The sequence below is a fragment of the Elgaria multicarinata genome, chromosome 1, assembly GCF_023053635.1.
Source record: "Elgaria multicarinata webbii isolate HBS135686 ecotype San Diego chromosome 1, rElgMul1.1.pri, whole genome shotgun sequence".
Classification (NCBI taxonomy): Eukaryota; Metazoa; Chordata; class Lepidosauria; order Squamata; family Anguidae; genus Elgaria; species Elgaria multicarinata.
Window position 1 is genome coordinate 85,890,919 of NC_086171.1, and position 72,089 is coordinate 85,963,007.

A 72,089-nucleotide genomic window follows, 5' to 3' on the forward strand; every position below is an offset into this window, starting at 1 on the left:
GGGAAGGCAGGAAGCCAATATGGTCAGCAGCAGCAGCAGCAGAAGAAGGTTCTTGATTGCTGCCTCAATTCATAGCTGTGCTGGAGAGGCTTGCTGGGCACATTTCTTCCACGGGCCCAGGTGGAAGTGGGGGCGTGCCTTTCCGAATACAGAAAACCCCAAGCTTTCATCCGGGGTTCTTCTTGGTCAACGTCATAAGGGCGACCAAGAAGAACACCAGATGGAAGTAGTGGGAGGGGCGCTTAGGGAGCGTGTTTCGGAATTGCAGAAACATGTGCTCTAAGCCCCAGCCACGATTCCATCCAAGGTTCTTCTTGGTCGACGTTATGACAGCAGCTAAGAAAAGGCCCAAATGGCCATGTGGGAAAGGCTTGCAGGGTGCGTTTCCCTGGACAAAACTAAAAAAAAACAAAAAACCCAGGATTTCCTGGTCACCTTAATGTTCATTGTTTTGAGTTGTCCCCAGGAGCTAACATTTTACACACACACACACACTCTCACACACACATTGATGCAAAGGAATGGAAAGGCATGGAACCAGACAGAACACATTGCACAAGCTATAGCTATGGCAAGCCGGCACCCTCCTCTGATATATGGGACACAATGGCAAAGCACACATACGACTGGGGGTGGGGTGGGGAGCTCAGCATAGGGGAAAAGAAGAAAGCACAGGGTCAGGGAAGGCCAACGATTGGGAAAGGGGAGAAAGCTGGGCCACTGGAAAGGCAATAAGCCAGGTGTAAGCACAACCAAAGGGAGGCAGAACGCACCAGTCAATCGGGTGGGGGCAGGAACACAGGAGGAAATGCGCACTCAAATGATGGAGCCCTGGAGTTGATGTGGGATGAGGCCTCTGCATGGGGATAGGAAAGAGAAGAAAAAGACAGGAAATGGAACGGGGCAGAGGGAGCTATACCTACCTGACTGTAGCATGATGTCACTGCCGGTGATGATGATGTCTTGGTGGGTGACTATACTGCCTCTTCACTGAGGGTACCGTGGCAGTGGCACCTATGGCTCCACCCCAGCAGCCAGGGGTTTGGAGGCAGACCAGCTCATGAAGGAGCACAGACACCTGAGCCTGCTTTGCCCAGAAACTGCCACCTCCTACTGGAGAGTCCCCACTTCCATTGCCAAAGAATCATAGTGGTCAAACATAGTGGATTGTCCCCTCTACAGACTCTGATAGGCCTTATAATCCTCCTGCAGCCATCAATGCTCCAAAGAACATTGATGGACTAAGGCAAGGGTTGCATGGGCAAAAGTCACAGGCTCCTCCATTCATGATATTCACTTCCCAGTCTAGCCAGATGATTGACTACTGTAGTTTAGGACTACCCAAAGTACAGCAGGCCCTCCCTCCTGGTGTGCATCTAGCACTGGTGGGGGATCCCACAGAGCAGGGGGAGGGAGATATTTCTGGTTCCTGGTTCACAAGGAGTACTGCTGCCATTGCAGATGGCCCAATGGTGACTCAAATAAAATAGCTGTTGGAGTTGTTTCAGGTTGATGCAACTGGGGAAAAAACCCAGGACCTGTCTAGTACCACCATCTATTCACTGGCTCTGCAGATGGGGATGTATATCCCAATCCTCAAGGCATATGCAGAAGACCATTTGATAGGCCATCATCATCTGGGTTGTCAGTGGAGGCACCAGGAAAAACAACTCATCATCACTAGCCTCCTGATGTTGAGGCTGGATAACCCTGAAGATTCAGGATTTGGAAGGATCCAGGGACACAGACACTGACCTGGTTCACATGATCACCACAGCCAACAAGGGCTTATTGAAGCCATGGTGTGTTGTGGTGCCAGCAGGCACCATATTACTGATTCAAATCCCCCCCACCCCGTCTTTTCATGTTGTCCAAGCCTGGTGAGGATGAATTGTTGGGGTAGTTAACAAACCAGGGGGCCAGGGGGTCTGGGTGGTTTGTTAGCCACCCCAGCAAGCCACATTCACCAGTCTTGGACAACATGAGAAGTTGTGTCCAGTGAGGGTAATTATGTAAATCAGGCTGGCACACAATTGGCATGCACAGGGTGGTTAATAGCAACCATGCCATATTAATCACCTTTGTGTCATGCAAACTGGCCTACCACGTCTCTAAAAACTGACATTCTTAAAGGCAAGAGAGACAGGACTTACATTTGCATCTTCTTCTTCTTCTTCTTCTTCTTCTTCTTCTTCTTCTTCTTCTTCTTCTTCTTCTTCTTCTTCAATAGTTTTATCTTTAATCATGATTTCCACCAATTTACCTGGAACAGACATTTTACTAACCAGCCTATAGTTACCTGGTTCCTCTGGATCCCTTTAAAAAACCAACTGGTGTTACATCAGCTGCTTTCCAGTCTTCTGGTGTCGAGGCCAATCTTAAAGACGAGTTAGGCCATAGCTAGACCTAAGGTTTATCTCTGGATCGTCCAGGGGTCAAACCTGTTCATCTAGGTGACACACAGGGGATCCAGCGCTCAGGCAGGGGCGAACCCTGGATGATCCCAGGAGAAACCTGAGGTCTAGCTGTGGCCATAGAAGAACAGTAGCTTTACATTTGATGGGCTGCATCCAGACTCTGCCTACCATTTCCAATCACAAAAGATGCCTATGTCTGATTTCTGGTGTTCCCTCTTCCCTCCCACACCACAGCAGGACCCCCCTATGTTGAATTTCAGGGGGTTGGAAGTTCTGCTGTGGGGAGGGGGGTGTCCACTTCCACATACCTAAATCTGGATCCAACCCATGTTCCTTAAAAATTCTTGGATGGATGCCATCTATACATGATGAAGAGTTAATTTTTGATTGGTCATTATGGCCTAGAACTTCTTCTCTCATCACCACTAAGCATCAGTTTTTCAGTAGCTGTGGATCAGCCCAAGTGGGCCTGGACTATGGGAAGTGTAGAGGGGGAAATATATCTCTTTTTCTCCCAGCCTTGAGACCAACAAAACTGCCTCTCAACAGCTGCTATTTGCAATTCAAGGGGACTTTTCTTTAGCATCTTTAGAGGCAGTGCAACTCCATCTGGAATAAGTCACCTCCACGATCAGACGACCCACCCACTAACTGTATCTCTACCTTGTCAAGACTGAGGCCACAGCTAGACCTAAGGTTTATCCTGGGATCATCCTGGGTTCGCCCCTGCCTGAGCACTGGATCCCCTGTGTGTCACCTAGATGAACAGGTTTGACCCCTGGACAATCCAGGGATAAACCTTAGGTCTAGCTATGGCCTGAGTTTCAGCTTATTGGCCTCCATCGATGCTGCCAGATATTGATTCAGAATACTCCACACCCTCACCTGAATCAGATGAAAAAGAGAAATATGGGGCTGTGTGTGTGTGTGTTTTCTGCATAATGTTTCCATTTCACTTCAAATTTCCAGTTTACCCCAATTAGCAGTTTTATGAAATCCCATAGTGCAGCCTTTCCCAACCTGGTGCTCTCTGGATGTTTTGGACTTCTCCTCTTCCATCAGTCCCATCCAGCATGGCCAATGGCCAGACATATTGCAAGTTGTGACCATAATTATCTGGAGGACATCAGGCTTCCATAATATAAAAGACATGTTGGCAAGAAGTAGACTGCCAGGCATCCCAGCATCACCTACTATAATCAGTCATCCAGGTAGGAGTGAAGCACAGTGTCCTCCTCCTGGGCAGCCTGTTCAGAAAGTGGTCATATTCAATGGTATTGAAACTCACCAAGAGATCCACAAGAATTAGAAGGGTTGCAGTCCCCTCATTCTTCTCTCAACAGAGGGCATCTATCAGGATGACTAATGGCATTCCAGGGCGAAGTCCAGAACAAGATTTCTTTTTGTAGTATTTTATCAATACAAGCATTCACATAGTTAATGTAGATGAAGGGGAAAGCTGACAATAAACTCTAGGAACTAAAAGCTGTTGCAAATGGTAGATGCAGAGCACCCCAAAATCTGGAAATAAGACCAAAACCCCAAATTAAGAGATTCCCAACACATTGGTTCAATTTAAAGCAACAGATCAGATTATTCTGACTCAGACCTCTGTATTGTTTACTCTGCCAGTGGCTATCCAAGATCTCCATCCCAGCTCTGTTATCTGATGTATTTTTAACCATAAGACACCAGTAATTGAACTTGGGAAGGATATAATGTACTACTGAGTTATGGGGTCCCCATTCCCCAAGAGCATGGACTTGTCTGGTTATTGAACACAGGGCCTCTCTAACCGGAATAAGACTCATGTGCAACCCATGACCCCCAAACCAAACAGAGACCATCAACAATGTTGATCATCAGGACCATCAGGAAAAACATCAGGAAAAACTTCCTGACTGTTAGAGCAGTACGACAATGGAATCAGTTACCTAGGGAGGTGGTGGGTTCTCCCACACTAGAGGCCTTCAAGAGGCAGCTGGACAAGCATCTGTCAGGGATGCTTTAGGGTGGATTCCTGCATTGAGCAGGGGGTTGGACTCGATGGCCTTGTAGGCTCCTTCCAACTCTGCTATTCTATGATTCTATGATTCTATGACTGTAGGGTATACAGCCTCATGCTTTAGTCATCGCAGATTGCAGTGCCAACTCCTAGGTTTATGGGGCACTAAGGCAAAGAATACCCACATAACCTCAAAGTGATAAAGCTTGCCACCAGAGAATTTTCTCATGGTGCTTCTGACCTTCTAGGATGCTCCATGCAACGTGGGAATGACAGTACACTTTGGGTGAGGAGCTCACTTCAGGTGGTGTTAGATGCCCAACAGATACGAAGCTATCTCCTTTTAAGCTAGCTCTGCCAGGCTGACAAACAAACCAAAAAACAAACCATGTTTATTAAGTGCAGGGTGGGTTGCCAGTATAACTTGGCTGTCAGCCCTGCATACTTAGTGGTCTATTTCACATACAATTTTTTTTGGGCCTGCTTTACATCAACTTGGTAGTTCTTGAAGAAAACAAGCAAATTGCCTAAAACTTTCTCTTCAAGAAATGATGGATAAAAGGGCATTGATGAATGTACAGAAATAGAAAATAAAATATACAGCTGAATTCCATGGAAGAAATATTTGACCAGATGGCTTAAGCAATTTATAGTGATCCATGTTAAACAATTTATTATGTGCTTAGAATTGTTTGGCTAAGCTAACCGTGGTAGATTAACCTTTGAAATGTGTAAGTTGATCTCATTCCTCGATCATCATGTTTTTAGCTCTGTAAACAACGGCTGACATTTACGGATAACATGGCCAAGTGCAAATATTCCTCTCAACTGCATTTAACAAAGGTTCCCACTTGGGAGGAAGGATGGGAAGGAGGCTTTTTAACATGCAAACCCAATTCATACAACTGAACAACTATGTAGGTCACCGTCGATATATCTATCCAAATAGATAGCTGTGTTAATTTGTTGCAGCCCAAACAAAGAGTCCTGTGGTACCGTAAAGGCTAGTACATTTCTTATGACATAAGCTTTCCTGCATCAGAGCCCACTTCATCAGATGCATGCATTATCCTGAGCCATCAGACACATACATGGGTACAAACAGAAGAAGGGGAGAGGGGAAATGCTATTATAAAGTGAATCCTTCTGATTTGCAAAGCTAAGACAACACTTCAAATATCTTGCAATGTGTCACACTCAGCCCGTGCATTGCGGCTTGATGCATCACAAGTTGTGCAGGTCCGGTCAGAGATGGATGGATCTGTCTATTTCTTCCCCACGTCAGGTTCACATGTATTCATCTGTAAGTCCATTCTGGCCCATTTTTTTTTTGCTTTTTCTTCTTTTAAAGTACGAAAAGTTGCAATTAACTTATATGCATTTGCCTCATAAAATACAATTTGTTTTGTACACAGTTTCTCTAAATGTTGATATCCTTTTTTGAGCTAATCACAAAATTCTGAGAAGTGTTTGTTTCAAAGGAATCTGCGTTGTGACCCACCTATTAGTCTAGAAGCTGCAGATTAGGTTGGTTTTCTTTAAAAAAAAATGCAGACCAAACAGAATTCCCCCCCGTCCCCTAATCTGAGTATTATGAGTAGAGCTAATCTGAAAGTTTTACGCCCTCCCCCACTTATTTACATTCAGGGGAAGCTGAGATCAGAGATAACAGTGGGGTTGCAGGGCAGCCTGGGTCTCTTTTCAATGCTGAAGAAAAGAAAGTGGGTGACATCAGGAGGTGGGGGGCCCTAAAACAGTTCTGCACTCCTGCCCTAGTAGCTTCCTTGACTCTGCTTATGTTAACCATGCTGGTGTCCTCCTAGACTTGGTGGCTCTGTGGTAAATATTTGAGATGAGCTTCTACTGTTGTGGTTTTGAGAACTCAGGCTCCCCTCATGTTTGCAGAGTTGTGGTCCACCTCAAATTTACCTTACATTTACCTTAGCTGTGTCTAGCTTCCCTCAAGGCCAAATAGATTATGAGGACCTTGAATGGGATTTTGCCTATTATGGGAAAATTTACCTGCTCCCTCAGTATAATTCAAAAGAGGAAGACCAGGAGGTGCTGCCCTTCCAGGTTTGGAATGGAAAGGTCATGCAATTCCTGAGCCAACCTCAACGACCTATCTCGAGGAAATTCCATTGCTTCTTAACTTTCCTTAGATGTAATGCAGTTTAAGGACCAGATTAGATGGGGAATTAATTTTATGAATGCAATTAACAGGGACTGTCTGTTATGTAAATAGCAGCTGTGGGGGATCCTAAGCAGCCTCCAGGCTATGCAGAATGGGGAGTTTAACTCTTCTCCCTACCATAACACCAAAAAGAATCACCTCTCTGAAGCTGCTATTTGCATTTTAAGGTAGCTCCCATGGGCACCAACACAGGCTTCCTATGAAATGCAAATAACAGCTCCAGAGAGGTGGGTTTTGTTTTTGTTTTTTTGAGAGAGACAATAGCAGGAGGAATTAAACTTTCCCTCCTCACTCCCCATGGTCCCAAGGCTATTCAGGCTTCCATGTGGTTGCTGTTTAAATGACAAAAATGTGCACATTATTTCATTCATACAATTCATGTCATTTCTAGTTCACCCCTTATATTACCTGGACAAACCCATAGTAGGTGCATGTAGAAGGGTCTGTGAAAGTCACCTTGCTGCTGGTGAGCAGAAACCTGTGTGTAGATCATTGTGAGTGTGCGTGCGCACACGCACATGCATTGCTTCAATGACACAAACTATAAAACTACCAACTCAGGCCACAAATGTGCAGGAGGTCTTGAACCAATGATTTCTGCAATGACAGGCAGAATGACAGACTACCGGTCATAGGGGGGCGGGGAAACGGTGGAGGGATCAGTCTCACAATCAAGTAAGTCATTAGTGAAAATGTCCTCCCTTACTGAGAAATTTCAGCAGTCTTGAAATCCTTTCTTTTGAAAGTCATCAGGAACTTCTACACATGCCTCAAAATTGACTTTAGATGAAAATGGGAGGCAGCTCTTGAAATTTGGGTTATCTATGCAGACATCTAAACATTAAATTTACTTCACTACAGAGATACTGCTGCAAGCTACCTCCTATACCTAGCTCGTGCATTGGTTCTCCGTGTACGAACATTTTTCAGCCCAGCTTAGCATTTCAGCCCAGACAAGCATCTCTGTCCTTAAATGTTACTTATGTTGAGTCTTCTATCATTACTTCTCATACCAAACATGGGTCTCTCCATGCCTGACAGTTTGGAAGTGAAATGGAGCAACCCAAAAATGAGCAGTGTTTTATGAATATTTGGCAGACCCCCAAGTATGCATTAGTATATTAGTTTGTAAATTAAAAGCACAATCCTATGCATGATTAGACAGAAAGAAATTCTACACCTCCAAATTTTCTCATGCTGGGACTTCTAGGACGTTTTCTTTCTGTCTAAACATGCATAGGATTGCACTCTAGAAGACATTTCCTCCAAATCTTAAAATGGCCTGAAAAGTTCCTGTGAGATCCAGGTCTTGCTATGGAAGGTTGAGAGGAGGGCTGTGCAGCCACCCCCCCCCCCCCGATCCACCTCAGAGGCCGATCCGGAGCCCCCGAAGCAGCCCTGATCCATCTTGGGGTTGCCTCGGGGGTGCCTGACCCACCTCGGCGCCTAAGCAGAGGCGAGATTCGGGCCCTCCAAGGTGACTCAGAGTTTTCTGGGTGCCGGCTGTGCAGCCGCACTGCACATCTAGCACCCAGAAAAGGCTCCCCCAAACCCCCACCAGTTTCCTTACCTGCTGCCTCCATTACCGCCGCCATCTTTCCTCTGGTGACCTCTGGTGCCGCTGGTGGAAATGACAAGAAGTAGGCTGCACAATTTTAAGATATCACGTGGCCTCTGCTAATTAGTACCTCTATGGCCACCATAGTTTGTGACCATAGAGGAACTAATCACAGCAGAGGCCACATGATATCTTAAAATCGCGTGGCCTATTCCCCTTCATTTCTGCCAGTGGCACCGGAAGCCACCAGAACCAAGATGGCAGCGACAGCAGAGGCAGCAGATAAGGAGACTAGCGGGGGTGCTTCCGAAGTGCCGAGGCAGCCTGAAGCTTCGGAGCCTATTGGCTTCGGCTTCTGGCCGCCTCGGATCTGGTTTGGAAGTATCCAAATCACCCCAATCCTCTTCGGATTCGGGGTTCGGATCTGAGGCAGTGCACAGCCCTAGTTGAGAGTGTCAGCGGGGGGGGGGGGGGAAGGGGAAAGAAAATGATGCAAAGGAAGAAGGATCTGGCCTTCAGGGGTCGACAACAGAGTTCCCTCCAGCTGTTTTGGACTACAACTCCCATAAGTCCAAAACATCTGGAGGGCTCCAGGTTGCCTACCCTTCCACTAAATTTATAATTTCCTAGAGGCAGGGATTAGCAGATGTATATTCTAATCCTCAGCTCCCCATGGTAAATTGGGGGTATTTCAGGAGGGAAAAGGAAATCTTTTCTCTTCCCTACTCTCCAGAAACCCCTCCAAATTGAATTGAGCACTAAAACACTGTGGCCTAGCAACCAGCCCCCAAACTGAGCCCTTTAACACTATATAGAATAGCAAGTGGAAAATTCAGGAGGATGGAAAGTGGCAGGCCTGGTGGTGTATCTCTTCCCCCTCTACTCAACCATGCCCCCCCACCATGAATCACAAATTATTCCTCTTTAAACAGAAATGCTGTCAAACTGGGGATGATTGTGTGCACCATCTCGTTGTCTGGCATGGTTCAGTATTAGGGTGACTGGCAACAAAAGTAACAGTTCTTGCACCTTTGACAGTTACCTAGAAGATGGAATTTCAGATGAAGGAAATTAAATTATGTGGGTACTAACAACAGTACTATAGGTAAAATGACCTGCTGCCCATCCCCCACATACATTGTTTTTAAAGAGCCACGAAAGGATTTTTGTAGACTTTCAGAGCCATCAACTATTCATTTTCAGTGATCTGCTCAATGGAGTCCTTTTTCATAATAATTTTTATATCACAAAATTTTGTATTATGGACTTCCCTATTATGTTTTGTGAGTTTTACTATTGATGCTTACCTTTCGTACTTCACTTTCTCCAGGAATAGACTTTTTTTTTTTTTGCAGTGGAGAAGCAATTTCATCTTATCACACGGGTGAGGAAACCAGTAAATTCTTCTATTAAAGCAGAGGTGGGCAGCCAGATCTTTTGGTCTACAGTTCCCATTTGCCCCAGCAAGTATAGCCAATTGTGAGGCATCATGGAGTTGTAGACCCCAAGTTGCCCACTGGTCTTAAAGGTATTAGAACCTGGTTCATTGCCTTGGTCATCTTATTATGTGGCAGATTGTGAAGGCGTGTTGACACCCCAACCTGGCTTAACTGATATTCCATCGCCCCAGGAATAAGTTGTTTTTGTTATTTCACATATCTTACCTTTCCTCCAATGAGCTCAGGATGGTATAGATGGTTCTGAGAGAAGAGTTGGGGATCTCCAACAGAGATTTTCAGCATTTTTACCAAATGTTAGTTCCCAAGATTCAAACTACAATAAAACTGATTTTGTGTGTCTGTGCGTGTATGCACACGCACACTCAGGGGTTCAGGTACAGTAGAGACCACACAATACTGCTCTGTGGATTTAGGTAAGTGCAGAAATATTTATTGTGAATCATGGGCTATTCCTTCTTGAATCTATGTTTCTTAGGATTCTAAGCCATGGATTAGAAATTTTGTTTATCTGTTGTATAGTACTTAGCTTTAGGTTTGTTGTTGTTTTAGCCAGGTAATATATATATATATATATATATATATATATATATATATATATATATAAACTGGACAATTTCAAAAAGGCTTTCCTGCATATTATTAAAGTCCATTTTTATTCCCTACAGCTAATCACAACACTACCCACTTTCATATTAGGGGCAGAAGAAAATTAGAATATGAAAATAAGAAAGGGGGAAATAAACAAACTCTATGGTGTCCATGTGGATTTAGTAACTAAATTTTAGCTAGGCAGTAAAACCAAATCTCTTTCCCTATCCTCATAATTAAAAAAATAAAATACCAGCCAACCACAGTCAAATTTACCTTTCCCCTTTCATTGAATGCAGTCGGATATTTGTAGAGCTACATTTTCCTGGTCATAAAATCAAAATCACTTCATCTCCAATAAACATCATAAATTAAAAGGGTATTCAGCAAATAAATCTAACAAGAGATATCTACAACTCAAATAATTCACTGCTTGGAGACCATAACAAATTTTAATGTGCATTTTTACAGAGTAAACAGAGGCCCGCATTGCCATCTGCAAGGGCTCAGACCAGTGAAAAGTGAATGCATGAATTACAAAATCCCACATAGTACTGAATTACAAATTAAAATGAACGCTTGGCTGAAAAGGAAACAGAGATGTCAGTTGGTGGCACCACATTGAGATAATATTCAAAACTGGCTTGCAGGATGGACCGTAGAATGTATATTCTGAAGTTATATCACACATGTAAGCAATTTACAGAATTTAAGTTAGGTTTGCATATACAGGAGTTGCAAAATTAGAGAAAACACATCAAAATAGAGAACACGCACAAATAAAATATGTATTTATAGAAATCTTCAAGTGCTCCACAGGGGTCAGCCAGGGCCAGCAATTGCCACCATAAAACAGGAAAGAAAGCAAGGAACAAAAATGGGGGGGGGGGGGGGAGTCAAATGATAGAAAAAAAATGCCCAAGAGGCGCCAACACTTTCTTGCATGTCTTCCAGAAATATACTCCTCATGTATAATTAGCAGCTTTGAATTTTTGTCAGATTTGCCACCTAGAAAAGAAATTCTTTCAAAACGTAACTCTGTTTCCATCCATTTCCATAGAGATGTTGCTCTTTGCATCTTGCATGTTGGACTGGTTTTGAGCTTGGATTTGGGAGGGGGTTGGGCTCTTCCCCCCCCTTCTTGGTGCTTTTCCAAGTATAAGAACAAATGTCCAGTTTGATAAGACTAAAAAATTGTAGCCAACCTCTGGATAGTCAAGGGAATTCAACTCTTCTCTTTGTTGAATCAAAAAAAAGGGGGGGGAAGGAAAAAAGTTGTTGTCAAGTTGAACAATCTTCTGTTACACCACTCCAGGTCCCTTCAAAGAAAAGATCAGTGATACATTCCAAAGAAAGTAAGAAATGAAGAAACTATGTGCTAGCCTCTTCTCTCCTTTTTAAAATGTTGTTTCATGTTTTGTTTTATTTTTGTGTGTGTGTCCTGTAGAAGGTGCTCCTTTGTGTAGAGAGTTAGAGTACATTGGGTGCAGGGTGGTGGTTGGAAGTTAGGGTCAACTTTGCTGTCCGCTCCGTAGGTTTTACAGGCGATTTGCTCTTTGCTTTAAGAAGAGAAAGTGATATTGGAAAAAGTCAGCACTTTTTAGATTAAAGCAAAGCACCCTTCACAAAGCCACAAACAAGAAGCAGGACAGAAAGTCCATGGCTTGTAGCTATCCTCGCACCTGCGGAAGAAGTTATAAGATATTCGCTCATCTTGCAGATTTCCAATGCTCCTTTATAAGGCTGTTTAAACATATACATTTATATACTTAATTAGCTCGCCAGCTTGGCTCTTGCGCCCATGACTTTCTCGGCATGCACTGCAAATAACAACACATACAAAGTATTTCAGTCCCATGGAAGTGCTTTGTTTTGTTTTCTTGAATGACTCTCTCTCTCTCTCTCTCTCTCCCCCTCTCTCTCTTTCTCTTTTCTCTCAACCAGGCAATCCAATTACCATATGGCAAGAGGAACCAATTGAAACACCTTCCACCTCAAAGCATTTGTTACAAAAGAATCTGTAAAGTCACTTCATAACGGCAGTGTCGGCTACTAACAGAGCAAACCCTGGTCAAGCAACGCCTTCTTGACTAGAAACATCTCACTGAAGAAATGAAGCAGATGCTAAAGCAACTTGTGCAGCTGGACAACTCATGACCCATCATGCCGAACACATTACAGCACTGAGTGAACTGTGGCCCTGACATTTTTCTGTGGTTTCCCCCTCTCATCCCCTCACATCTCTGTGGTTTATTTATTCATCAGCCTAATGCAGCTTAGGTGCCTGCCCGATCCACTAAAATACTCTTGAAATGGTGTACGTGGGGGTGTATCTTGCTGGCAGAGCACCTGCCTTACATGCTCAGGAGCTCAAGGCCATGGCTAGACCAGGCCTATATCTCAGGATTGTCCCAGGATCATCTCTGTGCATCCAAATGACATACAGGGGATCCGGGGAGCAGGCAGGGATGACCCCTCCATTTTCCTGGGATAATCCTTAGGCCTAGCTAAGGCCCAAGTTCAATCCTGGCCATCACAAATTTAGGCAGCAAAGCCAGGAAAGGCCTTCATGCTGCCCATGACTACAGAGAGCCATCCTCACTCAGAGTAGACAATCCTGGGCAAAATGGCCTAACTTGGAATTAGTCAGCTGCAAATGTTTATAAAACAAAATGAAGCTATATACCTGGGATGGCTAACTCCTACTTCAGGCGTACAAAATGTGCAGACTACCAGGGATTCAAAAAAGAAAACCCTCCTGGCTTTGCTGTCCACCAGGACTGCAAAAACAGAGGTGAGGTCAAGCCTTAGCAGGCCAATGTACATTGCTGGTGAGCTGTATTCAGCACAGTACAAAACAAAGGTGTAATATTAGGCCCGGTAAAGACAATGGCTCCTGTATGGCTGATTCCATGTTGGATTGGGTTCATGATCTTTCAAATAGTATTGTCCGAGACTTAATCTTATATATTATGAACATATTATTTTCTAGCTCCAGGAAGTATTACTATGCAAGTTTTTGGGATCACAATGTACAGGATACTTTGTGTCAGCAAAAACATGCATGTTTAGTATGCAATGAGCCTCGAGTGGCGCAGAGTGGTAAAAGCAGCAGTTTCTGCAACTGAAACTCTCCCCACGGCCTGAGTTCAATCCCAGCGGAAGCTGGTTTCAGGCAGCCAGCTCGAGTCGACTCAGCCTTCCATCCTCCCGAGGTCGGTAAAATGAGTACCCAGCTAGCTGGGGGAAAGGTAATAAGGGCCGGGGAAGGCAACGGCAAACCACCCCGCTATAAGGCCTGCCAAGAAAACGTCAGCGAAAGCTGGCGTCCCTCCAAGAGTCAGTGCTTGCACGAGAGGTTCCTTTCCTTCCTTCCCTTAGTATGTAATATAATTAAAACACATAACGAGAAGGAAATCAAAGAATAATATTTTAAAAGTTTCAAAGAATTCTGAAGTATGGAGGGATCAATTCGGTCCATTTTCATTTTTGCTTTGATGATATTGCTGTGACCCGGAAAAGCATGAGCGCACTGCCCTTTGCAGATATGAACCACGTGTAGAAACAACGCATGGTGAAGGGGGAATTGGGCTATGACATTGGCCCCACTCCTGGCATTGTGGACACTGCTGGACCCACCTTTCCCAATTGAGGACAGACATCTGCAAAGGGGTGCTGCCTACTCAAGTTCAACTGAAATGTGTAGACGCTCCATGCAATCCAGACCCCTGCACAGTTAGGACACCAAAGTGCAAGGAATGACTACGCACTTTCAGCTGCTAATGCTGAATATGCAGATATTGAGGGGGTGGAACAGAATTGTGATTAACACACCTTCTAGGTGTGATTGACATCTGCAAAGGGCAGTTGCCTCTAATCAGCTCTTTTAAAAGACCCAAGTGCTTATGGATTCCTGGATTAGATTCTAAGGCTGTAGCTAGACCTAAGGTTTATCCCAGGATCATCCCAGGTTTGTCCCTGCCTGAGCGCTGGATGCCCTGTGTGACACTTAGATGAACAGGTTTAACCCCAGGACAATCCTGGGATAAACCTTAGGTCTACCTACGGCCTAAGTTCCTTTGAAAGATGCACCCTTATTTATCCTGAGGTTTGGATGTCTCACTCGCAGTGCTGTAAAATGAGATGTTTGAAACACTTAAACATATTGTTGAATGAAAGCAAAACAGTCTTTCCCCAAGGATGGCTATAATTTCATAGCCAAGAACAACTAATGTGCACAGTCAAAACTGCACCTTGACTGGGCTCACACTTTTCCCCAATCTCAAATCAGGAATGAAGGCAGTTTGGGACAGCCATATTCCCAGCACATACAGAGTTTGTTTAGGTTGTGCTAGACTTCCTCTGTTTCATTCTAAATCATGTTTGACAAGGCATGTGCAAATTAAAGTAGAGCAGAAGTTTGAAAGGAAAACAACTCAAAGAAATTTCCCAATGAACTGTTCAAGATCACTCTTAGTACATAGCATAGTATACTAGACAGGGTTTTTTTTTCATTTATACAGTTCTATGTCTGTACTAGTCTCCATGAAAAAAAATATCATTTTTTTAAAAAAAATGTACTAGTAGAAAATGAATTTTGTTTTTAAGAAGGGATTTTTTGGTATTTATGATTTGGAAGTATACTTAGAATCCTCCAGTCAGTGTCTGGTGTGCCTCACATGATTATATTTTGCTTTCACTGCCACCTGAACTGATAGGGTGCAGTGACCCATATGATTCTGTTTCACATGTCTGTGATGTAACATGATCACATAAGTGACCGTACTGAATACAGGTATGCACCTCTTGCAGATGTCTACAGGAGACATGCAGATGTTGAGGGGATGCAGCCAGTGGTGTGTGCAACACCAGGGTGGGGCCAGTGGTGGAGTCCTACCCCCCCTTATCCATGTGTATCTTTTATGCATGGATAATGTCTGCATTGGTCTATAATTTGTGTGCAAACTAAGGGGTAGGAAGGAAGGAAGGAAGGAAGGAAAGGAAAGGAAAGGAAAGGAAGAAATATTTGTGTCCTCCTATTTATGCAGAGGATCGCATGCATGTAGAAGTCAGCCACTTTGGAAGGGGAGCACATCGTACATCTGTGCTGGGGTTTTATCTACATATGGGAATATTTTTGTAGAGAGATTTTAAATTTTTGCATACCCGAAGGAGAAATAATATTCACTAGTTAAAGTGGGGGAAGAGGATACAACACAGAATCTTGATGGTTATTACTGGCAGAAAAACAAGTGAGTTTTCCAAACATAGCTTAATTACACGCACTCTTCTCCTCCCATACTCCTGATTGCTACTTTTTCTGATATGGAAAATAATTAGAAACACCCTTACTAGCATGAGTCTTCAAAGAGCCTTATTAGCTGTCAACACTACTTCATATTCATATTGTTTCAGTGCCATTAGGCACTCTTTAGTTCCCCTGGCTGCTGTTTCTCCTCAGAGCCATTTTCCTTCCCTTCCTTTACCTCATACCTCTCAGCTTCACTTCCCTGCAGTGCTGTTGAATCCAGTTCACTGTAGCAACCCATGGGATTTTTATGTGCCTCTGTGACATCAGACACTGTGATACCATAAAAAAGAAAATCTTGTGGGCCACCACAACCAAAGGGCAGTGCAGGAAAATGGAGTGGGGGTGAAGAAAGAAAGGGGCACTGAGAGGAACAAGGTCAAAAACAACGAGAGTATGTTTTCAACGAGTTCTGAAAAAGCACAGGAAAAAAACATGAGCATTATCTTCACCACTCTTGGGAGGGGGAAAACCTTTAAAGTACACTAGTTTTGTGCACATAGTATAGCTCTATGTACATGCTTATCCCCAGATGTTACTGGTACCTACTCCCTCATAAATCCACATCTATCTCTAGTGAGTGCTTAATTTCTAAAATGAGACATGTTGGAATTCAATTCTTCCTAGAAGTATTACACCCCAGCATGGAGTTCTCTACCTTTTAGCCCAAATGTGGTTGGTCAGGTTGCAGTCACTCCATGCTGGGGGCCGGGAGTCCACATTTACAAAGGCCCTGATGCGTGCACGTGTGCACACAGCCATACCTACACTATATATATTCTTGGCCAAGTTCTAAGGACAATCCTTAGAAGGTCATTCAGAAACGAGTGCAAAATGTAGCTGCCCATTTATTCATAGGGGCTGTGTGTGTATTCTAACCAAGTGATACTGACCGCTAATATACTTCCACACACTCAAGGTGCTGGTCACAACTACAGATGTATGGATTGTGTAAAATCCATTCGATCTGCATTTTGGGGATTTTCAAGCACCTTTCATTCCATCATCCATCCATCACTGGAATCATATTTTGTTTGTTAGCTTCCAAACTAATGCAAATGCAAATTTGCACAAATTCAGACATGCACAAATTCCCCCCAAATGCACCCCCCAAATGTGCATTTTAATGCTTTAGCCTATGGGAGAAATAAATGTGCAGTTTTGGCCAGTTTTTTTTTTAAACTTTGCGTATTTTTTGTGACAAAATTTGCACAAAATTCTTGAAGGTTAGGAAAATGGTCTGCAAATCCACATACTCAAAGCCAGTGAGATGTGGAATCTGTGGGTCGGATTCATAAAAATCTGAAACCGTTTGGTTCCATTGTGGATTTCTCTGACATCCCTAGTCACAACCTTAGCAATGCAATCCCATACATGTCTACTCAGAAGTGAGTCTCATTCAGTTCAATGGAGATTACCCTCCGGTAAATGGGTACAGGATTACAGCCTTACTTAAGCATTCTGGGCTTTGTATGCCTTAGGGAGTGCCTTCTCCCACTACAGTTTCCTTGTAATCTCTGCAGGGTTCCTCACCCATGGGAGTCCTCTCAGAAGGTACCTGAGCCTTGGCCTTTTCCATGGAGGTGCCAAAATGGTGGAACCCCTTCCCCCTGAAAGCACAGCAAGCTATGTCCTTGACATAGTTACAGATGCCATACAGTTGCACTGAGAATTGGGCCTAGTGTCTACACATGGGTGTTGTACAGGCAGGTGCCACAATTTTTACCACAGCAATGGTGACAGAAGCTATTACACAGATATGGTGGTGGTCACAAGCCTCCAAATACTTTGAAGGTACCCAAGGTCATCATGTCTATGCTGCTTTATATATCAAGCAGCCCTCATAGTAAATCTGACCTGGACCAAGAATCAGTGTTCCAACCTTCCTGGCAATTTTTAGCACTCTGTACCTATCCATGTGGCAGCTATCAATTCTTTCCCACAAAAATATCTGGCACCTTAGAAGCACAACATAATACTGCCTCCCTGTTCTGTTTTTCTCAGCTTACCTACAAGAACTAAGCAGTTACCCAAACCCCAAATGTTCCACACCAAATTCAAGAATTCTTAAGCAAGATGTGGAATGTTATTACCCAGTAAAACTACCAGCTTGTCAAAAATCTGATTTTAAATATTAAAGGCAATCGATGTCTGGAGACAGGATATAAACTATGTAACTAACTTGTCTCCAATTGAATGAATATGCTTTTTAAAATTTAATTTACCCTAAAATTATAAGAGTTGGTGTTCTGAAAAGCAATTATTGTTATACAAGTTTTCTTTGGGTTGGATCTAGGCCCTCTTCATGGAAGGGGAGCTCTACCTGATTTTGGAGGATCCCACCCCATCACAGCACACCCCAGTCAGCAGGGTCCCCGGACTCCCCATGTTGACTTTTTAGAGGACTGGAGGAGAGGGTGGGACAGTCTTCTTCCACCTGCTCCATTGTACATGCCTAAATCCAGATCCATCACTAGGGTTTGATTACTTTTTCCTGCCACAATTTATTTGTAGGTCAATAATAATAACTATAAAACTGAAAAGCATCTTTATCATTTCCTGAATTGCCCAGTTTTACCAAGCATGTTCTCAGGGCCGTTGTCAGGGATTGGCACCATGGGGTACTGGCCAAGGGCCCATTTCCACAGGAGGGCCCTTGAGAGACCCAGGGCCAGCCAGCCAGCCCAGCTTGCTTGCTTGACTACATCTGGAAACCTGTGAAGAGGCATAGATAGGGTCAGGTGATGTGGGGCCACCATAACTCTTAGTACCAATGGGGGATGTCAACTGCGTGCATCCCCCACCCCAGCAGGGACACTGGAAGAGTTTGCTTGTGAGGAGGAAGAGATGTGGCTACTGCAGCCCCAGCAGCTTAAAAATGCTGCAGATCAGGTGGTTGGGAGACCAAGGCAAAGCGAAGGGATGGGACTGGGGTGTGCCTGTGGTGGGACTGGGGAGGTGCTGTGCCAATCGCCTGGCAGCTGAAGTGAGCAGGGAGAAAAATGAAGGGGGGGGGAATGAAGGCAAAGAGCACAGATGATTTGGCCAGAGACCAGCTGCAGCTCTTTCCCTTAGATTGGGGGGGGGGGGCGGCATAGGAGTGCTGAAAGCATCCCTTGTGCTCCCCTGGATCTACCAGTCAAATCCCACTGAGAAAGGGAAAGAAAGGCGAAGGGGGATACACCCGGACATTGAAAGGACATGAAGGATCCACCCTCACGTCCTGGCTTATATTGATAATTTACTTTTAAAGGTCAGAAAGGAGAGCTGTCCATAGAAATCAAAGCAGACAACTAAGAGTTTAACATACAGGAGATTGCACACTACTCTGTATTCCCCCACCCACCCATCCCCCTTGACAAAAGTTAACTGAAAAAGAAGGAATTCCTGATCTTTCTAACTCAGTGCTTCAGTGTGAAACATTCTTCGCTTGCCCCATCAAGGAGAATGGAGTTCATTTTCCCTCTGTGGCTGAGAGAAGAGTTGCTTAGGGTGGCCCTGAAGTGTAGTTCACGCTGAACACTGTAAATGTGGAGTCAGGCTGAGACAATGATTTCCAACAACTCTGAAGTGCTGTCCAGTGACGTGACGACCCCTACGGCATGTTGAAGGTCGAGCGGATGCTGAGGTAATAGCATACAGTGACCCCGCAGTGTTGCCCAGTGCTGTTATCCTCATGTTGCGGGGCTGAGTTGAGATTTCTCTCAACTTGCGGTATTTCGCCGCAATACAGCCCACAGATCACTTTTAATATTGCATGTTGAGGGAAGAACTGAAGCTGGTTTGAATTCCCCCACACAAAACACCCCTCAGATTGCAGCCATCTCCTTAAACTGACCCCCTCAGAGCCAAGTCAAATCCAGCTCCCATTTGCATGCAGAAAAGTCTTACTTTGTTGATTGGATGCTTATGGGATGTTCTTTTCAAAACAGAGTAAATACAATTTGCTGTGAAAGACCCAATTTTAGATGCAGACCTACTATTATCTTTGCTGCTACTTTTTGCGGGGGACACCTGTTGTCCAATCACTGACACAATAAATCTTGGTAAACTCATTTTAGTTCTATCGTCCAGGGGGAGATTTTTATTTATTTATTTTATTTTAGAACAGGCTGGGGGGCGGGGAGTGTGGAGGTGAGGGATGGAGAGAAGCACCCAAAATTGTCCGGGGAAGAAGTGAAAGATCATTGAAGTGTAGCTCAAAAGTCAGCACAGGGTTTCACATCTAGTGCAAAGTGGGCCCACTGACACTCAGGCCTTTGCTAGACCTACCTTAAAATCTGCGATGGAAGAGGGGAGAGCCCACGATGCAACTATCATGAGCTGTTGCCCTAGTCTAGATGTCAGGTGCGACGAGCTGAAAGAAAGACCCATCGTGTCCGCCATTTTTTAATAGTCTCTTAAAGGGGTGATGCGCATGGATGCTTGTGCGCTCGGGAAATGGTTTTTTAAAAATAATAATTTGATTTTCCCGCTCCCCCCACTCTGCCCCTGATGGGCGCGGAGCTGGGAAAAGCTGCAGAATGGGCTACACACTCGCAGTCTCAGGCTCAGCCCAAGACTGTGGGGAAAATCGGGCTGAAAGGGATAGGCTATATCCCGGGGCCAGGGAGGGTTGATCCCTCCCTGAGCCCGGGATCCTCTGTGCATCATCTGGACGCACAGGGGCGATCCCAGGTATCAGCCCGGAATATAGCCTGGTCTAGCAATGGCCTTAGTTGCCCAAAGGGTCCACAAGAACCAACAGCCGGACCAGCCAATTCTGAACAACAAAATTAGATTTGTATTTTAAATATGAGACATTTACCCTTAAATTTGACATTTGAAATTTGGGAAGGGAGCAGGGTGAGAATCCCTTGATTGTTTTGATTTGGACAGATTTCTAATATGAAATTGCATGAGTTGCCACGCTGTCAGATACAAATTGCGAATACGTTTTACCTGTCAGATAAAAGTTACCATTGCATGCCGAATATCAGATATTGTGAAATATAGTGTAGCACTGGATGTCTTCAAAGATTAAAAGAGGTTCATTGAATGAGAAGCTCAGTAATGGTGAAACAACTTCCCCAAAATATAGCTTGTCTACCATTCCTGTTTTCTGCTGTGTACAGCCATGGGTGAATATCAGCCATGTTTTTTAAGTGGACACTCTGAGTTTACAATGGACAATCATGATGCCAAATTGTGCTCCTGGGCAGATATCTTAAAACATGCCCCAGAATTCTCTATGTGGGAAATGTTCCCTGGAGGTAGAAACTGTGAAAACGACTCTGATACATCCTTGCCTATCAGCTATCAGCAGTTTCAAAACCTAGCTGAATATATTTAATGGGTTGGATTCAAAAGACATTCCTCATGCTTTAGTGACTAACTTTGACTGATTTCAATACTAGTTAGTAGTCAGAGAATTCTGGACATCAAAATTCACAAAATTTAATTTTGTGGAAGGTTTTACCGTATGTTCTTCACTTGCTGAAACTCCCTGCTGTGATACTTATGAAACCCACTGCTCTAGAAGTAAGCACAGTAGTTTCCATTTGCCACAGCACCCTAGAGATAAAAATGGCATAGACCCTGTGTTCCATATACTTAAACAACTCTAGACAAAAATAAAATAAAAAGGTGTATTTTGTCAGTCTTCTGTTAGAACCCAGTCAGAGTTGTTTTTGTTATTTTTAAATTAATAAACCAGATTTTCTCATTGTCTCTCTCAAGAGAACTGGAAGTAGGCAAGGGAATCACACAGGAGCCTCTGAAAACAATGTAATTTCTCCCAGGGGTGGAATTTTGTACGGTTCTTGTGAAACCTATGTGGCTATTTCAGTGCAAACCAGTAATGGACTGGCACTTCATATAGGCACCTCTTTGCTTCCTGCTTGTGAACGTGGAGGATTTACAACAGGGATTTTGTTTAGGTTCTTCAGTCTTCATTGGATTAGTTGTCAGTAATGTACTTGTCAACATTTAATCATTATTAATGTTGCAAAGTACTCAAGAGCTATATTAGCAGAATGTGACCATTTATCTATTATGTTTACTTCTATGTTTCTACATTTTTATATAAAACATATTTCTATTAGAAACAAATTTAGAGAGGGTCTATACTACACATACTGACATGTCAGAAACTGATATGTCGAATTGTGCTAGCAGAACCTGGTAAATGAAGAGCCTTGAATGCGACATGAAGTGAAAATAAAACACAAATGTAATATATTCTGGCTACACGGGGGTGGGGCGATGTGGCATTGCCCTTGTCTAAGGACAGAGCAAGTTATATTTAAACTAGCTGTACCCAGCGTAACATACACCATTGTAGCATATCTTAAAGTTTATTAATTAAATATCACCATGGGGGTTGCAGGCTGCTTGGAGGCCGCCGATACAGCGCCGTCTGGCAGACCTGGGGCGGGGGCAGGGAGGTTGGGAGGAGAGGGAACAGGTGTCCCCCTCTCCCCGGGGTTCCTGTCAGCCTTGGGCCGCCCGCCCAGCTCGCATGAGATTAGGCTGGGGCCTGGGCTTGCAGCAGGTGAGTGGCCTCCAACCCAGCCACCAAGGGCCCCGGCCATGCCTCGCTCATGCCCCAGACTATGGTGCTGCCCACTTCATGGGTGGGGGGAGTGAAGAGGCAGAAAGGGGAATAGGATTACCTTGGAGGAATCAGGCAAGGGGCTTAGCAACCTGTATCAGCTGACATTACACGTTGTTATTGTTGCTTAGCAATCTGTATCAGCTGACGTTACACATTGTTATTGTTGCTTAGCAACCTGTATCAGCTGAAGCCTGTATGGAAACATACCTAAGCATTTTATATAGAGAGATGGCTATCATAATGGCGAGATATAATTGCCACTCATGTTGGCTTGCCTCACAGTCCTACCCCTTGTAAACTGCCCAGAGAGCTTCAACTATGGGGCGGCATATAACTGTAATAAATAAATAAATACCCATTTACACCAGTGGAACTCAAAATCTCTTTAATAAAATCATAGGTATGTGTTACTGAGTAGAAGAACTTAATTAGATTAGAACTGTCCTGCTGCGCCAGGCCAAATATCCAGCTAGTCCAGCTGTCCAGCTCCAACAGCAGCCAAGGAGATTGCTCTAGGGCAGCCTTCCCCAACCTGGTGCCCTCCAGATGTTTTGGATTACAACTCGCAGAATTCCAAAACACCTAGAGAACACAAGGTTGGGGAAGTTTGCTCTAGGAACCTCCGCGAGCAAGATGATGACATCTGATATCCCGTGGCACATCACAAACTACAGACAGGCCTACCTTCCAAAAGCATGGATAATCCTTTTTAAAAGCCACCAAAGCTAATAGCTGTTGCTACATCTTGTGGCAGTGAACTGCAGTAGCTAATTATGTGCTGTGTGGAGAAGTCTAGCCTGGAACTACTGCCAAAGCAGTTGAAGTCTTCTTATTAGGAGAGAGGAAGAAAAGAATTCTTTCTTCATTCTCTCTATATCATTCCTAATTCTATAAACTTCCCACTTAGTCTAGTCTTCTGTTTTCTTAAAACCTCAAATACAATTTAGCTTTCCCTTGTAACCATAAGAAGTTTATGAATCAGAAGCATGCCAGTATATCTAGGGTTTGAGGCAAGTACTGAAGGCACTTGAGTGCTAGATTATCTGGAACTGTTTCAGTCTGGTTTCAGGCCAGGTCATGGCACTGACATGGCCTTGGTTGCTCTGACCAATGACCTACTCTGGGTGAAAGACAGGGGGAGTGCTACCTTGTTGATCTTCCTGGATCTCGCAGCAGCTTTTGATACCTTTGATCATGGCATCTCACTGGATCAGCTCTGCAAGATGGGAGTCGGGGGCAAAATGTTACAGTGGTTTCACTCCTACTTGTATGACCAATTCCAGAGAGTGGTATTGGGGGATTCCTGCTTCACCTCATTAAGCTGTGGGGTGCCACATGGTTCTTTTCTATCCCCCATGCTGTTTAACATTTATATGAAGCTGCTGGGTGAGGTCAACTCATTAGGAGTTTTGAGGTTAGAGTCAGCTGGAGTGATGGTGCTGCACCAGTGCTTGGAGGCTGTAATGAGCTGGATGAGGGCCAATAAACTGAAGCTGGATCCTGAGATGGCAGCTCTGTGGATTGGTGGTTCCTGCGTCCAGGAATTGGGTAAGTGACCTGTTCTGGATGGGGTTGCACTTCCTCTGAAGGAGCAGTGGCATAGTTTGGGAGTACTCCTAGATCCATCCTTGTCACTGAAGGCCCAGGTGGGCTTTGTGGTCTGGAGTACTTGGAGCCAACTTCAGCTGATTCACCAGCTATGGCCTTTCCTGGACAGGGACAACCTAGCCACAGTAGTCCATGTGCTGGTAACTTCTCAATTTGACTACTACAATGCACTCTACATGGGGCTGCCCTTGAAGACAACTCGGAAGTTGCAGCTAGTGTAAAATGCAGCAGCTAGACTGCTGACCGGTATATTCCACAAAGACCGTATAACGCTGGTCTTAAAGGAATTGCACTGGCTGCCTATACATTTCAGGTCGGAATTCAAGGTGTTGGCATTTAAAGCCCTAAACAGCTTGGGACCTCGATACTTGAGGGAGCACCTTTCCCTATATATGCCTGCCTGAGATTTGAGATCTGTTGGTGGAGCCTTCCTCTATGTCCCACCAATGCAAGACATACATTATGGTGGGACACGAGAGAGGGCGTTCTCTGTTATTGCACCCCAGTTGTGGAATGCCTTCCCCTTGGAGGCCTGACTGGTGCCGACACTGGCTTCAATTCAGTGTGAAGTTAAAACATGGTTTTTTTTATCTAAGCCTTTGAGGGCTAAAGCTGCAAGTAGTTTAATTGTTTTTTATTGCTTTTTAATTTTCTACTGGGTTCAGCTTATTAATGGTTTAATCATTTTTACCTTTATACATTATTTATTATTTTATACTGTTTGATTTTATCTGTATGTCATCCTGAGATCTCAATGATATAGGGCAGGATAAAAATGTTTTAATAAATAAATAAATACTAACCGTTGAAAGAACCCTGACATGCAGCTAACAAACAAATAGGTGATTTAAGGGATAGGTAGACAAGTAAGGTTACACACGTAGGGCAGGAGTGGGCAACTTATGGCCCTCCTGATGTTTTGGCCTACAAATCCTTCACCATTGGCTGTGCTGGTTAGGACTGATAGAAGTTGTAGTCCAAAAACTCTGGAGGGCTAAAAGTTGCCTACCCTTGGCCTCAGGGGTGCAAAAAAGAACTAAGTTCAAAATGCTCCAGTTCAGGCTTCCATGTTTGCAGGTTCAGCAGTAGGCCAGAACAGCTTCACCAATATGTTAGGTAGGGTGACCATATGAAAAGGAGGACAGGGCTCCTGTATCTTTAACAGTTGCACAGAAAAGAGAATTTCAGCAGGGGTCATTTGTATATATGGGGAACCTGGTGAAATTCCCTCTTCATCACAACAGTTAAAGATGCAGGAGCTATACTAGAGTGACCAGATTTAAAAAGAGGGCCGGGCACCTGCAGCTTTAACTGTTGTGATGAAGAGGAAATTTCACCAGGTTCTCCATATAGACAAATGACCCCTGCTGAAATTCCCTTTTCAATACAACTGTTAAAGATGCAGGAGCCCTGTCCTCCTTTTCATAGGGTCACCCTTTGTTAGGCCTTTCTTTTCCAGAGCTTTCCCCGAAGAGCCAGTGTGTGTCGCAACCATCCCACGTTGTTTCCAAACGACGATTAAGGATCTTCTCTTTCACCTCTGAGTGTTTCATGAGTACTCAAAGATCTGCTTCAAGGCTACGTTCCTTTCCCAGTCTCCCTGCTTCCCCAACCCATCCAGCCCTTTCCCTAAGGAAACAAACCCTTCTCCCTACGTCAGAGAGACAGATTGCAAGAAGGGTGTCAGGAAATGGCCTCGCGGACCCAAGCAGACAGTTGTGCCATCCCTAGATAAACCTCTTCCTCTCTATTTTACCTTCACAATGGGATAGATTAGGCTGAGCATCAGTGAGTGGCCCATAGTCACCCAGCGAGCTCCATGGATGATTGGGGACTTGAACCCAGACCTCTTAAATCCCAGTCAAGCACCTTAACCGCTAAACCACGCTTATTTTCTCATTGCTATGGAAAGACTAAAGCACTGCATTTGGGGATTACTTTTTTCTGCTTCTGTCACTGAAAAACTTTGCCTGAGGTGGTGGGTCAGCTCAAGCCACATTTCAACCAACCTATGTGGCTGCCCTGCACAATGGCCAAAGGAGATGTGAAGCAGTTGGGTCAGAGGATTTATCAACGTGAATGTTAAGGTTAGGGCTGTGCACAGCACCCCAAATCCCCTTGGAGGCCTTTTCAGAGCCTCCAAAATGGCCCTGATTCAACACAGGGTGCTTCCGGACTGGGCTGCCTCCCTTTGGAACTGAAGCCAAAGTGAGGTCAGCCCATGCAGGTTCCTGGGCACCCACTGTACTCTCTCCTCCTTGCTCACCACCCCCAACCTGGAGCCACCACTGCCTGTGGGACTTTTCATAGATCCAGGGCTGCAAACTACAGAAATGGTCCTTTATGGCTGAGGCAGGCCGAATCAGCCCACTTCACCTCGGATTCGGGGGTTCAGCCTGAGGCAGTGCACAGCCTTAGTTATGATCACCAATTAGCGAAGTGGGGCATTAGCCAGGCAGGAATGGGCAACATGTGGCCTGCACAGCCCCTTTTGCCCCCACCCCAAATATGGGAGTTGCAGTCCATCATATCTGGAGGGTATCAGGTTGCAGGTGGATTCTCTACACTTTCCTTTCCTCCTTCTATCTCACTTGATGTGTTGTCTATTGTTCTGTCGTCCGCGTGTCCCATTGATCCTATCCCCTTCTTTCCTGGTCCGCATCTCCCCAATTATCATAACTCCCCTCTTCTGTATAATCAGCCTCTTTCTGTACAAGTTCCATTGAAATTAATGGCAGTTATGTACGGATATGGCTCTGGGGGGAAAGTGAAACTTTGGTATCATACAAAGCAGGGGTGTCAAACCTCAGTCCCATGGGCCATATGTGGCCCACCTGCATTCCAAATGCAGCCCTCGAGGTTCCCCAGGTGGCCATACCCTCTTCCCCTGGCCCCAGCCCTTTCCTCAATCACCATGGTTTTCTGGCTTTTGAGCAGTCCCCCCCCCCTTCTAAAAGATTGGAATGCCTCTTCTAAGCCTTCATTACTGGCAGTAAGATCTTTAAGTTAAAATACCCAGATATTTTTGGTATTTTGTTCCCAGCCTCTTTTACAGGAATGTAGGCCCTGAGATCTTCTCCAAAACTGAATTTGGCCCTTGATTCAATCCCCCCTGATGTAAAGAAATTATTATTCTGAAAGAACAAACACTGATCTAGAAAACTGCAAAGAATTCAGAATTCCAGGCAAATATTTATGCAATGTGCAGGGGGAAGTATACCCCCTCATTACTACTTGTTAATTCCTCATTAATATGCATTTCAAAGAAACTCCTGAAGTTTCATAGGCCATAGCTAGACCTAAGGTTTATCCCTGAATCATCCAGGGGTCGAACCTGTTCATCTAGGTGACACACAGGGGATCCAGTGCTCAGGCAGGGGCGGACCCTGGATGATCCCAGGATAAACCTTAGGTCTAGCTGTGGCCATAGTTTAGCTTCGGTCCAAAAACAAAACAAAAAACAAAAACTGCTGATGGGTGTGTGTGTGTGTGTTTGTGAGTGTGTGTGTGTGTGTGTGTGTGTGTGTGTGTGTGTGTGTTTGAGGGGGGGGAAACAACTTCTAAAATTTGCTTCTTGAATTCTAGAATGCTACCAGTGGCAGAGTCAATGCAGCCACTTTACTATTTGAATCTATTGAATAATGTTTGCTTTAAAACAAATTAAATTTGGTTTTAGGTCTTCATTTTGGTGGGCTATATGAGCTTTCTTTTGTATTTCACTTGACCCTGACTCACTATCTATTTGGATGAAATTTACCCATATGTTTTCCAAGACAGAGCTGGATTTGTTGTGCAAGTACAGAGAGTAACTGAATAAATCTTAAAACATAATAAAATATATTCTTGCTATTTCCCCTTGAAATTCACAAGGGTCTTTTGACAAATCACGATCTTTCAAATTTGCCTCAAGTGTTGGTTCTTTCACATTCCAGGACAGATCTAGAGATTTCTGATATTGTTAAAAATAAAGTCAAAAAAGCCAACTCATGATGACTTTTGTGGGTTGTTTTAGTAATTTTAAAAAAATGTGTTTGACATGGTGGTAGGGAATGGCAGATGAACTCAGGTCATGAATGTTCCTCTAGAGTGATATTGCTTGAGGCCTGCCTGAACCATGGTTAGCATTACCTTCACTCACAAACACTCCAACTGAAGATAAGGTCAATAATATTATATCAAGCAACTCCAAGCTCAATTCTTTGTCTAAAAGTGTTTCTTCAGAAAGGAACATCTCAGATCTATCCAGCTGGAAAGAACCAAAAGTTCACTGAATTGAACGATTTGCTGCAGTGCATCACCATCCACATGTCAGACCCTCGCAGACCAACTCACTCTGTCTAGACCACAATGTGGCAGAGAAAGCTTGTGCAACGCGATGAATCATTTTGAAACCAGCAACTTCAGCTGAGCCAGTACCAAAAAAAGCCCCACACTGTAAGGGAAAGTAGTGTCCACCCACCCCATCACCTGCTCCTAATCACTAGCCAATCTGACATGGAGGAGAATTCCCATCTGACCCCTTATAGTATACGAGCAAAGACCTTGTCTCTAAGCATAAGCCATCTCCTCGCAAAGGATCATTATGGCACCTCCTTTCCTTTTGATATCCTGTTTTATTATACCTGCAACCACTGACATTTAGCCGGTAACTTCCTCAAAGCAGGGATCTATCATTCCTATACAGCCTCATGTTCAGTGAAGGCACTATACAATCATCATCTAACATCCTTTCCAGACTTACAGCAAAAGGTTGGCTAATTTAAAGGATTTAGTCACGCTTGTTTAAAAGAAACATCGTGTTTAATTTGACTTGGCTTTTTCCATATGGTTTTGCCTGATGGGAGGAACAGACTTGACAGAAGAACTAAGTGGTTCTCAGGGGTCTGTGAATATTGTTCTTGGACAAGCAATTTACCTGCAGGTGTGGTGGGTGAGATCTCTGGTCTGCAGCTACGTATGTGTGTGTGTGCACGTGCATTTCCATGTGTGCTTGAGCATGTGAAATAGCAGTTTGCAGCTTGATTGTGAGGCAAAGAGAGTTGTAAATTGGCTGAAACAGCATCCTTGGGGTACAGTTGCTTTCTTTGGGGACCTGCTGCAGAATTAGTGGTTGTGTTGTCTGTTTTAGGGATCTTCCCCCCGCCCTCCGCTACTCTGCTTGCATATTTGTAAAGATGCTGTAACCAGTGCTTTTCATTAAGAAAAAAACCCCACCACACTCATATTGTTTAAATTGAAACTAATCCCTGTAGCACTACCTTTGAAACTTTGTACCACTCATAAATCCATGATATAAATCCATGAATAAATAAAAGTGGTGCATCAGCTATGTAGCCCTGAATCCAGAAAGCGTTTAAACCTCCCATTGGGCATTAATAGAATCATGCATGTCCTTAAAGTAAGGCCTCAACTAGACATTACTTAAATGCTTCATTTTAAGTTTTGTATTATTTTTTTAAAATTAACACCAAGGTGGGGGTGGAGGTGGAGAATTGTTCCAGATTGGAATTGCGCTTTACAATGAAAGGAGGTTCAATCCCTCACCATGAGCGAGAAAAGAGTGGTTGATGATGATAATGATAAAGATGAAGATGATGATGATGATACATCTCATTGCTGCCAATGCTACATTGTTGTGAATATTTTTTCTTGATCACTGCCAGCACCCCACCCTCACCCCTACACCTGGTTTTATTCATCTTTAAACCCTGACATAGCTTCACATGATGCATTTAAAGTAATGGGTAGTTAGGCCCAGAGGTAAAATAACCAAGATAATCTTTAACTTGCACATTCGATTCACCAGAACATGTAATGTTTATGCGTGATTTAGTTTTTGGAAAACTATGTGTTTCCTCCATCCACAGACTTCTTCTATTTTCCCTTCTGTTACTAGGCTGCTTCTCAAACCCCATCTTAATATTACTGCAGGGCAGCAGACCAGCACATGTACTGGTCTATGCAGTCACGTCTCCCACAGCTTTCATGATTGCAAATGATTTAAAAAAAAAAAACCCACTCATTTAGCTATTCATTCAACACTATGCAGTATTTGCAAGAAGAAGAAAAACATACATTTCACTTGCCATTATTAGGGTCTGATCCAAGCCTGAATAACTATTTATCCATGACTAAGGCTGTAGCTAGCCCTAAGGTTTATCCCAGGATCATCCCGGGTTCGTCCCTGCCTGAGCGCTGGATGCCCTGTGTGGCACCTAGATGAACAGGTTTGAGCCCAGGACAATCCTGGGATAAACCTTAGGTCTAGCTATGGCCCAAGAAGGTCATATTACAAAGGGGATTACAGATGACCATTTGCCAAAATGAAACACACCACAGTGTGCATGTCTGTAACCACTTGGTAAATTGATGGTCCTCCCGAGTGATGAAAGTAATAATAAAATAACAATACTTAGCATTTATACAGCACTTCTGAGTGTTCAAAGCACTTCTCTTAATGCGGTCTTTACAATAATCCTGTAAGGTAAGTGAGTGTTATTATCGCCAAAGGAGGGTTGAGGTGGAGAAGGTGTGGCTTACCTAAGAGATCACCTAGTGAGACTGTGGCTGAGACATCATGATTCATACCTCAGGCTCTTAGTCACTATGCTTCACCAGAGCACCCCATTTCCAAACCCAATCAGAAATCTGGGGATTTCTTAATAGCTGTAGAATTCTTCTTCCCATTTGGCAGGATGATACATAAGACCGGCTTACCAAGTGGTTACAGGTAAACAGACGGGATTAATCCAATGTCAAAACAAAAGGAATTACATTTAGTTATGATGTGGGAAATCATACTTATTGTTAAAAGACTGACACATTTCAGAATTCTTCTTCCTCTGGCTCTTTTCTTTCTCCCTTCATTTCTTTCAAACAAGAATGGAGTTTTTCTCTCCATTTGACATGCTGCATCTCTAGGGCCATTCTAACTGTCAATAGGATGGTCATTGCTATCCAAGTATTGAGAACAGACCTCACCATTTTTGGCCCACTATGCCAAGTTCAGCCTGCCAGCAAAATGTGGTGGCCCACCAGGAGGTTGCTAAACCTGGTGTCATTGCCTACCTGAGACTTGAAAAACATGGAGATTGTCCAGCACTAGACTGGTAGGTGGTCTACAGTTTGTTGAGTCACAAGATGTGCATGGCTGGCTCTACAGCAGGGGTGCAGAACCTCAGGTCCAGGGATCAAATGCCTGGAGTCCCAATCTAGACCTCTGGTTCCCTAGATGGTGTCAGGATCAAGCCTGGTCTCCCTGGAGTGGATCCCAAATCAGACTCGGAGGCTGAAGAAGATGACCAGCCAATACAGGAAGTGGGGGAGGAATTTCACCAAGACTCTCCCAGAGTCAAGGTGGAATCTTCCAGGGGTTTACCAAATAGGAGGCCCAGGCTCAGAGATCAGCTTCCCCCTTCTTCCCCTCCCTGGGAACTCAGGCTTTGTTGGAGGGAGAAGAAGCTTCAGAACTGATAGATCCCAGAGTCTGCTGCAGAGTCAAGTGGGCGAGTTGAGAGGAGTTGGTCGGTGGTCTGTTAGACTAGCTACATGGCAGAGATTACAGCTTGAAGACCTTCAAGGGGTCCATTAAAAGCCTGCCGGGCACAGCAAGAAACCATCCATTTAGTTGATAAGCAGCTAGATATGTACTATTATAGCCCACTATATGATTATTAGAAACAAGTAAGTTTATGGACTAATTTCTATTTTGGCATAATTTTATATGCTTTGTTACATAATTTAATTTTTACAATTACTATTTATATTTTGTGGTATGGATTAGTTATATTATCAAATTTTGATTAAAGTTTGTTTAATGGCAGTTCTGTCTGAATTTTGCACTTTGCAAGTTCTCTTAAGCCCATTTTCCTTGGGGGCTTGGAATCATGACAGATGGCCATGCCTCAGGCCTCACCCCCTTTCCCTTGACCACCAAACATTCGGTAGTTTCCTGGCTTTTGTGTAATTCCCACCTTCCCAATTCTTCATGATTGAAGTGCCTCTTCTAAGGCTTCATTACTGGCAGTAGGAGTTTTAAGCTAAAATACACTGGCGTTTTTGGCCCTGCCCACCTCCGGAATGTAGCTCCCAAGAGCTTTTCCCAGATGGAATTCAGCCCTAAGGCTGAAAGACTTTCATCACCCCTCCTCTACAGAGACACTAGGGGCTCATCTACACCAAGCAGGATATTCCACTAGAAAAGTGGTATAAGAAAGGCAGGAGCCACACTACTGCTTTATAGCGGTGTTGAAGTGCACTGACAACCATTGGGGCCCATTGACACATATCATATACCCCTTTCATAGTGCTTTCATAGTGTTATATCCTGCTTGGTGTCGATGAGCTCCAGGTAAATGGAGACAAAGAAATCCTATTCTTCATTTAAAAAGAAAAATGGTGGGGAGAATAAAAGCTGCACCTTTGGATGTAATTCCTTTTATTTGGGGCCTTGTTTGGGGCCTTGATATTTACTTCTATTCTCAATAGCAATATTTGTTTAGGACCTTGGGATGTGCTGTCTTGAGATACGTTCGAACAAGGTCTGCATAGATTGTGACCAATCAAGCCACGTAGCCTAGTGTTTATTGACCCCGGTCCTCTATGCTAGGAAAGCATCAAAAGGAGGACGTTTATGGAGCCCTTGGTGGATTGCCATATATGGCTCATTGGCTGCATTTGGCTTGGTGGATAACAAGGTGTACAGGCCTGGTTGAAGCGAAGGCAGCTTATCATGCCGAAACCTGTGGGGCTTTTGTTTTTGCTTGCATGGTCAGGAGGACAAAACATAACAAAACAATGGGTTTTTGTGCAGTGTGCTTTCCTAACTGTGCTTTGGATTGAAGACAGCAAGACGCATTAAGTTTTCGCTAGTAACAGAATCCCCCCACCCCCTCTTGCTTTGAGTCTGGATCACATCCCCAAGGTCATTAGCAATAAAATCCTTCAAGTGCTCAAAATGGTTTCTCATACCTGATTGTGGGCTTTGTTTGGGGATTTTGGCATCGGCTGGAGGGCTGGAGGTGGGGCGCATTCGCTGACTGGCAGAGTTATGGATGCTACTGGGGATGGCTGCTGAGATGTTCTTGCGAGGTTTATCCTGGAGCCACATTGGGGAAGCTTCAAAGGCCTGCATTCGTCGGGAGTGGCTGTTTGCATTGACTTTGAGATAAGCCTGGGCTTTGTATTCCTGAAGGTCTCCGTAATTGGCGTCCGTCACCCTGCACTCGTATAACCCTTCGTCCTTTTTCCTGACTTTGGAGATCTGCAGCTTGTGGGAAATGTCGTTCCCTTGTACTTTCACTGTCTGCAAAATTTCCAGAAACAATATAGCACATCAGACACAATACCATCAACAGGCACCCAACTGTTCGCTAGTGAAGGAGCAGCTGTGGGGAGCTTGCTTCTTTTCTTTCCACCAGAAAGAACACTCTGCTTCATGTGCCAAATGCCGTGGGACGGGGTGGCCAAATGTCCTTTCTTTCTTTCTTTCTTTCTTTTTTTTACAGTGGAAAATCCTCTATTTCAAGGCCTGCCAGATGACCATCCTGTATTTGAAGACATCCTCTACTTGTATGTTCCTATGTTCCGAAAGACTATCTAGTCCCAAGTCCCTTGAAATGATAATGAACCATAAGAGATGTAGCCCATTGGCATTTAGTACCCACCCAGGGAGCAGCAGGCTGAACAGACAGGTTACTTGGTCATTGTCTTCTGCACTATGGGAAGAATTATTGTATTTTTATCTAAATTGTAATAGTTATTTCTAAATTTGCATCTACTGTAAATACATAAATAAGTGTCCACAGATGTTATCCAAATCTTTGTCTTATTTTGTTCTTTTGGGGAGAGGTTGCATTTCCTACTTTTGGGCCATTCATAAGTGGCAATTAATGTTTTGGCAATTCATCATTTCCTTTTTTTTTGGCAATTCATAACTGGCCATGGAAAACTGAAGGGACGTAAATCTCCCCATCCATTGGCAGAGGACTAAGGCCTTCTGGGATGTGTATATATTTATGGGTTTATTTGTTTTTTTAGTTTTTTTAAGGGTGGTGTTGGTGTTGAATTGCATCCTGTTGTAAGCTGCTTTGAGGATCATTCAATCAAAAGGTGGGTATAAATTTTAAAACAAATACCAAGCAAATAAGTAAACCATTCTGATAATACTGAGGCTTATATCACTTCACATGTATTTTCTTTGTAGTTCTTATATCAGCCTTTTTGCAGAGATCAGCTCTGTAAGGTCAGCTGGTATTAAAATCTTGATATTGCAGATGTGTGTGTGTGTGTGGGGTGTTTTGAGAGATGGGGTCTCAGCTAAGGCCACCAAGTAGGTTCATGATCAAAGTGACAAGCAACAGAGGCATTTGCCTAGGCACTAGGTGAACACTGAGTGTGCCAAACGGACACAAAAGATCATGTAATAATTAGGCATGTTGTCAAAATGGTAGCTGGAAAGTGAGAAATCAATTTGCTGGGAGGCTTAGTCCAGGCAGCAGGCTGGACAGAATGGCCCCATTGCAGCTTTTCATTGGCTCTATGCCTCTAGTCTAACACAGTAGATCACACACACCTAGCAAAAACTGCTGGTGGAGGAGAGAAAAATTATACATGTCAATCTGGTACAGCAGCATCTAACAAGCTTTTTGCCCAAGAGCTTCTGAGCAGGAGCAGTTTTTCTGACAAATTGTGAGAACTTCGGATTTCAGGTATACCCCTAATAGCCCCCACCCATTCTTAACTCACCCTGAATTTTACTAATCATTCCTATATGGGTCAACCCAGGATTGATCCTATGTGGGTCAAGCCTTTTTATTATTCAGATTATTGTATTCTCTGGGTAAATATGTAACTAGTTACAGCACTGAGCTGAATAATAAGCTTTCCCATCCACAACTCACACTCTTTGCCTGTGTGCTACTCCAGATCTCTACAATTTCTCCTTGCATGGAAGATACGAGCACAGAGAATGTTAACTTCTGTTAGAAAACACACACACACCCCATGACTAATTAATGTACACAGGTTTTATATCTTGGCAAGTTTTGTGTTCTCTCATTAGGCATTAAGAGCAAAGTGGAATCAGCTCATGATTGGAGGAGATCCATTTGTCACAGAAACTACTGAAAGACAAAACAAATCACCATTCTGAGGACCATAAACGAAAGAGCTTGCATGCCAAAAATCCTGAAGTTTGATTAAAAACAAACCATCCCCCGAGTGCCTTTTCCAAACCCTGTGAGCAGCATGTTTCAGTGATTAAACTTGGGTGGTGGTGGTGGTGGTGGGACTCCGGCAGAGAAGTAGACTCTAGGCTTAGCATACAGTGCCTTTTTTACTTTGGATTAATTTAACTCTTGAGTAAATTGACTCCTAGAGTTAAAAAAGGAGGTATGTGTGGCCAGGTGCCCTATTTTATTGAGGACGGTCCTCTATTTGAAAGTTTCCTCTGTTAACTTAGATGGGCTGTCCAGTCCAAGTCTGTGTTGGACTTGAGGCCTTGAGGTTGCCCATCCACAGTTGGCATCTGGACAGCCGACTGACCAGGCACACATGGCACCATCTTTCTCTTATCTTTTATTTAAACAACAGTCATTATTTCTAAATTTGCAGCTATACATATAATTTAGCATATGCAAATTTTGTGCAAATTGATGTCCTCCTCTGTCCTCATTTTTAGCTCTTCATTTCTTCTTCGAGGCAATGGATAAATGGTCACCCTAATTCAAAGACCTGCTTGTCTGTCTCCTTTTTTACCTAAAGTCAGGGCCATCCATCAAGCAATTGCACACTCCACACCCAAACAGAGAGTGGGCACACTACCAAGAGAGGGCGGGGAGAGGGGGAAAGAGAGAGAAAGCCTGTGGAACAAAAAGCAGTCCAAGCAAGTAAGCCAAGTCACAGACAAACTGAAAAAGGGGAAATTGGAGTTATTGTTACTACAACCTTTGCAGTTTAGCTTTAGCTATCTTTATTTGGAAATAAATCCCAAATGTTCGGCCAGCAGCTTTGGTTTAACCCTCAGGGCTGTCGTGATGAGTTCTTGTACCACAAAATGTAGCCTACATTACTAGAAGCATGCGAGGAATTTTGAAGGAAGCAAAAGGTGTTGTTTTTTAATAGGACTAGTGAAATGTCTTTGGGGCAGGGTAGGGTTCTACACATTCTGTTTTTCCTGTAATTTTAATATTATTTCTTGTCCAGATTACTTAACTGTCAACTGAATTACATTTTTGTGAGCCACATTTAAGGGAAAAAGATAGCATAGAAATTTAATGGTGAAAAAAACATAAATAAGCAAAAACATCTGAAAGCTAAGGCTGAGCAAAAGTTCTTGGTGGAGAATTCTCAGCTTGAATTGGGGGGAAGACATTAGAAGAAAAAAGGAGGCTAATCCCACTCCCATGCCACACCACACCACACAGAAACACACACACACACACACACTTTAATTTTGCAATCACCACCATAATCTTCTCCCAGCAAAATTCCTTTAGGAAGGACACTGGTCATCTCAAAATGCACCTCCTTTTACCACCTTTGTAAACCGCCCAGAGAGCTCTGGCTATGGGGCAGTATATAAATGTAATAAATCACTAAATACCACCTGCGAATGGCATGGTGAAATTGCTGGGGGTGCTTTCAACTGAGCTTTGGAAAAACTTGCTTGCCTGGGATTGTAGAAGGAGGGGGATTAATAAAATACTTGATTTATAGAATACTTGTCAGGACAACCAGTGTGCTGCTGTTGTTGTTTTGGTTTTGGGGGTCACCCATTCTGAGTGCTTGAATTAGTACAAGCACAGGAGACATCATCAAATGGTCATCAAAGCCTGGAGGACTTGCTGCACCCCTCCTGGTGTGTTTTAAGCCCTCCCAAGTGCTCCTGCACTTTTGATGGATCTATGGTGAATTTTGTAGAGGTAAGGAGGGCCCAGTCTATGCCAGTAGGGGCAAAGCAGCTCTGCAAGCTTCTAGGCTCCAGTACACACCCGACAATGTCATTTAGCAGCATGCTGGATGCTCATAGAAACCTCACTGTTTCACAAATGACCATTAACATTGTTTAATTTCAGATGTCCAGTGTGTGTGTGTGTGTTTTAGTCTATCACTAGAAAACAGACCTTTTTAAAGTGCAGAAATCTCTTGAATCTTTTCCAAATGCAGACATGACAGGCAAATTATGCATTGCAAGTACAAGTGAGTCTCAATGGAATATTAATGGAATAAACAGAGCTTAATAGTACATGACTCCTACCATCGGATTGCAACCATTTCATGATAGCTTGGTTGAATAAAATAATGGCTATCACATATCAGGAGGAGGCAAATTCAAATGTATTCCACTTATTCTTCGATCACTGCAATTTCAGTGGATCAAACCAACTGGTTTCAAGTCTAGGGATATCTCAAGTCCCAGTTCAAAGTTTACTAATCTTAAATAAACTGCTTGGGCTATGATCAGCATTTCTCAGATGTTTCACATGAGAAATACTTTTTCTAAGAAATCAACTTATGACATTGATGGATGAGTCTTTATGGATGCACTATCAGACATGGAAATGTATATGCTACATATGTATTTCTCTCCAACCTCAACTCGATGAATGATTGAATCCCATCCCATCAAGCATTGCCACCAAATTCACTGCTTCTGCATGGTGCAGAAGTAACCCAGATCAGAACCAGGACTTATTGGGAAGGTTTCACTAAGCCCTAGGCCTTACATTAAAAGCCACCGACATTTCACACACTACAAAGCCCTCATCATGGCCATCAACACTGGCACATGATGCACTGGGACTTTGTGATATGCTGCAAGGCATAGTGAGCCCTGGAGACATCCATTAATGCAGTAGGTCTTACTGCACATGTACAGGCAGCCAGTGCATTGTGGGGTCATCAACATCATCTGGACATGCCTATCCTGGCACTGCATGGGAAATTTCTTCCCCATGCACAACAAGACCTTCCATTCTGGTGATAGGCAGGGGGCACCCACAGTACAGCTTGACTTACTGTCTGAATTAATTATTAATTAATAATCTAAGGATGTTTTTATACTACCCTTCATTAACAAATTCCAGGCTGATGTACAAAATTTGTTAAATCAGCCATTAAAAATTGTTAAAACTGCCATTAAAATTCCACCACAAAAAAGGATATCTAACAAAGCTAGCCATTAAAATCTGCAAATACTTGGTTAAACAAACAGGCACTAAAACAACATCAGGGTTAGTACATGTTGTATTGGGTGTGTGTGTGTGCAACAACCAAAAAGGTGCTTCCCCTATCAGATGTAGATGATCAGGAGATGGAACAATCAGGAGATCATGATCTGTAGATCCCACAAGCAAGTTGATATGGAAGAAGATGTTATTGTTGTCTGTGGGTGCTAGGGTTAGTCGAATCTCTGGAGAAATTGCAATTATTTTTGGAAAGCTTTGTTTGTTTGTTTATTTGTTTTGCTTCCCTTGAATTTCCTCAGATGCTTCCTTAACCCAAGAAGGGACCACTGCCATTTTACTTTATGAGAAGGACAGTGACAACTCTTCTGGCCATCTGTCCACATGGATGTGCTCAACCTAAAAGAAGGCAGATAAGTGACACACTGCCTCTTTCGGGATAGTGCAGCCCATTTATCTACATCTCATGCAATAATTTACCTCAAAGGAATGGGGAAAGGCACAGAAAGCAAAATATCATCAATTAGTCCATTGCTCATGGGGTTTTGGATGGTTGCTAATTAAAGAGAGGAAAGCAAGTGGAAAGCCATTTAAAATGTAACAGCAGTCTGTATTTTGTCATGAACTTACGCTTATCTTTGTTCCATCGTTGTCCAAATCTCTCTCTGGTAATAGCTCCACCTGTGGGGGAATGGATAACTGGGGTTTTTTGCATGGCAAAGGTAAGGAACTTCCAGCAGAAGAATTACATCACCTCATCACCCCCTTCCAGTTGCTCATTTGCGCCTTCCTCATGGCCTCCATGCCCCACCCCTTCTCAAGTTCTTCCTAGTTCCATCATAGGCTATGTCAGCCAAGGCAGGAGCTAGAATTGGCATGGCTTGGTTCAAGAAGGGTACAGATGGAGAATATTAGTAATAAGGACCGCATTGTGAAGGTTGAGTTAAAGGTTGCTGAATAGACTCCACAGCTGCCAGGTTGCTCCTGTCAACAGAGATTGGCCAGTGGGACCTCCAGTTATTGAGTACTTTCCTAATTATCATCATCATCATCATCATCATCATCATCATCATTCTGGGAGTGTCCCTGCACAGTGGTTGAATGTGGCATAAATGTGTTTGCCCACATCTGTTTTGGCTTCCTTGACACAAACTGTGACCAAAGAAGCCATGTGACTTTAAGACAAGATTGGCCAAATTCATAGACCAGCCTTCTCCAACCAGATATTACAGCTCCCAGAATCTCCCAGCATCAGTGGTTGGGAGATTCTGAGAGTTGTAGATTAACACGTCTGGAGGGCACCAGGTTGGGGAAAACTGTCATGTGCCATAGGTCTCTCAACAGCTCTTAATGATGAGAGCTAAGTGGAACCTCCATGTTGATAGGCAGCCTACCTCTGCATATCAGGCATTGGGGGCAAATGATAAGGAATGGTTTGGCCTTCATAACCTGCTTGTGGACTTCCCAGCAGCATCTGGGTTGCCACTGGAATCAGTATGCTGGAGTCGATGGACACTCTAATTTAATGATGTTGCTGCAGTTCATAATGAATTCGATCTTGTAGCGTACAAATGTGTTGCAGAATGAATAACTGAATGTTATTACCCTGAATTTTTCTACAGCTCAGAATGTAAATGGTGATTCTGTACACAAACATAAAGTATGTGTAGTCAATGCCAGCCTTCTCCAAACTGGTGCCTTCCAGATGGTTTGTACTACAAATCCCAGTATTCCTGTCCATTGGCCATGCTGGCTGGGGTTGATGGGGGTTGATGTCCAAAACATTTGAAGGCCACCAAGTTGGATGGATGGTTGGTCTAAGCACATTCTTCATCCACATCCTCAATATTAATCACAGAGTTAAACAAACATCTCCAAAAGGTGATTTTTAATTAAAAAAAAAAAAACACGTAGGCAAGCTTGAAGAAGACCTGGAAATATGTCCAATTCCTGAGCTTTTCTGACCAAACTCACCTTTCTGACCAAAATGACCTAGAGCTTATACTGAAATCCTGTACACCCTTTTAGCTTATAGTGAGGCCAAAATGTTCCCTCCAAAAGCCTCAGGATAAAATGCAAATTAGATGCTTTTGCATGCACCTCCGGAATAAAGAGATGATATGTGTAGGATTGTTTGGACCTGGGCAACAGCTTTATTTAACTATATTAACTTTTAACAAAGAAGATCTACAATACCCTTTTCCAGTACTGAGAGAGGTCTTATTGATTCATATCTCACACCACCACCCAGGCCCCATGACTTTGAGTGAGTAAGATAGGTTGTACCACAAAGGGATCCTTACCTCACTCCTTGGTCCCACATCTCAGTCTTTGAAATCCTCCATCCCCTGAAAGGTGTCTCAGAGTGACCACCAATGTCCTTTTCCTGACTGATGTTTTTCCTGCATACTATTGCCATTGTGACTGACCTATCCCTAGTTAATCATGGCCCATGGCCTGCACAAATTGCCAACACCCTTCATGTTTGTAGTGCAGTGCAGCATTGTGGTAGTAGTGGAACCCAACAAACACATGCCAATCATGTCATCAGGTCAAAGGAAAAATGGTCCCACTCTGCCCAAATGTGACCAGCTAATTCTGCGCTGTGCCCCACGGACAGGCGCATGGGGGCACCAAAAGAGTCAAAGAAGTCCAGCTGTGGGGAGAGCAGGTATAGCCGAACTAGCCCTGCCCCTTAGAGACATTGACATGGTACATGCCAACATTTCACCTCTTGCCCAAACGTGCTGCAATTCTGCCCCACCCAAAGCCTTCTGGATCATGCAGGGGAATGTATATATTCCTAGACCTGCAATAACAGGGAGAGAGAGAAATCTGGCATAAATGGCATTATTTGATATGAAACTACTGGTTTCCATCCCATCCCACCCTTGGTGCATTTCTCCCCAAAGCCTCAGTGTTAAATGGGAGTAAGATGCTCAGGTGCTGGCTTGCAATAACATTTAGTCAACATCTTTTAATGATTAATTCAATACATTAATTTAACCAGTTGTGGAGCACCTTCATGGCTGTGGCCAGATCTACACTTTTGTGTCAAATCATTACAATCCCCTCATGGTAAAGGTACATCCCTCTTACACATTGATGCCTTGTAGGATACGCAATGACATTTGTTGTGGGATTTTGGATAATGTGGAATAAAAAGCAGGAAACTATAGGAATGTGGAATGTACCCGAACAATGATAGTGCACTTCAATGCCGCTACAAAGCAATACTGTAGAACTAGCTGGTGTGTGGCAAAAGCTGAAACAGGAGGAGGGCTCCCACAAGTCTTTTTTGACTTCTCACCAGTCCCTCTAGGCTCTGTGGAAAACATTCCAAATACAGCCTTGGTGATAAGAGCAGCAGCAGGGCAGAAAAGAAAAAAAGGAGGCTAAAGGGAGACATGATAGAAGTGTTCAAAATTATGCATGGTGTGGAGAATGTGGATAGGGAGATATTTTTCTCCCTCTCTCAAAATACTAGGACCATGAAGCTGGGATCCAGGACAAATAAAAGGAAGTACTTCTTCACACAGTGCATAGCTAAATTATGGAACTCACTACCACAAGTTGTAGTGATGGCCACCAATTTGGACGGCTTTAAGAGGGGGTTGGATAAATTCCTGGAGGAGAAGGCTATCAAGGGTACTAGCCCTGATGGTTGTGTGCTATCTCCAGTATTCGAGGCAGTAAGCCTGTGTGCACCAGTTGCTGGGGAACATGGGTGGGAGGGTGCTGCTGCACCATGTCCTGCCTTGTTGGTCCTTAGCCAATGGCTGGTTGGCCACTGTGTGAGCAGAGTGCTGGGCTAGATGGACCCTTGGTCTAATCCAGCAGGGCACTTCTTATGTTCTTAAAGAAAGAAAGAAAGAAAGAAAGAAAGAAAGAAAGAAAGAAAACATTTCTGATGTTTACTTAGGTAAAAGCACTACAGAAAACACAAAGCTGGATCCCATTGCAAAGAACACCTTCCTGTTACAATTGCTCTGTCCATGACGCAACCAAGTAGGTGTGAAAGTGCATGGGTGTGCTTGTGTTCAAGGAACAGTGGACAGCGAGAGTGCAGACATGCATGTCTGAAGAAGAAAGCGTGAGAGCTGGGCAGGGGAAGCAGAGTGGTGGCTTGAGTCTCCCTCACTATGTGAATTGCTGTCACAGATCAGCTACCACAGAAGAATTCTCTCTCATCAGGTTGGCAATTTAGATAATTATCTAATCCTTAGCACACTGGAAGGGGCTAAGTGAATCACATGTTTGCTATCACTGAAATTGATTGTGTGGACAACTCAATGGGAAGGAGAGGGAAAAAAGCATTGTGCCTTTGCCAGTGAGTGCATGAGATTCGGAGTTCATTTTGGGTACAGACGAAAGACCAATTTAAATTGCCATAGTATCCAGAGCTGTAGCAAACTCTGAATGGTGTCCGTGTGTGGACACTGATTTTAGTCCCCGCTTTGGACCTCAGTTCATTTTAAATTGGATCAATGTTGACGTTGTCATGGCATTTCTGTGCAACTCTCCTTGCAATTCTCCTTTTGCATGACTTACCAGAGATGAAGGCAGGGGACATGGATAAGGGGCCATTTATTGAATTGCTCCACTGAAGGGATGGAGGGTCAGACTGATAATGACATTTGTCACATGGTTAGACCCAACGGGGCTTTTTAAAAACCCTTTTCTGCTGCTGTGGTCCTAGCTGGAATTCATTCTAGACACGCCTGCTATTCATAATGGGCGGAACTTCCCCACTGGCGCTAATGGGAACTGCCTTTTCATTGTGAATAGCAGACATGGGGAGGGGGGGGCGCAGGGATTTCAATCAGGACCACAGTGGATAAAAATGCTTAAAGCCCCACTCCCCATGCCACCATTCCAATCCACATTATCTCCTCCCATGCCAGTAACTTTAAAAAAAATGCATGCCAGGACTAAGTATCTGAGAAATATTACATGTACTTTGGCCCTAAATTCCCTTGGAGAGGGTTCATGACAATGATGCAGTTGTCACAGTGTGAAGGGATCCAGCTGAGTCTGGGTTCAATCTGGAATCTAGAACAATTTTCCAGACATCCACATGGATTACTGGAAATTAATTTGGTTTCTCTGGATTAAAACAAGAACTGATTTTTTGGGGGTGTGTGTGTGTGTTTATGTCCATCACTAAACGAACCCCTATAGATTAAAAGAATTTCAAATGGATTTTGGTGCACACATTAGGTTTTCATCCCATCCCTTTTACCCGGCAACTTCTGGTATTATTTAGAAAAGGGGGTTGAGTTGTCCCTAGGTAGATATTACCTGTAACCCTTAGCTTAGACATGTATCTGGAGGTAAGCGCATCCCTGATACAGGAATCAAGTGGTAAGATTGAACTTGTACATAGGCCCACAGCAATGTACCTTCTGAGGTGTAATTGCTATGGAAATACTGATTAAAATTAGGGATCCTTCCTTGGAGAAGACTCACATGCTCAGCCTGCCACCTATAGACAGAAAGGCATTTCTTCCTGCTATAGTTAGCTGGTATGCTACACCATTTGGATGGAAGCTATTTAGTTCAAATTCTGCTTTATTTAATGCCTATCACTGCAGGCAGTCTTACAAGACTGAGGCACCACACTAAACGAGATAACAGGTACATCTACTTTTCTTTTCTTTTGCTATGGCAAAATATGGAATTCTGAAGCACTCTGGGTACATCAAAGGAATTGTCAGCATAAAAACTTTGCCAGAGGAATGGGAGCTGGAAGGAATTAGAATGGCAGAGATAATGAGGCAGATTTTCCACCCTCTGCCAAGAAGAAAAACAAAACATCTGAAACCAACCATCTTTCTTGCCAAGGAAGAAATCGGAAAGAATTGATACAACTGTGTCAAAGGAAAGGATGTCTGTGTAGTTCCCTGAAATCATAGATACAATAGGTTGCTGCATGGCATGTTAGTCAGACAAATTCTATTCCATGTGTTTATCAGTCTGAAATAATGGAGGAAATTATGAGATTCCCTGAAGAGGAAACATTGCACAGCCCTTCCAAGTAGGAGGTCTGGTTGCCCAGTGGCATGGTTGCATAGCTAGAGTTACACATTTAGTCAAATCCATTGTGGAAATGATATCTGCACGTTACCTTGCCATCAATGAAAAAACAAACCCAATTCCTTAAGATAACAAATGCACATACACGCTACCCAGACACATGAATTTACCAGGCTTTCAACATCAACCAAAAATGAAGTGAGGGCTCAGGGTTCTATCCCCTACTGGTGGCTGTTTCTCATTTTCTACAGCTGTCAGTCAAGGAGAAAACCAATCCTTATTGGGAAACCCAGGACTTTCCACATTCTCTGGACCCACACTTTCTCTCTGGCTTGCATGGGATTTCAGGGGCAGCAAACTGGTACCTGAGTGCCCGTCACCTCAGCTCCAGGTTCTTGGTCCTCAGCTGCCCGCAGAAACCACCACTGGATTTCCAGGTACACTGAGGCAGAGCCACTCTGGAATGCACAAGACATCTCCACATTCTGCCCCTCAGTAGCTGTGACATTTCGAGGAAATTCAGTAAATTTGGCTGCAAAAGAAAAGCAGATCTTATTGGGATTCCTCTTCCCCCATTTCCCCCTTTCTTTTTCCCTTCAGCCTCTTAATTTCTTTTCCTGAGTGCCATCCTATACACATTTACTTGGGAGTAAATTCCATTGAATAAACTGGAGCTTACTTACACACATTGAATCTGACAGGTGCTAAGTATGTGTCTGTTTACTGGGTTCCGCAGGACTTACTCTTAAGTAAGTGTGCACAGGATTGCAGCCCTCTTTCAGTTTTCCCATCACTTCTGCCCCTCCTCCTCATTTTAATTTTCATGTCTCTTCTCACCCCCATGTTTTATTTCTTGTACTCTATCCTTCTCTACCAATAAATAAATAAATAAATACCTGCTTCCCTATCCTTTTCACACTTGTATTTATTGTCTGGTATGCCACTACTCCCCACTAGTCTGGATAATGGAAACACCACCACCCCACTAAATACCAACATTTCCTATGGGTTTGCAAAGTTACAACTAATTAAATCCCAATACTCTATGTAAGACAGTATTTCAGCACTCTCACATTTAGGGAACCAGACAATTTATTGTATATTACAGGTGAAGTTATATCCTGTGAATTAAATATGTTGTAGCTTATTGAACATTGGTTTTGTTTGTTTGTTGGAATAGGTCTGAATGGTTTAAAGGTCTAAAGGGTTGATTGCAGTAACTGCTTGCCTTAATGTACATTTTACACTAAGCTCTATGATTTACTCTGTATGTCATTCTCTCTCTCTCTCTCTCTCTCTCTCTCTCTCTCTCTCTCTCTCGCACTGTCAAGTTAAGAAAAGACTTGATCATGTTTTACACCAGGTGATTCATAAACTAGAAATATTTTTCCTCTTTAGTTAAATCCTAACACTCCCATGTGGTTACCCCTACATCCAAGACATACATCTTGACAGTGTATTCTGTGTGCCAAAATGTATCTTAGTAGAAGTCATAATCACCATAACCTCCTTTAAACAGTTTCAGTTCATATAGGGAACTTTAAGAATGTGAAGCCCTCAGTGACAGGATAGGCATAATAATAAAAAAAATCAACTTCTACTTTTAAGAATGATTAGGATAGGAAAATAGCCAAGAATTTACCAGTTTGCCCACTTCCTACAGTTCTGTCACATTACAAGCTGACAGTTGGCATATTGAAGAGGCTTCAAAAATATGCCATGGGTATGTGCTATGTTATGCCTTGGGACTCATAGTCATGTTATTTGAGAAAATATCACATCAGTCTTTACTTTTAAACCCCTTATATTACAAACAAGTGTGTGTGTGTGTGTGTGTGTGTGTGTGTGTGTGTGTGTGTAAGCTTCCTCATGGACCTCTGTGTTTTCTGATTTTTAAAATACATCTCCTTCCACCTCCCCAACTACTACTACCTAACGGTATCTATTTGCCTCATCAGTAGGAAAAGAGATCATATTTCTGCAGTCTGTCATCTCTGCCCACCTCTGCCACCTCTGTCTAGAGTTAAAACAAATAAACAAGTGGAGGGCAGCTGCCAGCGTTTACACGGTTGTGGGTGCAGAATTCCACGGGCAGCCCCGATACGACCTATCCATGGTGCTGAAATGATCACTGCAGCCCTCAAAGTCTCAAACAACTGGACAGATTCTGCAGAGCGGGGGCTACTTGGAATGCAAGAGGCGCCTTTTCGAAGGGAGGCTGGGGCCAGCGTGCGGGGTGTTCTTTGCAGAAATACAGACGAAAACCAAGGTTTGAGAATATGAACAACAGGGTTATGGGGCGGGGGGGGAGAGGGGGTGACGTTCTGGAAAAAAAACACTGCACAATTTCAGGGAGACAAGCAAATCCCCTTTTCTACAGGCTCTATGACTGTAAATCCTAAAGGCAAGGTTTAGAAGATGCACAGTGGTGTGCTATATTCTACCCACCACCACCAAAAAAACACTATTAAAAATGCATTACGCAGAAACAACATTGCATTTGCTCCACTGGCTACCTTATGTTGGTGTATGCAAACCGAGCACAGGGGATTCTTTCATAGTCACTTTGGGTGAACTTCTCCCTCACTTGTTATTTTTCACGTTAGGACGAGAAAAGGGTTTAGGCAAAAACATACCACGATGCTTCAATTCGACATCCCCCCACCACTAGGATAGCCTTGTTCTCTGCCCACCACAGACCCTCCCGCTCCAATGTTGGCAAAAAGAGGGTCTTACCTTGGGAAGAAAGTCCTTGCTGGATGTATAATACTGACAAGAAAAGGAATCCAACATAAGCCCAAAAGATCCCCATCATTCCAGAGCGAGAGGGGGTGGGTGGGGAAGTCACATCAGTGTAATGCCAAGAAGACACACGTTCCCGCAAGGAAAGGAAGGGCAAAGAAATGTTACAAGGCGATTGGGCACTGGCGCCCCAGTACCACCACGGCCAGCATTCTCCTGGCAAGGCTGGGGGGCACGAGCAGCTTCTGATGGGGGTGGGAGAGTGAGAAGAGAGAGAGAGAGAGAGACTGGGGGCTCTGGTGCCTGGAGTCCAGATCCAGCCCTCCCAATGGTTAGGAAGTGGGTTCTTCACACGTTGCCTTTCTTCCCCGCGAACGCGGCTACCTGGCAGCTCGCTCAGCCCCTGCTGCTCAGGACTGCGTGATGATGAGCGCCCTCTCTAAACATTGAGCCAGCTTGGGAAAAGTAGGGAGGGAGAAAGGAGCTGGGTCTTCTCTTGTAGCGCTTCAACTTTTTTCCCTTTCTTTCTCCCCCTCTCTGTCTCGCCCTTTCCTTTCCTCTCTTTCGGAATGGCTGCGATGACGCCTTCAAGGCTGGCTGCTCGGTGGTTTCCCCCGCCTGCTGTCCATGGTTCTGAAACACGCGCGAGAGGAAAGCAGCTAATGGGAGTGATTGCGGAGGGCAGCAGCGTTCATTGCGCTGATGGGGGGATCTTCCGCCGCCCACCCCAGACTGGGAGGTCAATGCGGCGGTTTCGTTGAGGATGGTCTCTCCTTTTCTCTTAGTCTCTCTCTCGCTTTCTCTCTCTCTCTCTCTCCCCCTCGCGCGCGCACACTCCTCAAAGAGAAAGTAATGCGAAGGAACCAACCATGTTTGCTTATTGGTGCTCTCTGTCTCAGTTCTCAAGCCTCAGGATGATCAAAGCTTTTGGTCTATATACGCTATTATTTCGAACACGGATTTCTCCTAACTCCCTCCCCACCGCATACCTACTAAAAAATCACATCTTTTTAGTTCTAGATTAATGCATTTGGAATACCCCCCCACCCTGCCCAGAGGTCTGTATTCATAATAAGGAAGATTAGAACCCCCCAGTCTGCACAGATGCCAACGCTTAATTTGAGATAGGAAACTGCAGATCTCAGCCTTGTTTTCCACACCAGGCTTCTATCCTGGAACAGGTGAGGAAAGCATAGAGAGATCAACTGAGCACGTCCTTCCTTCACTATTGAATAACTTCCACAAATAGCTATATGCACTCGAGACATTTCCAGGCAGGCTTGAGTACTAGCAACTCTTTTCATGTTTTAGAGGAAAATCTCACTTACAAGATGCATGGAGACCATCAGAGGGGGGGGGGGGACCAATGGGACTGTACTAATTGTGAGTAAAAAGTTGGTTGAGATGTGCTGAAGGGTAATTAGTTTGTTTCATGTGAATTTACTACTTTTTATCTTTCCAACATGGCTGGGAGGGGGGGGAATCATTCAAATTGTCAATGTGATTTCCAGATTTGTAATTTCATATTCAAGTACAGGGAGGGGGGAGTTCTCAGGAACATTTTGAGAGGTTTCATTAATCCTGAAAATAGCATGTTGGTTTGTTTTTGTCATTTCTGAATACAATATTTAAAAGCAATAATGATATTGTTCAATAATGATCTCTGCACAAGCTCCACTTATTCCTGATCATTGGTAAGAAGATTGTCACACTCAAGAAGTAGCTGAGGTTCTGCCTTCAGTTCCCCTTCATTAGGGAGTTGAAAAGGAACCAAGCCAGGATAGATCCCCTCTTTTATTACCCACACCAGTGAGCCTCCAACGGTTGTGCTCCATTCTCCCTTTATCCCCAAAGAGAAGCAAAGACTGGAAATAGGAATCTCATATAGAGTGAGGCCAACACCTGATTCTCTCTGCCATCAAGGGCATTGGAATGGGTTGTTGTTGTTGTTGTTGTTGTTGTTGTTGTTGTTATTATTTTAGAACTCATGGCAAAATGCTTGGTGACTTTTGCTCATATCTTGAGGCTGCCATATTTGGAATCCAGAAGGAAATTTCCTCAGGTCACATTGATCAAGCAATCTGGGAAGGGATTGTGCGTGAGGGTGTTCCCCCTCCCTTTTTCTTTCTTTTCTTTCTTTTTTACTTGTTTTGTAAAAGTTAATGGGAAGCTGGTGTAGCATAGAAGATAAGATCAAGAGCTGTAAACCAGCAAGCTCTCTTGGGGTGTGTGTGTTCTGCAACCCCCTATTTTTAGCCCTAGTCTACAATATGGTGTGATAATATTTATCTCCCTTACAGGATTGTTGTAAGGATCATTGAGATCATGTTTTTCAAATGCTTTTAAACTCTGATGATGACGACGACGACGACAACGACAACTATCATCGAAGGGTTGGATCTAGGATCTGCCTTCCCTGAGTTGAAGAAAGAGCTGCAACAGGCAGAGCTCCACTCACCAGGTCCATCCATCCAATTTTGGGCCATCCCTATTCCCCACACACCATAGATCACAGATTCAGCACAGTTTCCTGAGTCTCTGTGTAGCATTTTTAGGGAGCTGGAAGGGCTGCGGTGCAAAACGAGGGGGTCCAGTTTAATCACCATAGTTGATCCAGCATAAATCTGGATTCATCCCCATGCAATTACTATGTATGTGGAAGCAATTCGTCTGCTCCTACATTTTTATAACCATATGTTTAGATATTTGTGCTTCTTTTTTTATTATTATTTCAGTGTCCATGGAACACCCTCTCACAATAACTCAGAGATCCCCAAATTGACTCCCCCTCCTATCACCACCAATTCCCTTGGAATACTTTAAAGCCTCCTAGTAAGCTGATATAATAGGCTTAGATGTGAGATGGACCACAATACTACAGACAATATGAACTATTAAATAAGGTTGTAAAAGTTAGCAGTAGAGTGCAAGGCAGACTAGTGTTTAGTATGGTGAACTTTAGCTGGAGAGACCTGAGACTGTGTTAGAAAGGGAAAGACTTTGAGGATATAACACATCCCCAAATAGCATAAGACAACCAGTTTAAGACTTTCCAGGACTTTGGCCTTAGTTAGACCTACCTTATAGTCCGCGACGGAGGAGGGAAGACCTCGTGTTCTGATTAATGCGAGATCCTTCCTCCGTTTACACATGAGGCACGACGACCTCAGGAAGAGAGGTGTTGCGCCCACCATTTTTTATTTTTAAAGAGGAAGGAGCACACAAACGGTTGTGTGCTAAAGGTAAGGGTGTTTTTTTTTTAATTAACTACTTTTCCTGCTTCCCCCACCCTAACCCTGATGGGCACAGTGTTCCTGAGGAGCATGTGCGGCTCCTGGCTCTGTGCTCCTGAGGAGCGGCTTCTGGCTCCATGCGACTAATCGTGCAGAACCGGGTCAAACCACTGAAAGTGTAGGGCTCTATCCTGGGGCAAAGGAGGAATCATCCCTCCCTGATCCCAGGATCCCCTGTGCATCATGTGGATGCACAGGGACGATCCTGTGGTTCGCCCCATGATAAAGCCCAGTCTAGCTAAGGCCTGTCTCTTCCCAGCACCAGGGAGAAACATTTTAACTCAAAGTCAGCAAAACAGTTCTAGCAGGTTTTATATCTTTTAGCATTACAACCATTTGAACCACATATTGTTGTTGGGAAAATCTATTTCCCCTCTCCAGCTATTGTGAGAATTGCAGCTAAACTCAGAGGGAACAGAAAAATCTGAGGTGAGTGGCAGTTGATCACATCGTCGCTGCCCATCAAAATGTCCCAGCCAGCTCCACTCCATTACTGCCTAAGACGAAGGAGCAGCCTGCATTAATGCTGTAAAGTACAACTAGAGTGGGGAATTCACAGACTTTGAACTTTATTTGCGCCTCACTCATTAAATGGGATTAGCCACTACTAGGCAGCCTGATCTATAGGTCCTTTCTTGCCAAAGAACTGTAGAGTTGTGATTTTCAGCTTCATTACAATAAAGTCTATATTCTCATAGGTTGTTGTTGTTGTTTTGGTACTCATTATTATTATTATTATTATTATTATTATTATTATTATTATTTATTTATATAGCACCATCAATGTACATGGTGCTGTACAGATAACACAGTAAATAGCAAGACCCTGCCGCATAGGCTTACAATCTAATAAAGTTGTAGTAAACAATAAAGAGGGAAGGAGAATGCAAACAGGCAGAGGGAAGTGTAAACAGGCACCGGGTAGGGTGAAGCTAACAGTATAGAGTCAGAACAAACTCAATATTTGAAGGCTATAGGGAAAAGAAAAGTTTTTAGCTGAGTTTTAAAAGCGGTGATTGAGTTTGTAGTTCTCAAGTGTTCTGGAAGAGCGTTCCAGGTGTAAGGGGCAGCAGAAGAAAAAGGACGAAGCCGAGTAAGGGAAGTGGAGGTCCTTGGGTAGGCGAGAAGCATGGCATCAGAGGAGCGGAGAGCACGAGCGGGGCGATAGTGTGAGATGAGAGAGGAGAGATAGGCAGGAGCTAGACCGTGAAGAGCTTTGAAGGTCAGCAGGAGAAGTTTATATTGGATTCTGGAGTGAATTGGAAGCCAATGAAGAGATTTCAGAAGTGGAGTGACATGGTCAGAGCGGCGGGCCAAGAAGATGATCTTAGCGGCAGAGTTGTTCTTACAATTAATGTGAGGTGTGGCATCCAGAACAGGAAGTACCCCCACAGTGCTGGCTTACCCTACAGATTGTCCTCACAGAGAAGTACCGTGTTGATACTGGGGCTGGGTTAACCAGGGTTGCTGTCTTTACAATGGCAGGCAAAGGTGTTTCCATTCAGGCTAGCTTTTGGCATATAAGCTTGTCTGTTGCTGAAGGGTTGTTGTTGTTGTTGTTGTTGTTGTTGTTGTTAATTAATTTGTGCTGTTTATTCCTTAGCTGCTTTTGTTTTTTTCTTTAGTTGCATTTGAAATTAATTTGTTTTTATGTTCTGTTTTAATTGAGGTTTTGTTTTTAATCTGGAATGTATTGTTAGCCATCTTGAGTGACATTTTTTGGTGGAAAGGTTGGGAATTAAATAAATAAATAAATAAAATAAGTAAATAAATATTTTCAGACATTCCCCCCCCCCATCCATTTGTTGGGGAAGAGGCTAGGATTACCTTAACAATAACAACGCTGCAAGATGGTCAAGTGGTATGGCATTCTTCCTTTTAACTAGAAGAAGCAGAAGAAGCAGAAGCAGAAGCAGAAGCAGAAGAAGCAACTGCTGCTTTCTGCTGGTCTTCAGAATTCCTCTTGTGCTTCCCAGAATGCCTATGTTACATCATGACACCCTCCAATGGGCATTCCAGGAAGTGCAGCCATCTGGGAGGCTGCCTATGAGTGCCAGAGAGCTGTGGAGGATTTAATGTGTATGGTGGGTAAGTAAGGACCCAATGTGTGGATCTAGGCCTGGACAAATTGTGACCTACCAACCTGGACCCACCATGCACTTGAAAAACCTTCTGTTTTTGCTGTCTCCCTCACAATGTAAAGCAAAACAAATTGGCATTGTCAATCACATGGCAGACATATACTAAAACCACATCAAGTAAGAACACACAGAACATCAGAAAAGCAATTGTTTGGGGGTCATACTTGATATAAGAGAGTTTCCATGCTTCCCAATCACATCACAGTTCTCTTACTTACTGAATGCCAATGTCTGATATTAGATAGAGGTACCCTGTCCAGTTTTAGAGCCGCATATACATGGCCTCTCAAAGTTCTCCACCCTATTTATGAACATCGGAATTCTCCAGGAGAAGGACAAATTCTCAGACAGTTTCTCAGAGGAGAAGCTCACCATTAGTGGTTGGAGCACAGCTTCTGCCTTTTCTCCTCAGGGTTTTTGGGGTTTTGTGCTCTCAATACAAATGGCAATAGCAGCCAATGTGTCAGCAGCCTGGTCACTATCTTGCATCCTTCACCTTGTGCCATGCCTATGTCATTCAAGCCCCTCTCTCACCACGTACACATATCTAACGGGGGCAGGGACAACGTGGAGAAAATTTGGAAGCGGCCAAGAGCGCACTGTGCGTGTTTTTCTTTCTATTACACATCTCTCCATTGCTTTGCAGCTTCCCAGGCTGCCTGAGTTTCCCGACCTGAAAAAGCCCTGTGGGAGGAATTACCTCACGATGTCTTCCCCTGGGCCTTAATTGAAGTACAGGATGCTGAGGGGGCACAGGCTGTCAGAGAGATGAGTATACAGTGAAAGGCAGGACACTTGTGCACACTCCTCAGACACCTCAGAAGTAAGGTAAGCACAAGAGCACTAAACCCAACCCATGTGCATTTTTCCAGAATTTGCTTCTCCTTTGAATTTAATTTTGAAAGCATTTTGTTTCAAAATCAAATTGAATGAGGATGGTCCGGGGTGGGGTGGGGGAAACGTGAAAGGTTTTTTTTGACACAGCACTATTCCCGATGCTACTTCCTCACGGTGCCTAGGCATGCTGGCATAATTATTCTACCAGCTTTGCTTCATTATACTCCCTTCCATGTGTTGCTTTTCATCATCATAAATGTTATTACCATTCAGTTAGGAATATTAAACAAAGAAAGATAAGTATCTTTTATTTGGTTACACAGCTTGAACTGACACATTCCAGTCTCTTTTCATAGGTCTCAGAATCTAATTTATCCTTTAAAAGTTTTTTTTTTTTTTTTTAAACACTCCACAAGCATTATTGCAGACATATGCCTGGTCCTGGACAGGTATGGTTTGAAAGTCACTTTTGAAATAAAACCTGAACCCTGCAGTCAAAGAACTGGCTGGTGGTTCATATTAAAAGTCAAATTCAGCTGCCCCTTACCCTATCTTAGGCTTGGGGCAAAAATCTGCCTGGGCCCACGAGGGCAGCAGAAACCCCTGTGTCCAGCCCTCATGGGCCTAGGTGGATGCACTCAAGGAATTTTTGCCCCAACACTACAGTTCCACCCCCGTTTTCCTTTCCTCCCATTGTGTTAATGGAGAATTCCATTAACATAGTAGGGAAAGAAAAGAAATTTCCTCAAGGCTGGAGGAATTGTGTAATTTATCCTTTCACTCTAATGCCAGAGGTGTGGGAGAGAATACATATTTTCCCCAGCCTTGGGGAAATTGTGATTTTCTCCATACCCTCCCCACTCTGATGGGGGTATTAAATACCCTATTAACAGGGCCTTTAAAGCACCCATCAGCGGTGGCAGGTGTGGGGGCGAATGTGATTTTCCCAAGGCTGGGAAAATCACATATTTTCCCTTCCACTCTAATGTTGGCTGGGGAAATTGCATATTTCCCCCTCCACTCTAGAAGTGGGCCATCTTAATGCAAGGTTTTAAGAGGGGCTTTACGCCATAACTGATGCTGGGGGAAAGGCAAAGCACATTTTCCAGTGCCTCCGGAAAGTGTGCCATTCCCTCGGCCATGTTAATGGTGTGCCAGGGGAGTTACACATTTTCCAGAGGCCCCTGAAAGTATACTTCACTGAGTGCACATCTGGGCCAGCTCCCTGGAACAGGGCTGGATGAACAGGGCTCTGCAAACTCATGGGGTGAGCACCCTGTGAGTTCTCCAGTCCCTACGCTCTCTGTTTCATTGCCACTCTACTTTTTCCTCTTGCGTCTAGGCTCTTTGCCCATAGTTTCTCTATTTTTCTACAAATGCTTCCAGCCTGACCTGCAATGCTTCATTATCCTTGGGTGAAGGTTTAGTCTCCGTTAGATTAACCTATTTTTCCCATTACAGAATAATGGTTTCAAATATTGGGACAGCTTCCTTCCCTACACAGTTGGAATGTGCATGAACATTCTGTGCTGACATACCTACTCAGTCATCAGGGGCTTTGCTGTCAGGAGCTCAATGCTGTTTCTCCCCCCCCCCCACTCCTATTCTGTTGGCAGAAGACAAGTAGGGGTGGGGCCAATTTAGCCTCATGTAGGGCTAGCCAATAGGGTAGTCAGAGACAGCAAGGTTCTTAAGCAGCAATGGTTGAGGCAGAGCATTGCAGGAGACAAAGGAGGTGGCAATCAATAATAGGCAGCCATCAGACCAGCTAGCCAAGAATGACACTCAAGCGTATGAAGCCCTTGGTTATCAAGGTGCTTGGTGTGAGCTGGAGTTTGATGATGGCCCCTTAGAGTGGGGGTAGGAAGGAGACAAAGGTTTTGGAGCAAGGCTCTGCTCTTCTCACCACCACACACCTTCCACGTGATGCCAAAAGAATTTTGGAGGCAGCCTTCCCTGGCACATTAGAGAGGTGGGCCAACACCAACCATTCCCTGATTGTTGATACAACTGGGGGGGGGGGCGGATTAGGTCTTAAAAGGGAGGATGCTGAGCAGGGGCTGACAAGGGATGTAGACGGGGAGGGGGAGACTTTGCAAATGGCAAAAAGAACAGTCTATGGCATGAAGCCAAAGAGCAGGGGAGGGCAACCACTTCCAGTCCAATAGTTGGGTTACTGCCCCCACTCCTGATGACAAAGAAGGACACCCACAAGAAAGAATCATGGAATCATAGAATAGTAGAGTTGGAAGGGGCCTAAAGGGCCATTGAGTCCAACCCCCTGCTCAATGCAGGAATCCACCCTACAGCATACTTGACAGATGGTTGTCCAGCTGCCTCTTGAAGGCCTCTAGTGTGGGACAGCCTACAACCTCCCTGGGTAACTGGTTCTATTGTTGTACTGCTCTAACAGTCAGGAAGTTTTTCCTGATGTCCAGCCGGAATCTGCCTTCCTGTAACTTGAGCCAGTTATTCTGTGTCCTGCCCTCTGGAATGATTGAGAAAACATCCTGGCCCTCCTCTGTGTGACAACCTTTTAAGTATTTTAAGAGTTCTATTATGTCTCCCCTCAATCTTCTCTTCTCCAGGCTAAACATGCCCAGTTCTTTCAGTCTCTCTTCATAGGGCTTTGTTTCCAGACCCCTGATCATCCTGGTTGCCCTCCTCTGAACACGCTCCAGCTTATTTGCATTCTTCTTGAATTGTGGAGCCCAGAACTGGACGCAATACTCTAGATGAGACCTAGCCAGGGCCGAATAGAGAGGAACCAGTACCTCACACAATTTGGAAGCTATACTTCTATTAATGTAGCCCAAAATAGCATTTGCATTTCTTGCCGCCATATTGCACTGTTGGCTCATATTCAGCTTGTGATCTATGACAATTCCAAGATCCTTCTCATTTGTAGTACTGTAGTATTGCAGGAGGACCAGTGCTCTGCATCTACAGGCCACCCTCCGGATGAGGAAGAAAAGGTGCCCTTCTCCTTCCCGCTCTATCAGACCTAGCCACAGGCCCCCCACTCTGCTCTGGCTGGGAGTTCAAACCTAGCTGGGCACCACTGTGGGGCTGGCCAGGGGAACTGAAACTGAAACAGGGGCAGGGAGAAAGCAGGCATGGCCGATGCCAAACAAACAGCTACTCTTTGGGGATTGTTATGAATAATGAAAGAACCCTGTTAGTCCAGTATCACTCTCCATCTTTTACAAGGATTGGGAACCTCTTTCAGCTTGAGGGCCAAATTTAATTTTGGAGAAGCTCTCGGGGACCACATTGTAGCCATCAGCAGGGCCTAAGACAGAAGGAGAGGAGGACAAAGGCACTGCCAGTAATTAAGCCTTAGGAGGGACACTGCAACCTCTTAGAATGGGGAAAAACCTGCAGAAAAGTCAAGAAATGGCCCAAGGATCAGTGGTTGGGGAAAGGGGGTGGAGCCAGAGGAAGACATGTAGCCTTCCTTGGGATCCTGGAGGGCTGGAATGGAACCTCGAGAGGGACTGATTTCACACACACACACACACTCACCACCTGAAGTTCTCCGCTCCTGGGGAATGATCCATTTATCCTGGGGTTGTCTCTTGATAGCCCCTGTGCATCCAAATGACACACGGGGGATCCCGAGGTCAACCGGGGATGACTTCAGACTTTCCCCGGCATAAATGAAACTGGGGATTTCACAGTTTTTCCACAGTCCCGGGACAACCCTGAGGACCGCGGCTGGTGTGGTGCACCATCATGGGTCCTCAAATTTATTTATTTATTTATTTATTTATTTATTACATTTTTATACTGCCCAATAGCCGAAGCTCTCTGGGCGGTTCACAAAAATTAAAACCATCATAAAACAACCAACAAGTTAAAAAACACAAATACAAAATACAATATAAAAAGCACAACCAGGATAAAATGTGCACAGAGCTGTATGGGATGGTTCTGTACCCATGGGGGTGGGGTGGAAGCACTGGAGAAAGATCATGGAAGCAGGTAAGTTCATTATCCTTCCCCCTCCCTCCCACTACATCCTTAGGTGTAGACCTGCCCCTGCTCTTTTAGATCTTAGAGCAACATAAGCTTAAAGGACCCTGTGGCGTTACCCCACAATTGATTATACGGTATATGTCTGGATTAGCATGTCTGCAAGTAAGGAATGTTAGAACTGAGTGGGTGTGGTTTATGATGTAATAGGTAGGTGGGGGAAGAGGAGTATATAAGGAATGTCTCGGGGGGGTTGTGAGGGACTGGTTTTTTTAGGTTTTGTTTTCTTGTGTTTTTTATTTGTAAAGTAAGAAGGGTTTAGATTGTAGGGACTTGGGATTGTTGTAAAGAGAGAGAGGTGGTTGGTGTGTGGAGAGTTTAGATTAGGCAGGATTGAAAGTATTATTTTTTGATTTAAAGCTTTTAAACAACAATAAACTTATTATTATTTCGTTAGCTACCAGTTACCACATGTCAGCTTGGCATTATTTACCTGCCTTCAGTTATTAAACACCCACACCAGAGTATTCCCACAGTATATTTTGAGAGAGCCTATATTAAACCTGTTTCCCTCATAGCTGGGGAAAGGTTTTAATTAACTAGGGTGACCCTATGAAAAGGAGGACAGGGCTCCTGTATCTTTAACAGTTGTATTGAAAAGGGAATTTCAGCAGTTGTCATTTGTATATATGGAGAACCTGGTGAAATTCCCTCTTCATCACCACAGTTAAAGCTGCAGGTGCCCTGCCCTCTTTTAAATCTGGTCACTCTAATATAGCTCCTGCACCTTTAACTGTTATGATGAAGAGGGAATTTCACCAGGTTCTCCATATATACAAATGACACCTGCTGAAATCCCCTTTTCAATGTGACTGTTAAAGATACAGGAGCCCTATCCTCCTTTCCATATGGTCACCCTAAATTAACCCTCCCTCAGGTTTTCAAGTGGTGGTGCTTGGCCTAAGAAGGGTTTATGTGATGGGCCTAGTGTAAGAGTTTGTTACATTGCAGACCCTGTTTAGGTAACACCCATCATGACAATGAAGGGAAATTCTTATGGACTCTTTTGATTTCTATTTCCATGCCATTTGCCATTTTGAGAAGTTGTTTTCCTTTTTTGCTTCCAACGCCAGGTAAAATCTGATTTCCTTAAATACATGACTAGTCCTTTGTGCCTGGGGCAATTTTCACATGGTCTCTCAGAGTAACCACAAACATGCAGTTTTGCTTTTGTGCCGGGAGTGAAAAATTTCACAGCCCTGGTAGAAATTCCACCTGGGAAATTACACCAAAAAAACTGCAGCCTCCTGACAGAAAGACCCTGACATAAATTCAGTTTTGACGTTATTCAGACTTCATACAGAGTTGCTGTTATGGCATGCAAAGAAAGAAAAGTGTGTTACTTAAGAAGTCTGTCTTGGAAGATAACTATCTTTATAGACTGAGGGCCTTTACCGCATATTTCTGTGAACCTAAAAGTGAAAAGAAATATAGTGACTTTGTTCCACTCTTAAGGGTACAGGGGGTAGACATTTGCTTTGCTCAAAACCCACTTTGAATCCATGCATTATTTCGCTCAGTGGCAGAAATAGAACAGGCAGCCATGTGAGCTTTTTTCCTTTTTTTCTTGGCAGATATCCATCCTGCTAATGTTCCCAGGTCAGAGTATTACACACGAGCAGCAGAAGGTCAGCCAGTTTTCTGTAGTAATACTGACATACATTTTTCCTTGCAAAGATGAGATGGCATTTGTCTTTTTGCTACCCCTCCATCCCTCTACCCGTCTACCTCGTTACGGTCTACAGGTCTAATCAAAACAGAATGTCCTCTTTCATTTACAGCTGAGAAAGAATACACCATCACTCTGTCTGTTTGTCTCCTTGTTTTTGCTGTTAGGACATTAACTTTATTTGGCCCTCTTAGGGCCATTTCACACATTCCATTTGTGAAGCTGGGGTTGTATTTTATCCTTTTAACTATTTGTATTCAATTTATTTTAACAATTTTACTTTCTGCTTTTAACTGTTTGAATCCACCCCCAAAGAGTGCTTGTTATTAGAAAATATAACAAACAAAGAATCCATCTAAGAAAGTGTTTTTTTTAAAGTATCCACCCAAAGCTGAGTGCAACAAACACATTGCAAACATACAAAACATATTTTCAAAGAGAAAGAGAGGTTGTTGCCTCAGAGCATAACCCCAGGCTGGCTAGAGACTAGAATATGCTAGCTACCTCTGTGGGGTTCATACACTACCCTCTGCTGGACCAGCAGGGGGAAAGAATGGCTGCTGTCCAGGCTGAGGCCTGGCCCTACGCTGCGGTTTGGCTCACAAACTGCCCCTTCCAGTCCATCTGCCGAGCTGTGTCCCTAAATAACAAACTGTGCCTACTCCAAGCCTCGTGATGAGGAAATATGGAGATATATCCTGATCTTTGGTGTTTTGACATTACTTGCTCAGGTGATGGAGCTGGGCTGACCTGCTTCAGCTTGGGTTGCTCTAGCAGCCATGTAAAAGCTGCAGGTTGTTTTTCCAGGGCTGAATGCCCCAGTTTGGCTGTGGGCGGGGGGAGTGTTGGTGCTCCATGGCAATGCTGTCAGGGTCAGCTGCCTCTGTACATCCTCTCAGCAGTCCCTGGACTAGGGTGGCCACTTATAAATCGACAAGAAAACGCATCAGCAGAAAGGATGACAAAAGAGGCTAGTGATTTGCATAACATCTGCACATGCTAATGCATAGGTGTGACTTTAGAAATTATTCTTATAATTTAACTAGAAATACAGTGCACCTCACCATTGTGTGGAAGACTGTGACCAGATGACCTGTGAGCCTTGCTCAGCATGCTGTCCAGATGCTAAATGTTGATTGGCAACATTTCTTATGGGTCTTTAGCTTTAAACCAGTATTGGACAGAACCGTCCTTCAAATAGAGGATGCTTTCAAATAGAGGATGGTCCTCTGGCAGCCCTTCAAACAGAGGATTGTCCTCTGTGAAAGAGGACACCTGGCCACCCTATGCTACCCCACTTCTTTAGGCCAGTAATGGCTGTTATCAGGTACTCAGGAGAGAATAGAGAGATTTAAACTGGGTAACCAGTGATTACAGATCATGTAATGATGGGAAGAATTGCTATAAGTTGCTGCTTTTTTCTTTTTTGCTTTTTTTGTGGCAGTTCTTGCTGATTCTGTCCAAAGTCAAGGTAATTTGTATTTTAAGGGCCACCACTGATAACAACTGGTTGTTAAAAACAACAGATGATCGAGTGATTGCCTGAAGCTATAGACCCCTGGAGCCACAGAGTGCTGCCAGCCATCTGTCAGACACTTTTGAAGACAGCATCACATCCATTTGCTCTCTAGCTTCTCAGATTAGAGAAGGTTCTCCTGACATTTTCCATAGGCTGTGTGACGGTTTGGGGATACTCAGTGAGATGCATTTCTTAAACAGAATAAAGAAAATCCCTTGCAAAGCAGCTTCAGGAATTATACTCTTAGGATACCGAATAACGGCAAAGGTGTGAAAGCGGGCACGACCTGAAAATGCAAGTGAGAAATATTCAATGGCTCTTTTTTTTCAGAAAAGCAGCTTTGCTGACGTGAAAACAAGAAGTAGCAGGGGAATGTGTTTAACCCCTTCCTTGTTCACGGTGGCCACAGCTAGACCTAAGGTTTCTCCTGGGATCATCCAGGGTTCGCCCCTGCCTGAGTGCTGGATCCCCTGTGTGTCACCTAGATGAACAGGTTTGACCCCTGGATGATCCAGGGATAAACCTTCGGTCTAGCAATGGCCAGTGTCTCTGTTCCTAATTATCCCCATGCCCAGTTGTCTTCTTACACATGGTATTCCAAATGCAGCTTTCTCCTTTTATGTAGCTCTCCACTTAGCTACACCAGCGGTGTTTGGCCTACCCTTTCTGCCTTCAGCCTTGTTCACTATTGGAATGTGGGTCCTGAGAGCTTCTCCGAAATTTAAATCTGGCCCTTTAGAGGAAAGAGGGTCAAAGCCATCCCTGATCTAAAGCAAGCCCAGGTATCTGGAACTCTCACCCCACAAAACTCTGTAGCAGGAACCTTCTAATGAAGCTTGAAACTGAGGCCTCAAAGAGAGAACACAGCAAGCAGCCTTTCAGTTGTCCATATTGCTTCCTTACCTCACCAGGTAAGCCTGGCGAGATGGTGGTTGCATCTGGCTTACCTAATGCTGACAAATCACTGGGCATGGCCAGCAGCCCAAGAGGCAGAGAGAGGCCAAGCAGCTTCATTTTGGCCTCAATTGCAAGTTGGAGGGTTCATTGATTAACTTTCCCTCTTTAATCAGTGTGTTGGCCTTGCGGATTAGCAATATTAAACCATTAGTTTCAAGAATCTGCAAATATAGCTTAGAGGCCACAGGGTCAGAACAAAACACTGATTTATTTATTTATTTATTTATTTATTTATTTATTTATTAGAAATTTAGAAAGTGAAATGTGTTGAGAAGTAATTACGTTGAATTATTCCTGTTGAGAATGATACCAACACAAAAAGGAAACGTGAACAAGAATGCTTAGCATTTAGAGTGTTCGAAGTACTTCGTGTGCATTATCTCAGTAATCCTTGAAACAGACGAATAAGGTAGGTCAGTATTATTATTACCACCCTTATGTTGGAGATGTGGGTGAACATGAGATAATGATAGCTTGTCTAAACCTCTTGGGTGAGTTCATCCAAAGATTTCTTGGCTCACAGATCACATTCTTAGCACTACACTACATCCTGGTTGTGACTGAGATAATCAGCTTGTGTATAGATTGGACAACTCAACGCTGGATATGAGGATTCACATGATGGAATGCTCCCCTGTGAGAAAGCATCCAGACATGTAGACATTTGGCACATGAAATAGAAAGCTTGGCAAGAACTTTTCCACTTAATATCTAGTTTTCTACGTATAAGGATTTGAGGTGGGAGGTATGATAGAGCATTCAATCATGTAGTCCTCCACTCACAGTCAAGTGATACAGCCAAGAAACAAGTTTATCAATGATGAACCAGGCTTAGATCAGCTACCAAGATGGAGATGCTAATACATCCACAAAACCTCTATTCTCAATGTCCACAGCAGCCACCCCCCACCATCAGGTGATTCCCGTGCACAACCCAACATGACTCAGTTTGTCCTGAAATTCCATCAGGCTCAGATTGCATTGTTTATGTGCTTTATTAGATCTGCTGCCTACAACCAATTCCAAGCTAACTGGGTATCCCATAGAACTGCCTTAATAGATTTATGATTGTTCATCCCTCAGAAGTCCTCTAATAGCTGTTCCATTTCGGAACCTCACTTCCATCAGCAAAATAAAATTATATATATATATATATATATATATATATATATATATATATATATATTAAAAAATCATGATATACTTAGAATTCAATAAAATGTTCATACTTAGAGCACAGTTAAAGGTACAGCAAAAATTTGACAACTTCACTCCAAAATGAAATGTCACATAGTCTCTAACGAGACTGGGGCCATAGCTAGACCTAAGGTTTATCCCTGGATAATCCAGGGGTCAAACCTCTTTATCTAGGTGACACACAGGGGATCCAGTGCTCAGGCAGGGGCGAACCCTGGATGATCCCAGGATAAACTTTAGGTCTAGATTTCTAAGAATTCATTCATGGGATTATAATTCCTACAGCCCAAACAAATCACCAACCACTTGTTGAATAAATAAGATATTCTGAATAGTGGGAGGTGGGGTTAATCCCCCCCCTCCCCACAGACCGCCTCCACTGATCCATCCCTTGATCTTCCTGCTAGGGAGGTATTCTTTAAAACCACAGTTTGTCAGCCATATATCTGCTTATCCCTGCAGTAGAAAGCAAACTGTGAAAGCTGGTAATCATTACAGCTGATACAACAAGAGCAGCTGTAAGAACCTTTCAGCAGTAAAAATCTTAGCATACAAGGAAGTGCTTCAGCAGGTCACCTATGCAAAAAATTAAAAATGCAAGGTGCATTTGAAGTAATTTAAATCCTTCAATTGGAACACTTATCTAATCCCTAGTTAAAGCCACTGCAGTGACACTGATCTGCCTTCTATGCAATGAATAGGAATTTTAACATAAATAAAAATCCAATATGTATTATTATCAAATGGCAATACCAACATTTTCTAAAGAACTAAATCATCTCTCTCTCTCTCTCTCCCCACATTGTCTCAGTTTAGAATTGCTAAGAATTATGATCCATATTGCAAGGAAATAAACAATATCTGCATTTTCCTTAAATCAGAGAGATTATTACCCTATTAGTTCCAGCAATACTGAAAGAAAGAAAGAAAGAAAGAAAGAAAGAAAGAAAGAAAGAAAGAAAGAAGAAATTATGTACCCAAGAAAGCCTAGTTCTATTTCAAAAGTCAAATCCTATGTATGTATATATGTACACACACACAAACTCTCTCACACATATTTACATATTTCTCTCATTGTGTTTTTTTAATTATTAGATTATTTTAAAAAGTACAAACGTTATAAGACTGAGGCCATAGCTAGACCAGGCCTATATCCTGGGATTGTCCTGGGATCATCCCTAAGGCCTAAGAAATCTAAAATACAGTTTGTTTAATCAAGTCTACACCAATGAAATATAGTAGGAAATGATAAAATGTAGGATATAGAAGAGAAATTACACATTACCAAGATATTGAAACAATATATAGAAATTGTTTCTCATGTGCTTGTAGTTTAATTGCATTTCTATAGACCATACAAAGATTGCCACTCTCTAGGAAATGAGTTCATACCAACTTTCACTGTTATCTCAGGATCATTTGTCTCCTTAAATTTCATAAGCATTATGTGCCCAATTTAACTACTCTAACTCATTTTTAACTCCATCCACAGGCATAGAATCATAAAATCATAGAATAGCAGAGTTGGAAGGGGCCTACAAGGCCATCGAGTCCAACCCCCTGCTCAATGCAGGAATCCACCCTAAAGCATCCCTGACAGATGCTTGTCCAGCTGCCTCTTGAAGGCCTCTAGTGTGGGAGAGCCCACAACCTCCCTAGGTAACTGATTCCATTGTCATACTGCTCTAACAGTCAGGAAGTTTTTCCTGATGTCCAGCTGGAATCTGGCTTCCTTTAACTTGAGCCTGTTATTCCGTGTCCTGCACTCTGGGAGGACCGAGAAGAGATCCTGGCTCTCCTCTGTGTGACAACCTTTGAAGTATTTGAAGAGTGCTCTCATGTCTCCCCTCCATCTTCTCTTCTCCAGGCTAAACATGCCCAGTTCTTTCAGTCTCTCTTCATAGGGCTTTGTTTCCAGACCCCTGATGATCCTGGTTGCCCTCCTCTGAACACGCTCCAGCTTGTCTTGTGGAGCTTGAATTGTGGAGCCCAGAACTGGACACAATACTCTAGATGAGGCCTAACCAGGGCCGAATAGAGAGGAATCATACCCCCCCCAAACCGCACTGAAATTGTTGATTAGTAGTTATCAGAATACAATTCTTTTTTTAAAGGGAGAGCAGAGACATGCCACCACTAAAGACAGAAACAGTTGCACTACAAATAAAGTCTAATTAAGCAGGGAAGGCAAGACTGGACCCAGCAAAGAATGTTTGTGATAGCAAAGCTGGTTTGAAATTCTAGTTGAAAGGGGGTTTCACACAGCTCCCTACATTGTTTTGGAAGAGGCAGTGTTCATCATCAAATGCAGAGCCTGGAGAGTTTAGATGTCGCAAAGCACAGAGACTATGGCCTCTTTGCCTTTGAAAGGCTTGGGCAACATGCTATGAAGTCGAAATGAATTGGGTGGTTTCTCCTCAGGCTTCAAATAAGCCTGAGGTGAAATACTCACAACACCCACTGTATACCTCCAATCCATTTCTTCCTGTTTCTGCCAATGTTAATCCTGGAGCTTTTGTTTCAAAGCTCTGCTTGTTACATTGGCAGATTTTCATACATGAGGTAATGTTCAAGAATGTAATCCCAATTCCACCTTGCTGGGAAAATTATAGGGCCTGGATCAATGGATGAAATGGAGTGGATGAGGGGGAATAATGTAGGAACATACAAACTGCATGGCCAGATAAATGAAAGGTCCATCAAATCCATCCCTTTGGTTCCAAAACCCACTGGCCAGATACCTCTGTGAGCTCACACACATGTCTTGAAGGTGGTATCACCAGTCTGTGATATTCATAGCCATATTGATCTCCCCAGGTTGTACCTGCCATTTCGACAGTGCATCAAGCACTGATCACTTTCACGTGTGTGCATTGTTGCGTGATTTCAGTGCTATTTCAGCATGTGCATCCTTTCACCTGTGTGGGATCACATCACTAACATACCACTCTGTCTTCTCCCTTCTCCTTCCTCTTGCAGTTCATTGGTTGTTGTGGCTGGGCGGTGGGACTTTGAGATGTATGCGGGATGCGGGTTCCTTTCCCTGCCCAAATTCTTATTCTCTCTCTCTCTCTCTCTCTCTCTCTATATATATATATATATATATATATCTGCGCAAATGCAATTGTATTTTGCTTTATTTTGTTCTGTACAGCACCATGAAAATTGATGGCGGTATATAAATCATCATTATCATCATCATCATCATCATCATCATTCAAATCTGGCAGGCTGAAATGGTGTAATGATGCAATGGTGTACTTCAGGGATTAAGGAATTAGGAAAAGACAACCCCTTGCATGTCCACAAACTAGTCTACCTATCCTCGTTGCAATGAAGTATTGTTGCACTGTAAAACGTAGGAGAAAGCGGGGAGAAAAAGAACACATCATGCTTTCCCTAGGATCCTTATAAACCAAGTTGGAGGACTGAAAGTATGATGGACCGACTCAGTGAACTCTGTACCAACAATCCAATAGGCATTCCCAAGGAGAAGGATGAGGAAAGGAAATTGAAATGGTGTGCTGGAGGAAAACCACCCTGCCCTCTGCTTTCATCAGCGACACCACCCTACACACCGCCCTTCCACAGACTCACCGCCAGCAGAAAAGTCGGGATGATCCGAAACAGCATCGAAAAGGAAATTACACATGAATGGAACATCAATGTTATCACTCATGAGAAAAAGAACCAGACTTTCCCCATGCAAAAATGAAATGGAAGAGGAGGGGGAAACGGCATGATCACAGCGAGATCACAGCAGGATGGGTACAATGTCATGTGAGTGCCGCACTGCCAAACCGGACACCAGGCATGTCGAGAATGCATTAAAATGCTGGTGTGATGGAGCTGATTGCCTCTAAATATGGAGACCCCGTTTTGCTAATATTTCCATCAAACTTTTCACTGCAACAATTTTGGGAGTTCTTCCTCAAGCGAAACAGTTGAGGGACTTTGAGGGAAGCCAAATGTGTGCTGATGGGTTGTATCCAGATTTCTGCTAGATCAGTTGTGCTGATGGAAGTGGACTTCCCCACACCTTCTTCTCACAGCAGCCCCCCCCAGCCCCTGAAAATGCTACTCATGGAGGTGTTGCTGTGGTGAGCTGTGGTGTGGGGAGAAGCAGGGATCTGTCACCCGATTTCACTTAAAGCTTATTGGAAGGGAATTTGCAGGGTCCTCCTCCTGTAAAACATCTGAGGAATTTTGAAAAAAGGGGAAGGAGAACAGTGTGCATTTTCAAAATGCACACAGACATGCTTTGGTCAGTGGGTGCATGTGTACAAAAATGCATACATTTGAAAAATGTAAACAAAAGGACTTCTGAATTTCTGAGTGGGGGTGGGGAACATATGGAACTGAGATAGAATGAGCTTGGAAGTGGAAAAATGAGAACCTCAGTGGTATCAAGCTTGACAGACCCAGACAGCTCTATCGAAATGATGCCTTTGGACGTCCACCTCCTCCTCCTCCTCCTCCCCCCTCTATCTCCAAGAAACCCTGCCAGATGTTTATTACATGACTAGTATATTAATACCTGCTCAAGTCAATAAGGGCCACTTCTCAGCTGTGCAGTGGGAAAGGTGAAGACCAAACCCTATTCCCTCAGCCAGTTTGGATTCAAACGGAAAACAAATAGCTCCAAATCGTACTCAGAGATATTTGGTGCAGCAGCAACAAAAAACAATAACACGTTCATAGTTCCTTCTTGACTGTTTTCCTCCCCTAATGGCCAAAGTATTGAAAATACAAATTTGAGCCTTCAGCATGGAGTAATGCAAGGTACAAGACCAGGAATTATAGCTAAACATACGATGGGGTAAAAAAGCTCCTGATTTTTATCAATTACACCTTACAGAGTTTGGCATGGCATAGGGTAATGACCCACAATTTAGCAAGCCTTTGTTGGATCCAGTTCTGGTCTGGTCTGCATGATTTCCAGTGCCATGGTGGGTTGTTGCACATGCTGGCCACCATTGTGAATATTTAAGCCATGCAGACTATTGTGTTGTGCAAACCTGTGTAGGACCACCCAGAAACCTGTTGCAGCCCATGGTTTCTGGGTGATGGCAACAAGTAGGGCTGTGTCCCCCATGACTCACCTCGGAGCTGTTTCAGAGGCTCTCAAATGGCCCCAATTCAACTCGGGCCACCTCAGAGTTTGCCTGCCTCACTTCAGTGTCAAAGCAAGGTTCTGGGGGCCTGAGACAGTTCAGCCTTTGCATGGTTCCTGGGTACGGGCCGTGCATCAGGTAGCCCAGGAAAACCAGGGGCAAGGCTGACCAGGAGTCTTTTAGACTCTTGACTGACTCACTCACTGACTCACCTCCCACTCCTGCTCAAAGCTGGGACCACGGCCACTGCTGCTATCGCTGGGACTTACCTTCATGTGTGACCTCTTCCCTGAGAACCAAGTGACGATTTAAAGATAATATAGTGGAGGCTTTCTCTTTTTAATAGCTCTATGGCTACAAACTAAGGGAAATGGCCCCTTAAGGCGACCATAGTTTGTTGCCATAGAGGTATCAAAAAGAGAGAGCCCCCGTGATCTTACATTTAAACCACAGCTTGGCTCTCAGGAAGAGGATGAATGTTCAGGTAAGTCCAGGCAGTGGCAGGTGACCAGGGAGAGTGGAGAGAGAGAGGGAAGTAAGTATGGTGAATCTAATGGACTCACCTGGACTCACAGCCAGCCTTGCACTAGCTTTCCTGGGTGGTGGGTAGGGGGAAGTGGCCCCCACCACCCTAAATTAGCCCAAGGTACCTCAAGGCTTTGATACCGTTCTGTTGTGGTCTTGGGGCACCTCAGGTCAATCCGGTACCACCTCAGATTCGGGTTGAGGCAGGCTGAATTGGCTTGCCTTGGCTTGGATTCAGGGATTTGGGCCAAAGTGGTACACAGCCCTAGTAACAAGCCACCCCTGCCTGGTTTTGCATGGTGGCAGGTATGCCAGAAATCAGGGAACCAGACCACTGTCTTCTATTAAAGGAAGGGACCTACAGTGAGAAGGAAATTAAAAGAGAAGTTATATCTTAATGGCGGGGGGGGGGGACTTTCCATTTCAAAACCTGCAAGAAAAAATAAAGGATATCATATACAAAATAGGCTCTTCGATTATGGAGGACAAAGTCTTTTCCATTTCTTTACTGAGATGAAAAATATGCTAAGGATAATCTTTGGTTTGTCGGATTATTTTTCATTTTGTCCTCAGGACCAGAAGCATATATTGGCAAAGACGTGATCATATTCAGAATCTTTTTCCCCTGTTTCTTTTTTATTTGTAAGTTCTTGCAGCAAAACGATTGACCTCTCTGCGTTAAGCAATGTAACCTTCTAAAGGAGACATAAACATGTATTGCTATTTTTGCAAGTGATTCCAGAATGGCTGCCAGTTAATGGAATGTGTTGTTTTTTTCTAATACTGTTTGCCAGTTCTTTGTTTTATTTAGTTTCAGTTCATGATTGCACCTCAGGAATTCTTCAGTGGCACACATGAGCAATTTGCCTAGCAAATATTATGCAAGGGGACTCGCTCAGACAGAAATGCAGGCAATGAATTTAACTCTAATGAATGGATAGTCATACAAAACTCCTCTTAGCAGAGTAGGACATAACATCATATATTCTGTCTAGATCCTAGATCTTTTGACATGTATCAGGATTGCCGTGATTGAGTAGTTGTTTCCATGCCATTCCAGGTATGTGTAAAAACTTCCTTCCGCATGGTTTATGCTGCTGCTGTGTTTATTTAATTATATAATACGTAGCATAACAGGCAGTCACTCAAAGAAGTGCTTCTAATTGTGGGTATTTAGAGCAGAAAACATGCAGCTTTAATGCCACTGAATTACTTTTTTTTGTTTCATTATGTGATAAGAAACTCCAAACAAACAAAACCCAGACCTGTTTGCAAGTGTGCATGCGTGTCTTGTCTAAAGTTATGAAGCGCATTGAGTTGGATGTCGACTATGTTAGAGAGCAATCCCATGGGCCCTTAGATTTGTTAGAGGGGCCAAAGGATGCAGTGAATCTCCTCTGACCTTGGAGATGGAGATCTGACTGCATATCTTCCCATCCCAATCTCTATAAGCTCCTCCCAGCTTCCACAGAAAGTTCTGCAATGGCTCCCTCGCCCAAGGGTGAGACTCCAGCCTCGGCAATGGAGGAAAGGAGAATATCGAGGGCAGGCTAGTGGTTAGGAAGGGGACAGGGAGGTGCCATGGATCCACCCAATCCAAAGACTCTCAGCCCCTGTCCCTGTCCAAGGTCAGTGAGTTAGATGAGTTAAAAGAGCTTCTGCCATTCCTCCTACCATTGGCGTGCGGACAACAGGTTCAAAGGATTCAGCTGAACATCCTAATCCGCCGCCGCCGCCGCCAGTTTGCAGTAGCAGAGCCGGTGCTAGCTGTAGGAAAGAGCGAAAAATTCAGCTGCTCCCCACCCCATTCCTCCTCCGGAAGGCTTTTTTCACCAGTGCAGCTGCTGCCCCCCACCCAGCTCGCTCGCTCTTTCACTCACTCACTCAGCCGCTTCCTGCTCCCAGCTGCTCTGCCTGACCTCTCATGACAGTTGCTGAACAAGGTGGGAGCAGGGGCCAGGAAGCAGCAACCGGGCAGCAAAGCACCCATGCAGGCAGGCTGGCCCACCAGGTGAGGAGCGGGGCTGTTTCTGTAAGTAGTAAGATTGCCCGGAGCTGCGGATTGGGGCCCTCCCCCCTTCAGAACTGCTGCCCTCCTCTCGTCATCAGCCCTGCAGGTACTGTAATGTTTGGGAGAAAGAGAGAGAGAGAGAAGCTGTCTGTTTACGTGCCTTCTCTCCTCATCGCTGCCCCACCGCCCACCCCAGCCTGGACTCCAGCAAGAGAAAAGAAAGGGGGAAGGGGGGAGAACTGCAATGCCCCCCAGGACCTCCTGGCTAAGGAGGGTTCATTCAGCAGCACCTTTTTCAGAATGCTTGCTAAAACTATTCCTATCTGCCCTTGCTTATTTTAGGGCATCTAACCCCCTTTTTTCAAGCCGTTCTTTTGGTAAACATGGTGTGTTTGTATCTTGTGTCACTTTAAAACAGAGCTGCAGCACAATCCTATGTACATCTACTCAGAAGTAAGCCCCACTGAGATCAATCAAACTTGCTCTGAGGTAAATGTGCATAGGATGCAGCCTGAAAACGAAGAGAGGATGAAAAAAAGACTGGAGAAAAAGAATTGTAGAAACAGAATAGCAAGGTAACTGTGGGATATTTAACCATATTTAAAGACAACAAGTACAGTAAAATTAGTGCTCCTCTACTTCAGTCCCAATCAAATAATTACAACAGTGCAGTACAGATTATTTGTTAATTAAAAAAATAGTTTACTTCAGTTTTGATTTATTTTGTTTGTTTGATGAATGAAAAAAAGTCCTTTATTACTGTATATTCAATCAATGTTTACCTTAAAAAATATCCCTGGCCAAACCACCTAATGAAACGTGCTGCACACACCAATGCCTCCTACCCTGCTGGGCTCTTGCTGGTAGGGCTTCGGAAACTCAGAGCACTCTATCCCATGATTTAGACACGCATAAGATTGTTCTACTTTGCACATTATTCCCATAAAAACCAATGAGACTAGTTAATTATGACTTCATTTAAGTCCCATCGATGTCAATGGAAATTAAGTGCAACTAATCTAGCCTGACTCCAACCCATTAACAACTCATTCAAAGGCTTGTTTTCTAATGCATTTATACTTCCTGTGCTATTCTCATTTAGATAATTAAAAGTGTAAAATAAAGTAAAGAAAAGAGAAGTTTATTTGTGTAGCCAAAGCCATTACAAAGATATATATTATCAAATAAAACAGAATAATCAAATATATTACAAATATATAAGATTACATTACAAGACTAAAATCATCCAAAAGCATTGTTCTATAGACTCTATTCAGTCGCAACTTAAAACCTGATCATCATCATTAGAAAACTTCCTCCTTAAAATTGATGCTTTAAAAGCAAAACAGGCTACTTTTTCAGAAATGGATGGAGTAGTATCCCCTAATAAAAATTTAATCAAGTATGAATGAGACCTATTAGGTATAAGACCTAGGTCTTTAAACAAAGCTATTCTTACATCTTTATAAATTGGGCAGACAAGCAGGTAGTGAGTTAAATTTTCAACTATATTAGATCCACATGGGCAAACTCTTTCCTCCAAGGGGATCCGATGGTAGCGTCCCTGAATCACTGCTGAGTTCATTGACTGGCACCGAAGAGCTGTAAATGCATATCTCCACTTAGAATTAGTTATACTATTTAAATATTGAGGGTAAGGCATATGAATAGGCAATTTAGCATACCAGGGGGCAAGTTTTGACAAGCAGGCAGAAGTGCGATCAGCTTGGAAATCATATTTTAGGATATGAGACTTCAAGTAATGTGCTGCTCTCTCAAAACTTAGAGCACCTAAAGAATCCAGTGAAAGACCATACAAATCAATAAGATGCAGAATTTCCTGATTCCAAGGCAGATTTATCTTACAATTGTATCTTGACATTTCTTCAAAGGCAGCCAAAACTAAAGCTGAGCCTATTCCTTTTCTCATTTTCAACCAGTATTTAATGGCATGTATATGAACTATAGCCTTCACTGAACAAAGGCCAGCTTCCAGCCGAAGGATAGAAGTTTCAAATCCTTTGGGTGAACCTAAAATCGCCCATAGGTAGTTGTTTTGGGCTATTTCTAAGTCTATTTTCAGAGAAGACCCCC

General features: G+C 43.7%; 1 protein-coding gene across 2 annotated transcripts; it reads right to left on the bottom strand.

Moving 5' to 3' along the window:
- Positions 1-11,499: 11,499 nt before the first annotated feature.
- Positions 11,500-46,917, bottom strand: VSTM2A (V-set and transmembrane domain containing 2A). 2 transcript variants are annotated; one of them, XM_063116515.1, is made up of 5 exons: positions 46,692-46,917; positions 44,321-44,487; positions 38,550-38,600; positions 32,704-33,037; positions 11,500-11,781 (listed from the first exon to the last, which is right to left on the bottom strand). In XM_063116515.1, the coding sequence occupies exons 1-5, from the start codon at positions 46,768-46,770 to the stop codon at positions 11,693-11,695; spliced, it is 720 nt and encodes a 239-aa protein (XP_062972585.1). In that variant the 5' UTR covers positions 46,771-46,917; the 3' UTR covers positions 11,500-11,692. The 2 variants fall into 2 exon arrangements, with proteins under 2 accessions (XP_062972585.1, XP_062972595.1); XM_063116525.1 differs by having other exon boundaries at positions 11,695-11,904.
- Positions 46,918-72,089: the final 25,172 nt, after the last annotated feature.

What these genes read in the sequence shown, in the direction of transcription:
- VSTM2A (XM_063116515.1), bottom strand. Translation starts at nt 46,770, where the DNA reads ATGATGGGGATCTTTTGGGCTTATGTTGGATTCCTTTTCTTGTCAGTA. An exon ending in GCAAGGACTTTCTTCCCAAG is followed by an intron (nt 44,488 to 46,691) that starts GTAAGACCCTCT and finishes TTTCTTTTGCAG; the next exon opens with CCAAATTTACTGAATTTCCT. An exon ending in CTGAGGTGACGGGCACTCAG is followed by an intron (nt 38,601 to 44,320) that starts GTACCAGTTTGC and finishes ATTCCCCCACAG; the next exon opens with GTGGAGCTATTACCAGAGAG.